Here is a 68893-nt window from a genome sequence, read left to right as displayed (position 1 = left end):
TTCCCAGCAGGATGTTACAAGCAGATTACTGTATTGATTAATAGTCTCTTTTAAAAAACATATATTTCTAAAGAAAGACCTTCAAACATTTATGCTTATTCTGTCCTCTTTAGCTCCCTGTGTCCCAGACAATGTGATAATTGTACCATCATGTGAGGAGAATGGAGCCTCAGTGATGTGGGGACACTCTTCGGTGGCTACATCCTACTTACTGACAGCTACAGGAAGGGATGGACATGTTGCGAACTGCAGCTCCTCAGTGAATAACTGCACCCTAGCTGATCTGCACTGCGGCCAGCCGTATATCGTCAGCATCACCGCCAATGGAGACAGCTGCATGAGCCCCGCCAGCAGTTTGTCCTTCAGTACAGGTAGAGATATGATAAGCCATCAGGGTGATTCACTCATTACCAACACTGCTTACCATGAGTGCATGCATGTAAAAGAAAAAATAAGACTTCTTATGCACTTCAGTGGAATTTAAAGAGGATTGAGTTAAATTTATCAGCATTTTTTATTAGTATGTATGTTGATCTATGAATGATATGGATTATAAAATCTAAAGCTGAAGGTGTGTAATCGATAAACACAACCATAGAAAATGTCTTGCCAACAATTCCACAAACTAGCTGAGATTTTACTAATGCACAGGGCTTCTTTCCTAGTTCAGTCTTATTTTAAATCATCAACAAAGCTGAGTTAATAATACCTCTACAGACAGAGAAACTTCAGGCCAGCTTCCTGCTTGAAACTCTGGCATATCTTTGCTCTCTGTCCTTGCAGTGCCCTGTGAGCCCTCTGGCCTCGCAGTGGATATTGACTGTGAGACTAAGTCTGCCACGCTGTCTTGGGAAGCCAGTGAGGGCTCTGTGGAGTATTTTGGCTGTGCCCAATCAATGGATGGAGACGCACTTTACTGCGACAGCACTGTCCCCTCCTGCACCATCGAGGGCCTGGAATGTGGTGACATTTACAATTTCTCCGTTGAAGCCTCCAATGGCATCTGCAACAGCTCGTTTAGTCCACCTCTGCAGGAAGGAGCAGGTAAATATTATAGCTCAAAACTACAACTTTTTCAGTTCACGGTTGTTAACAATGCTCCAGTTAGTTAATTGAGCTTCCTCGAGGCTCAGTTCTCAGGCCCTCCTGTTGTCCATAAACATGCTGCTACCTGGCCAAATTAATAATTACCATGGTGCGTTTTTTATTTCATTTTGTTTTTTATTTTATTTATTTTTATGCCGATGACATTCAGTTATATTTGACTTTAAAACCTATTAAACCTAGCAGCCTAGCTAAGCTTGCTACTTCCCTATTTGATATCAAATCCTGTATGTCACAAACTTTCTTCAAATTCAATGAGGACAAGTCAGAGGTCTTTCTATTCAGTCCCCCAAACTCTATCTGCTCCAATGATGTTAATCCTGGTGGGTTGTCAAATGATATTAGAGAGGCTGCTAGAAATCTTGGAATAATGTTTGATTCCAACTGCTGTTTGATGGCCTAGTGGAAACTGTCCAGTCACGTTTTTACTATCTTAAACTTATTTCTAAAATCAGGTCATTTCTATCATCATCAGTTGATCAAAAAAATTCTACATGCTTTTATTTATTCTCGACTGGATTACTGCAATGCACTTTATTCAGGTATCAGCCAGAGCTCCTCCAGCCATCTCCAGTTAGTTCAAAAGGCAGGTGCTCGACTCCTCACCGGAACAAAGCATCATGGACACATCATCCCTGTCCTGGCCTCCCGATACTGGCTTCCTCTTAAGCAACGAATTGATTTTAAAATTCTATTACAAACTTTTAAGGCCCTCAATGGCCTTGTTCCTAAGCATTTGTCTAAGCTACTCACCCAATATGCGCTCTTTCATCCACTAAGATCAGCTGATGGAGCCCTGATAGTCATTCCAAGGCCACAGTTGTTAACAAAGGGAGAAAAGGCTTTTGCTATCAGAGCCGTCACACTGTGGAACTCTCTGCCCACTGAACTGAGACTCATCAAATCTCTGGCTTCTTTTAAATCTCACCTTAAAACTTTTCTCTTTGTGAAAGCTTTCGGTAAGGCTTGATATGTTTTTATTCCTACTGTTCCTATCAATCTTATTTTATTCTTTTAAAAAGTGTTCTATAAAAAAAGTGTGTGAGTAAGTGAGTAAGTTATTTTAGTCTATGAAAATGTGTTTTCAAAGGACTAGATTTTAGAAGTGATATGCTGATACACTACACCTGAAGAACAAGAGTTAAAAACATGTAAGTGGGTTAATTCCACTGGTGAAAAATCTCTAATCTCCTCCTCAGCTCCATGTGCTCCCACTGCTCTGAGGATCCGAATGCAGAACATTAGCCAAAATCACTGGGCCATGATGTCATGGGACAGCGTCAGTTGTCCTGATGTTGAGTACCTTGTGGAGGTAATCGGTCAAGTCCACAACAACCCACAGACTCTGATGGAGCTCTCTTCCTACTGGTATTCCAGGCCATACTTTGAGTTCCCAATTCCCTGCAGCTCATCTTATGAATTCACTGTGCGCGCCAGAAACTCTGCAGGGGTCAGCGAACCATCCAGTGCCTATACTGGAGTCTCAGGTAATTTTACACTGCTTTCATCCTTGACTTTATACAGAGTGGAGTGCTTTTACTGACCTTTACATATTTATACGAAAACTCCTTTTTCTTCCTTTCTCTTTTTGGGTTCGGGTTTATGTGGAGAAAATTAAATTGACAACACTATGCTTTAAATCCTCCCCATTTAACATTCATGAACATTTAATATATGACTTAAGCACACACATAATGTAGTTGTAAGCAGACATAAGTGTAACAGCTGTAATAACCTGAAATATGTCTTCATATGAGAAGTTATAATTGTTGATACATAAATATTGTGCATTAATGAACACTTTAAATTGTCCTCATATGTAGTTACAACTACATTATAGTGTGTTATAAACCATTTAGTATGTTTGTAAACTACTTATAAATGCTGAAGGATTTAAAGTTTTACCAAAAAATTATTATTTACTCCTAAGGCATGCTTTAAATATAACATCCCTCAGTCCCTCTGTTAACAGCATTTTCCCCATTTCTTTCCCAGTCCCCTGTGCTCCACAAAATGTGATGTACAATGGCAACACTGCTGTGCTTTCCTGGGATGCATCAATGTTTGCCACGATGTACACTGTCTACAATGTGTCGGAAGCAGGCCGGGTCGAGCTTTGCAGCACCAGCGGGCTCTTCTGCACGCTGAGTGACTTCTATCCTGGTTCCACTGAAGTGATAGCCAGCAATGCAATGGGAGAGAGCTTGCCAAGTAAGTACAATGTAAAATGAGTGACACAAATCTGAGTCACAGTGGCAATCCCTTAGCAAATATTCATCAACATGGCACTCGTTTTGTCCCATGTCTCTGTTTATCACTAAATATAATAAACAAGGTCCAGTTATGGTATTAAAAGTAATTTCTTTGTGATACCAGAGAAGATAAAGATTCAAGCTTCAGCAATGTCCTGCTTGACTTGCTGTCACTAGAATTAGTTTTGCCTACATTAGTAGCTCCTGATAGGGGATCATCAATATACCAATAAATGAGTTACCTGTGAAGCCATGTACTGTAACTTGGTTTGTTTTTAAAAAGTCAGTGTGCATGTGAAACAAACCAGAGAAGGAACAAACAAACAGGAAACAATATAGAACCTATATAACTGTATAAATGTTTTCCTTGCACAAGCTCACTTACCAAAAGTGGTAATGGACATGGGAATCCTAACCCTCACAGAAAACAATACTGTGTGTTAACTATTCAACAATTCTGTCACTGCTGCCAAATCAAACCGCTGATCTGTTCATGTAATCACTTCTTCTGCGTATTGTCACTTTTAAAATCCAGTTTCTGACATTTCTTAACAAGTAATTTCACCTTCCTCATTTTCAGTCAACTCTCGCAAGAGAAGAGAATTGTGGGCAACTGAAGTTTACGCCCATTTAGACAACGGTAAGTGTAGCGTGCGATAGCGTTGTATAGCTATGAATTGTGAATATGAAAAACATCACAAGTCATAAGGATGTTCTATTAAACAACTGTTCATTTCTCACCAATCTCTCTCATCTTCTGCCTCTCAGGCCTTGAAACCCCAGTTGTGAATGTAACAGTACGTGGACTTTCATTGTATGTGAAGTGGACGGCGGTGAAGGATGCGACAGGGTATACACTCGTGATTGAGGAGAATGGCGGGAGGGCAGATCAGCTACCAAGAGTGAGAAATGTGGAAGGTGATTTTTACATAGAGACTGACCTTAAGCCCTGGACCACCTACTCCGTCAGGGTTGCAGCCAAAAACACCATCAACCAAAGCAACTACTCCACACCAGTGTACAGAGCCACTGGTGCCTCCTAATGAAATACCACAGATCAACTTAAATAGACACTGGACTCAGCAGAAATACGATCATATGGGTTACATGTTTGTCTTCTTCACTCTGTAGCATCCATAACAGAATTGTTACCGGTTCAGTCTCTAAGAACTTTAGGAGGAAAATTGTAAAAAAAATTTGAATGCTTATGAATCTTGGTTAGTATAGTATCATAGCAGCATGTGGAATTATAGCTGTCTGACAAAGTATTGCTGAAATTATATTTATCAGAAATGGCTTTATTTTTGAGCTAGGTTATTAGATTCTCTGGATGATTGTAACTAAGAAAAGTAGTTTAAACAAAATAAACTGATAATTTATCAAGCAATATTTTTAAAAACATTCAGTATATTTTCTTTACCATGTGACTTCTCATTTTGTGAACACGGACAAATCTTTTTTTAACTATCCCAGAAATTAAAGAATAAAAAAAAATCTGTGAAACATTAAAACACCCTTCTGTAAACATTAATATTGAAAACTTGCTTTTTTTATATATCAGTGTGTGTATGTGTGTGTGTTTATGCGGAGTCATCTATTTTTCATTATTTATATGTTACTAATTTCCCTTTTCTTAAAGGAAATCACAGCTCTAACCTATGGCAACCCCTGTTTAGGTAACAATAAGACTGGGAGTTGGTTGAGGTAATAAAAGACCAGAGTCAAACACAAAATAATGGTATTTAAAACATTGTAGAACACAAAAGGAAAAATGTTCTTGGCTACACACAGAAAAGCCTCAGTGCTATTTATGGACAGTTTGAGAAAAGGCCCGGTAGGAGTCATTGAGGGGAAAGAAATAATAAGCATGAATTATTAAAACAAAAGCACATTTCACATTAGTGTTCGACTACAAACTTTTTTTATTCCCACAATCTCTGTAGATGAAGGCTAACACTCATTAAACCTTCTGTCTGAGCTCCTTGACAAAACCCATTCTTTCATCACATTTTAAACATCAGTGTGCCATATTATGGTACATTGCTTATCTCTACATTATTATGGCCTCACAGGATCCTGGCTGCAGTATCTTAAAGCTGACAACAAGTTTAATCGATTTTCTAAACCACGGATAGAAAAAGGCGTAGATCACAGGATTAAAAGTGGAGTTACAATAGAAGAGCCAAACCTGAGCGGATACACCTTCAATTAAAGTATCCTGTCCTACTATAGAAGGACCAAAGTATGGAAAGAGACAAAGTAAAAACACAAGAAGGATTATACCAAGAGTTCTAGCAGCCCTCATCTCAGATTTCTTAACAGTCACAGTATTTGATTTAACAGATGAAATTTGAGACCGCATGGCACGAGCCTGTGACACAGCCACCACAAACACTCTCACATAGAGAACAATGATAACAGTAACAGGGCCGAAAAAGGTGAGAAGCAAGTCTACTGCCCCTGAAATGTAGTTTATGATAAGTACACATTGTTGATGGCAGGAATTAGAGAAATCTATTTGAGACAAGTGATCTTTCAGTATTATAAGGCTGTAGATAACAGAACAGAGCCAACACAGACACAGACAGATTCTAACTCTGCTTGGTGTTATCATGGAAGAATAGCGCAAAGGGTCACAAATAGCCACATAGCGGTCCACCGATATGAGCACCATGTTCCCAACAGAGGCAGAGGTGAGGGTGAAGCTCACCAGGTATGAAAAAGCACATGTGATTGTACCCTGAAATCCACAAGACTGCTGGACGATCATTGTGACTGGCATCACTACGAGGCCCACCAGCAGGTCAGACACAGCCAGGGAGAGGAGGATGAGATTGGTGGGGGTGTGGAGCTGCCTGGAGGGGGAGATTATGATTAGTGCCTCACATCAGTTGTTGTGAGACAACAGATAGAGCATGGAAAGTGAACTAATATTTACTTTTACAGACACAGCAACATGAAAACCACACTCTACATATCCTACATGATTAAAAGAACTCTATCAATCAGCTACACAATATCTCAACTACTTACTGCAGCAGTTTGGTGGTATGATAATGAATGAAGTGAAAATACTGAGATCTCTGGCTCAATCTTAGGTTTTTAAAACAGAAAGCACAATCAAAAACATTGTATAGAGGGTGGACTAAGAGCTTGAATCGATCTTTTTAGCATAAAGTTGAACTACTGAGATCTCTGGTCCATTTTGTAAAGCAACTTTTTTAAAACAAGCAAACATAGTTAAAGTAGGTTAAAAACATGGACATTGTTTAGCATGAAACAAACAAAACCTCCATCTATAACCTTAACATGTGCACAGTATTAGCTGTCATATTTCAAGAAATGTGTCTGTGCCTGAAATGCGAGATGGAGATGACGACCAACAAGTTGAGCAGCACAGTGAGCAGAGTGATACAGTAGAGCAGTGTGCTGATGAGCACGGCCTTGGGAGTACCAGACATTGACCTGCAGGAGGTGTTAAGGGGAAGGATACAGAGATCATCTGCTTCCAGTGTCTCCCCCATCACCAGAGATAGTGATTGTGGGTCTGAACAAGGAGCTGCTGAGGTCTGCTGCTGCAGCCCTCAGATTAATTTACTCATGAGATCAGATATTTATTCCATATCTTCTTCATTTCCATCATGTCTTCTGTCACCCTCCCTCCTGCTCCGCCTCTTGTTCCTCCCCAACCGTCCTCCCATCACCTTGTTTTTTTCCCCAGAGCTCCTAATCATCAACTCTGCCATTTCATCATTCACTCCTAAACTTCATTTCTGTCCTGCAACTGATGATCATTTTCCTTATAGATTAATTGGCCAAGTAAGATCTATCAAATGTTTGGCAGTTTTTCCTGAAAATTCACTTCATTGATCATTAAAATAGCTGCACTGTTTTCTGTCTTTCTAAAAATCTATTACAGGTCCGATATTCAGTTAATTTTCAAGTTCATACTTGTATTTGTATTCCTATGACAACAGGTTTACGTGGTTATTATTTTTCTCATAGCAGACATGGCAGCTGCAGCTGAGTTCAGCGTCTGTCTTAACGCTCCGTTTTAGAGGAACAGAACAATGTGCTGCTTCGCTCTCACCTTTGACATCTTCGTGTCACTGAGAGCTGCTGTAGTGAAGAAAAAAACAATGGCGGACAGCGAGGTGGAGTCAGGAGGTTTTCAGTGGGCGAGGACAATCAGGTCTGGAGGAGGTCATAAGGTCAACAGATCACCTTATGACATCATAAGGAGAGTCAAATCTAAACGGCATGTTTTCAGACACATTTCCTGAAAGATGGAGGTGGAGAAAAAGACAGAAGATGGTCTTTTGTCAAAGTTTGGGGGGTTCTAGGCTCACTGGGGGCACATATTTATGTTGACAAGACATTAAAAGGTGCAATTTGCAAAATATGGGACCTTTAAACAACCAATTTAACAATTGTGAGTAAAAAGGGGTCATTGTGGGTACATATACATAGGGTAAATTAAAATAAATCAAAGTAAATTCTAATTTTATGATTTGGAGAATGCAAACAAAACAAGAAGCAGACGAGCAGGAGATTCAGTAAAAGCATGTAAAATGTCAGCTTTTTAATTGCATGGGGTTGGATTTTTTTAACAGACCTCTAGAGACCAGTCAGATGTATGCTACAGATTTCCCTTTCTTAAAGGCCTTCACAGCTCTGATGTACAGCAGCCCCTGCTTGGGTAACAATAAAACTGTGTCAGAACAGGAACTGGTTTAGGTAATTAAAGGTCAGCCTACCACACGCATTACAAGCATCCTTTAATATCGTTCACAAAAGGAAAAATGTTCTTGAATATACACAAAAAAGCCCCATTACTAATCACAGACATCAAGTCAATGACAGGTTTTAGTTTCTCCGCAGTCTGGACAAACTTCATTTTACTAGTCGAGGTTATTTTATACCCCAGCTAATTAAATTACAATAAATCAAACGAAAGTCCTACAAGAATTATTAGAACAACACAAACATAAATTCTTCTTTTCTATTATTCTTAGGAGACAACCCGTCAGGTATTTGGATCCTTTTTGTACTTGGCATTAACTTCGCACGTTGTATTGTTTCAAAATGCTTTAACATTTGAAGGTACTTTGATACAGAGTCTGGGAGGTATCATAGAGGGCAAAAAACTACACATGAATTATTCAATTGAGAGCACAAATTAGTTTTATGTTTTCTCTCAATGTCACCTCCATCAACTGTAAATGTTGTTTACATTGTTGTCTGGTCTGTAGATAAGGGTTGATACTCATTAAGCCTTCCGTCTGGGTTCATTGACAATCTGAACACAACACAGCATCACAGTTTTTCTGGAAAATCCATCCTTTAATTATACATTGAAACAGGACTGTGTCATCATCTCAAAGGCCTTTTGTGTGCACATTTTTAACAAGTAAGAATACAAAGGAATCTATTGAACACATCAATAACTTATATTGTTAACATAGTTCTCAATTATTTAATCTTGGCATTCAATCAAACTATGCAAAGGGTTAGGGTTGACAAAACCAAATGAATTTACTTCACCATCAATTAGACAGATTTTACCTTTATAAAATAAGTCAGGTTATAGACAGTATAATGCTTATTTCTACATTATTATGGCCTCACAGGATCCTGGCTGCAGAATCTTAAAGCTGACAACAAGTTTAATTGATTTCCTAAACCACGGATAGAAAAAGGCATAGATCACAGGATTAAAAGTGGAGTTACAATAGAAGAGCCAAAGCTGAGGTGATACACCTTCAATTAAGGTATCCTGTCCTACTATAGAAGGACCAAAGTATGGACAGAGACAAAATAAAAACACTACAAGGGTTATACCAAGAGTTCTAGCAGCCCTCATCTCAGATTTCTTAACAGTCACAGCATTTGATTTAACAGATGAAATTTGAGACCGCATGGCACGAGCCTGTGACACAGCCACCACAAACACTCTCATATAGAGAACAATGATAACAGTAACAGGGCCGAAAAAGGTGAGAAGCAAGTCTACTGCCCCTGAAATGTAGTTTATGATAATTACACATTGTTGATGGCAGGAATTAGAGAAATCTATTTGAGAGAAGTGAATGTTCAGTATTATAAGGCTGTAGATAACAGAACAGAGCCAACACAGACACAGACAGATTCTAACTCTGCTTGGTGTTATCATGGAAGAATAGCGCAAAGGGTCACAAATAGCCACATAGCGGTCCACCGATATGAGCACCATGTTCCCAACAGAGGCAGAGGTGAGGATGACGCTCACCAGGTATGAAATAGCACATGTGATTGTACCCACAAACCCACAGGACTGCAGGATGATGAATACCGCTGGCATCACAATGAGGCCCACCAGCAGGTCAGACACAGCCAGGGAGAGGAGGATGAGATTGGTGGGGGTGTGGAGCTGCCTGGAGGGAGAGATTATGATTAGTGCCTCACATCAGGTGCAAATGAGTTTGGATCACATCAGTTGTTGTGAGACAACAAATAGAGCATGGAAAATAAACTAATATTTACTTTTACAGACACAGCAACATGAAAACCACACTCTACATATCCTACATGATTAAAAAAAGCTCTATAATATCAGCTACACAATATCTCACACAAAGCACAATCAAAAACATTGTATAGAGGGTGGACTAAGAGCTTGAATCGATCTTTTTAGCATAAAGTTGAAGTACTGAGATCTCTGGCCCATTTCGTAAAGCAACTTTTTTAAAACAAGCAAACATAGTTAAAGCAGGATAAAAACATGTACATTGTTTAGCATGAAACAAACAAAACCTCCATCTATAAACTTTACACTTGCACAGTATTAACTGTCATATTTCAAGAAATGTGTCTGTGCCTGAAATGCGAGATGGAGATGATGACCAACAAGTTGAGCAGCACAGTGAGCAGAGTGATACAGTAGAGCAGTGTGCTGATGAGCACGGCCTTGGGAGTACCAGACATTGACCTGCAGGAGGTGTTAAGGGGAAGGATACAGAGATCATCTGCTTCCAGTGTCTCCCCCATCACCAGAGATAGTGATTGTGGGTCTGAACAAGGAGCTGCTGAGGTCTGCTGCTGCAGCCCTCAGATTAATTTACTCATGAGATCAGATATTTATTCCATATCTTCTTCATTTCCATCATCTCTTCTGTCACCCTCCCTCCTTCTCCCCCTCTTGTTCCTCCCCAAACGTCCTCCCATCACCTTGTTTTTTTCCCCAGAGCTCCTAATCATCAACTCTGCCATTTCATCATTCACTCCTAAACTTCATTTCTGTCCTGCAACTGATGATCATTTTCATTATAGATTAATTGGCCAAGTAAGATCTATCAAATGTTTGGCAGTTTTTCCTGAAAATGTACTTAATTGGTCAATTCGCATACCGGCCCAACAGATCCACAGATGACGCCATAAATCACCTGCTTGACACAGCCCTGGCCCACCTGGACACCAGGAGGGGAAACTATGTGAGAATGGAACTTTTACACCTGCACCATTGAGTGTGTTCTGGGTGGGAGCATCACCACCTGGATGGGCAGCAGCACCAAGCAGGACTTCTTGGCCCTGAGGAGGGTGGTCCGCTCGGCTGAGCGCACCATCAGAACCACCCTCCCCAACCTGCAGCAGCGCTGCAGGTCAAAGGCCAGGAAGATTGCGAGGGAGCCCACCCACCCCAGCCACAGACTGTTTTCTCTGCTGCCGTCAGGTCGGCGTTACCGCTGCCTGAAGGCTAACACAGAGAGGATGAGGAGGAGCTTCTTCCCTCAGGCCGTCCGCCTGCTTAACCTGAAACAACAGACTTTATAGACAGTCTATTCACAACCTGCAATACTTTGGCATACTTGTATATACACCCATATTCTACACAGGTTTCAGACTTTGATTTATGTATTTATTTATTCTATCTTTATATGTGTGTGTGTGTATATATATATATATATATATATATATATATATATATATATATATATATATATATATATATATATTTATTTTGTGTTTTCTACTAAGTATTTGGATCCTTTTTGCACTTGGCATTAACTTAGCACGTTGTATTGTTTCAAAATGCTTTAACATTTGAAGGTACTTTGATACAGAGTCTGGGAGGTATCATAGAGGGCAAAAAACTACACATGAATTATTCAATTGAGAGCACAAATAATTTTTATGTTTTCTCTCAATGTCACCTCCATCAACTGTAAATGTTGTTTAAATAGTTGTCTGGTCTGTAGATAAGGGTTGATACTCATTAAGCCTTCCGTCTGGGTTCATTGACAGTCTGAACACAACACAGCATCACAGTTTTTCTGGAAAATCCATCCTTTAATTACACATTGAAACAGGACTGTGTCATCATCTCAAAGGCCTTTTGTGTGCACATTTTTAACAAGTAAGAATACAAAGGAATCTATTGAACACATCAATAACTTATATTGTTAACATAGTTCTCAATTCCTTTAATCTTGGCATTCAATCAAACTATGCAAAGGGTTAGGGTTGACAAAACCAAATGAATTTACTTCACCATCAATTAGACAGATTTTACCTTTATAAAATAAGTCAGGTTATAGACAGTATAATGCTTATTTCTACATTATTATGGCCTCACAGGATCCTGGCTGCAGAATCTGAAGGCTGACAACAAGTTTAATCGATTTTCTAAACCACGGGTAGAAAAAGGCATAGATCACAGGATTAAAAGTGGAGTTACAATACAAGAGCCAAAGCTGAGGTGATATACCTTCAACTACGGTATCCTGTCCTACTATAGAAGGACCGTAGTATGGAAAGAGACAAAGTAAAAACACTAGAAGGGTTATACCAAGAGTTCTAGCAGCCCTCATCTCAGATTTCTTAACAGTCACAGCATTTGATTTAACAGATGAAATTTGAGACCGCATGGCACGAGCCTGTGACACAGCCACCACAAACACTCTCATATAGAGAACAATGATAACAGTAACAGGGCCGAAAAAGGTGAGAAGCAAGTCTACTGCCCCTGAAATGTAGTTTATGATAACTACACATTGCTGATGGCAGGAATTAGAGAAATCTATTTGTGACAAGTGATCTTTCAGTATTATAAGGTTGTAGACAACAGAACAGAGCCAACACAGACACAGACAGATTCTAACTCTGCTTGGTGTTATCATGGAAGAATAGCGCAAAGGGTCACAAATAGCCACATAGCGGTCCACCGATATGAGCACCATGTTCCCAACAGAGGCAGAGGTGAGGATGAAGCTCATGAGGTATGAAAAAGCACATGTGATTGTACCCACAAACCCACAGGACTGCAGGGCAATGAATGCCACTGGCATCACAATGAGGCCCACCAGCAGGTCAGACACAGCCAGGGAGAGGAGGATGAGATTGGTGGGGGTGTGGAGCTGCCTGGAGGGGGAGATTATGATTAGTGCCTCACATCAGTTGTTGTCAGACAACAAATAGAGCATGGAAAGTGAACTAATATTTACTTTTACAGACACAGCAACATGAAAACCACACTCTACATCACCTACATGATTAAAAAAAGCTCTTTAATATCAGCTACACAATATCTCAACTAATTATTGCAGCAGTTTGGTGGTATGATAATGAATGAAGTGAAATTACTGAGATCTCTGGCTCAATCTTAGCTTTTTAAAACACAGAAAGCACAATCAAAAACATTGTATAGAGGGTGGACTAAGAGCTTGAATCGATCTTTTTAGCATAAAGTTGAAGTACTGAGATCTCTGGCCCATTTCGTAAAGCAACTTTTTTAAAACAAGCAAACATAGTTAAAGTAGGTTAAAAACATGGACATTGTTTAGCATGAAACAAACAAAACCTCCATCTATAACCTTAACATGTGCACAGTATTAGCTGTCATATTTCAAGAAATGTGTCTGTGCCTGAAATGGGAGATGGAGATGACAACCAACAAGTTGAGCAGCACAGTGAGCAGAGTGATACAGTAGAGCAGTGTGCTGATGAGCACGGCCTTGGGAGTACCAGACATTGACCTGCAGGAGGTGTTAAGGGGAAGGATACAGAGATCATCTGCTTCCAGTGTCTCCCCCATCACCAGAGATAGTGATTGTGGGTCTGAACAAGGAGCTGCTGAGGTCTGCTGCTGCAGCCCTCAGATTAATTTACTCATGAGATCACATATTTATTCCATATCTTCTTCATTTCCATCATCTCTTCTGTCACCCTCCCTCCTTCTCCCCCTCTTGTTCCTCCCCAACCGTCCTCCCATCACCTTGTTTTTTTCCCCAGAGCTCCTAATCATCAACTCTGCCATTTCATCATTCACTCCTAAACTTCATTTCTGTCCTGCAACTGATGATCATTTTCATTATAGATTAATTGGCCAAGTAAGATCTATCAAATGTTTGGCAGTTTTTCCTGAAAATTCACTTAATTGATCATCAAAATAGCTGCACTGTTTTCTGTCAAAGGGTCACAAATAGCCACATAGCGGTCCACCGATATGAGCACCATGTTCCCAACAGAGGCAGAGATGAGGATGAAGCTCACCAGGTATGAAAAAGCACATGTGATTGTACCCACAAACCCACAGGACTGCAGGGCAATGAATGCCGCTGGCATCGCAATGAGGCCCACCAGCAGGTCAGACACAGCCAGGGAGAGGAGGATGAGATTGGTGGGGGTGTGGAGCTGCCTGGAGGGGGAGATTATGATTAGTGCCTCACATCAGTTGCTGTGAGACAATGGATAGAGCATGGAAAGTAAACTAATATTTACTTTTACAGACACAGCAACATGAAAACCACACTCTACATCGCCTACATGATTGAAAGAACTCTATCAATCAGATCCACAATATCTCAACTACTTACTGCAGCAGTTTGGTGGTATGATAATGAATGAAGTGAAAATACTGAGATCTCTGGCTCAATCTTAGGTTTTTAAAACACAGAAAGCACAATCAAAACCATTGTGATTATTGGCCAAGTAAGATCTTTCAAATGTTTGGCATTTTTTCCTGAAAATTCACTTCATTGATCATCAAAATAGCTGCACTGTTTTCTGTCTTTCTAAAAATCTATTAAAGGTCCGATATTCAGTTAATTTTCAAGTTCATACTTGTATTTGTATTCCTACGACAACAGGTTTACGTGGTTATTATTTTTCTCATAGCAGACATGGCAGCTGCAGCTGAGTTCAGCGTCTGTCTTAACGCTCCGTTTTAGAGGAACAGAACAATGTGCTGCTTCGTTCTCACCTTTGACATCTTCGTGTCACTGAGAGCTGCTGTAGTGAAGAAAAAAACAATGGCGGACAGCGAGGTGGAGTCAGGAGGTTTTCAGTGGGCGAGGACAATCAGGTCTGGAGGAGGTCATAAGGTCAACAGATCACCTTATGACATCATAAGGAGAGTCAAATCTAAACGGCATGTTTTCAGACACATTTCCTGAAAGATGGAGGTGGAGAAAAAGACAGAAGATGGTCTTTTGTCAAAGTTTGGGGGGTTCTAGGCTCACTGGGGGCACATATTTATGTTGACAAGACATTAAAAGGTGCAATTTGCAAAATATGGGACCTTTAAACAACCAATTTAACAATTGTGAGTAAGAAGGGGTCATTGTGGGTACATATACATAGGGTAAAATAAAATAAATCAAAGTAAATTCTAATTTTATGATTTGGAGAATGCAAACAAAACAAGAAGCAGACGAGCAGGAGATTCAGTAAAAGCATGTAAAATGTCAGCTTTTTAATTGCATGGGGTTGGATTTTTTTAACAGACCTCTAGAGACCAGTCAGATGTATGCTACAGATTTCCCTTTCTTAAAGGCCTTCACAGCTCTGATGTACAGCAGCCCCTGCTTGGGTAACAATAAAACTGTGTCAGAACAGGAACTGGTTTAGGTAATTAAAGGTCAGCCTACCACACGCATTTCAAGCATCCTTCAATATCATTCACAAAAGGAAAAATGTTCTTGAATATACACAAAAAAGCCCCATTACTAATTACAGACATCAAGTCAATGACAGGTTTTAGTTTCTCCGCAGTCTGGACAAACTTCCTTTTACTAGTCGAGGTTATTTTATACCCCAGCTAATTAAATTACAATAAATCAAACGAAAGTCCTACAAGAATTATTAGAACAACACAAACATAAATTCTTCTTTTCTATTGTATTTTGGTGAGAACCCGTCAGGTATTTGGATCCTTTTTGTACTTGGCATTAACTTAGCACGTTGTATTGTTTCAAAATGCTTTAACATTTGAAGGTACTTTGATACAGAGTCTGGGAGGTATCATAGAGGGCAAAAAACTACACATGAATTATTCAATTGAGAGCACAAATTAGTTTTATGTTTTCTCTCAATGTCACCTCCATCAACTGTAAATGTTGTTTACATAGTTGTCTGGTCTGTAGATAAGGGTTGATACTCATTAAGCCTTCCGTCTGGGTTCATTGACAGTCTGAACACAACACAGCATCACAGTTTTTCTGGAAAATCCATCCTTTAATTATACATTGAAACAGGACTGTGTCATCATCTCAAAGGCCTTTTGTGTGCACATTTTTAACAAGTAAGAATACAAAGGAACCTGTTGAACACATCAATAACTTATATTGTTAACATAGTTCTCAATTATTTAATCTTGGCATTCAATCAAACTATGCAAAGGGTTAGGGTTGACAAAACCAAATGAATTTACTTCACCATCAATTAGACAGATTTTACCTTTATAAAATAAGTCAGGTTATAGACAGTATAATGCCTATCTCTACATTATTATGGCCTCACAGGATCCTGGCTGCAGAATCTTAAAGCTGACAACAAGTTTAATTGATTTCCTAAACCACGGATAGAAAAAGGCATAGATCACAGGATTAAAAGTGGAGTTACAATAGAAGAGCCAAAGCTGAGGTGATACACCTTCAATTAAGGTATCCTGTCCTACTATAGAAGGACCAAAGTATGGACAGAGACAAAATAAAAACACTACAAGGGTTATACCAAGAGTTCTAGCAGCCCTCATCTCAGATTTCTTAACAGTCACAGCATTTGATTTAACAGATGAAATTTGAGACCGCATGGCACGAGCCTGTGACACAGCCACCACAAACACTCTCATATAGAGAACAATGATAACAGTAACAGGGCCGAAAAAGGTGAGAAGCAAGTCTACTGCCCCTGAAATGTAGTTTATGATAATTACACATTGTTGATGGCAGGAATTAGAGAAATCTATTTGAGAGAAGTGAATGTTCAGTATTATAAGGCTGTAGATAACAGAACAGAGCCAACACAGACACAGACAGATTCTAACTCTGCTTGGTGTTATCATGGAAGAATAGCGCAAAGGGTCACAAATAGCCACATAGCGGTCCACCGATATGAGCACCATGTTCCCAACAGAGGCAGAGGTGAGGATGACGCTCACCAGGTATGAAATAGCACATGTGATTGTACCCACAAACCCACAGGACTGCAGGCCATTGAATACCGCTGGCATCACAATGAGGCCCACCAGCAGGTCAGACACAGCCAGGGAGAGGTGGATGAGATTGGTGGGGGTGTGGAGCTGCCTGGAGGGGGAGATTATGATTAGTGCCTCACATCAGGTGCAAATGAGTTTGGATCACATCAGTTGTTGTGAGACAACAAATAGAGCATGGAAAATAAACTAATATTTACTTTTACAGACACAGCAACATGAAAACCACACTCTACATATCCTACATGATTAAAAAAAGCTCTATAATATCAGCTACACAATATCTCACACAAAGCACAATCAAAAACATTGTATAGAGGGTGGACTAAGAGCTTGAATCGATCTTTTTAGCATAAAGTTGAAGTACTGAGATCTCTGGCCCATTTCGTAAAGCAACTTTTTTAAAACAAGCAAACATAGTTAAAGCAGGATAAAAACATGTACATTGTTTAGCATGAAACAAACAAAACCTCCATCTATAAACTTTACACTTGCACAGTATTAACTGTCATATTTCAAGAAATGTGTCTGTGCCTGAAATGCGAGATGGAGATGATGACCAACAAGTTGAGCAGCACAGTGAGCAGAGTGATACAGTAGAGCAGTGTGCTGATGAGCACGGCCTTGGGAGTACCAGACATTGACCTGCAGGAGGTGTTAAGGGGAAGGATACAGAGATCATCTGCTTCCAGTGTCTCCCCCATCACCAGAGATAGTGATTGTGGGTCTGAACAAGGAGCTGCTGAGGTCTGCTGCTGCAGCCCTCAGATTAATTTACTCGTGAGATCAGATATTTATTCTATATCTTCTTCATTTCCATCATCTCTTCTGTCACCCTCCCTCCTTCTCCCCCTCTTGTTCCTCCCCAAACGTCCTCCCATCACCTTGTTTTTTTCCCCAGAGCTCCTAATCATCAACTCTGCCATTTCATCATTCACTCCTAAACTTCATTTCTGTCCTGCAACTGATGATCATTTTCATTATAGATTAATTGGCCAAGTAAGATCTATCAAATGTTTGGCAGTTTTTCCTGAAAATGTACTTAATTGGTCAATTCGCATACCGGCCCAACAGATCCACAGATGACGCCATAAATCACCTGCTTGACACAGCCCTGGCCCACCTGGACACCAGGAGGGGAAACTATGTGAGAATGGAACTTTTACACCTGCACCATTGAGTGTGTTCTGGGTGGGAGCATCACCACCTGGATGGGCAGCAGCACCAAGCAGGACTTCTTGGCCCTGAGGAGGGTGGTCCGCTCGGCTGAGCGCACCATCAGAACCACCCTCCCCAACCTGCAGCAGCGCTGCAGGTCAAAGGCCAGGAAGATTGCGAGGGAGCCCACCCACCCCAGCCACAGACTGTTTTCTCTGCTGCCGTCAGGTCGGCGTTACCGCTGCCTGAAGGCTAACACAGAGAGGATGAGGAGGAGCTTCTTCCCTCAGGCCGTCCGCCTGCTTAACCTGAAACAACAGACTTTATAGACAGTCTATTCACAACCTGCAATACTTTGGCATACTTGTATATACACCCATATTCTACACAGGTTTCAGACTTTGATTTATGTATTTATTTATTCTATCTTTATATGTGTGTGTGTGTATGTATATATATATATATATATATATATATATATATATATATATATATATATATATATTTATTTTGTGTTTTCTACTAAGTATTTGGATCCTTTTTGCACTTGGCATTAACTTAGCACGTTGTATTGTTTCAAAATGCTTTAACATTTGAAGGTACTTTGATACAGAGTCTGGGAGGTATCATAGAGGGCAAAAAACTACACATGAATTATTCAATTGAGAGCACAAATAATTTTTATGTTTTCTCTCAATGTCACCTCCATCAACTGTAAATGTTGTTTAAATAGTTGTCTGGTCTGTAGATAAGGGTTGATACTCATTAAGCCTTCCGTCTGGGTTCATTGACAGTCTGAACACAACACAGCATCACAGTTTTTCTGGAAAATCCATCCTTTAATTACACATTGAAACAGGACTGTGTCATCATCTCAAAGGCCTTTTGTGTGCACATTTTTAACAAGTAAGAATACAAAGGAATCTATTGAACACATCAATAACTTATATTGTTAACATAGTTCTCAATTCCTTTAATCTTGGCATTCAATCAAACTATGCAAAGGGTTAGGGTTGACAAAACCAAATGAATTTACTTCACCATCAATTAGACAGATTTTACCTTTATAAAATAAGTCAGGTTATAGACAGTATAATGCTTATCTCTGCATTATTATGGCCTCACAGGATCCTGGCTGCAGAATCTTAAAGCTGACAACAAGTTTAATTGATTTTCTAAACCACGGATAGAAAAAGGCGTAGATCACAGGATTAAAAGTGGAGTTACAATAGAAGAGCCAAAGCTGAGGTGATACACCTTCAACTACGGTATCCTGTCCTACTATAGAAGGACCGTAGTATGGACAGAGACAAAGTAAAAACACTACAAGGGTTATACCAAGAGTTCTAGCAGCCCTCATCTCAGATTTCTTAACAGTCACAGTATTTGATTTAACAGATGAAATTTGAGACCGCATGGCACGAGCCTGTGACACAGCCACCACAAACACTCTCATATAGAGAACAATGATAACAGTAACAGGGCCGAAAAAGGTGAGAAGCAAGTCTACTGCCCCTGAAATGTAGTTTATGATAACTACACATTGCTGATGGCAGGAATTAGACAAATCTATTTTTAATAAGTGAACGTTCAATGTTATAAGGCTGTAGATAACAGAACAGAGCCAACACAGACACAGACAGATTCTAACTCTGCTTGGTGTTATCATGGAAGAATAGCGCAAAGGGTCACAAATAGCCACATAGCGGTCCACCGATATGAGCACCATGTTCCCAACAGAGGCAGACATGACGATGAAGCTCACCAGGTATGAAAAGGCACATGTGATTGTATCCTGAAATCCACAAGACTGCAGGATGATGATTGTGACTGGCATCACTACGAGGCCCACCAGCAGGTCAGACACAGCCAGGGAGAGGAGGATGAGATTGGTGGGGGTGTGGAGCTGCCTGGAGGGGGAGATTATGATTAGTGCCTCACATCAGTTGTTGTCAGACAACAAATAGAGCATGGAAAGTGAACTAATATTTACTTTTACAGACACAGCAACATGAAAACCACACTCTACATATCCTACATGATTAAAAAAAGCTCTATAATATCAGCTACACAATATCTCACACAAAGCACAATCAAAAACATTGTGTAGAGGGTGGACTAAGAGCTTAAATCGATCTTTTTAGCATAAAGTTGAATTACTGAGATCTCTGGTCCATTTCGTAAAGCAACTTTTTTTGAAACAAGCAAACATAGTTAAAGTAGGTTAAAAACATGGACATTGTTTAGCATGAAACAAACAAAACCTCCATCTATAACCTTAACATGTGCACAGTATTAACTGTCATATTTCAAGAAATGTGTCTGTGCCTGAAATGCGAGATGGAGATGACAACCAACAAGTTGAGCAGCACAGTGAGCAGAGTGATACAGTAGAGCAGTGTGCTGATGAGCACGGCCTTGGGAGTACCAGACATTGACCTGCAGGAGGTGTTAAGGGGAAGGATACAGAGATCATCTGCTTCCAGTGTCTCCCCCATCACCAGAGATAGTGATTGTGGGTCTGAACAAGGAGCTGCTGAGGTCTGCTGCTGCAGCCCTCAGATTAATTTACTCATGAGATCAGATATTTATTCCATATCTTCTTCATTTCCATCATCTCTTCTGTCACCCTCCCTCCTGCTCCGCCTCTTGTTCCTCCCCAAACATCCTCCCATCACCTTGTTTTTTTCCCCAGAGCTCCTAATCATCAACTCTGCCATTTCATCATTCACTCCTAAACTTCATTTCTGTCCTGCAACTGATGATCATTTTCATTATAGATTAATTGGCCAAGTAAGATCTATCAAATGTTTGGCAGTTTTTCCTGAAAATTCACTTCATTGATCATTAAAATAGCTGCACTGTTTTCTGTCTTTCTAAAAATCTATTAAAGGTCCGATATTCAGTTAATTTTCAAGTTCATACTTGTATTTGTATTCCTACGACAACAGGTTTACGTGGTTATTATTTTTCTCATAGCAGACATGGCAGCTGCAGCTGAGTTCAGCGTCTGTCTTAACGCTCTGTTTTAGAGGAACAGAACAATGTGCTGCTTCGCTCTCACCTTTGACATCTTCGTGTCACTGAGAGCTGCTGTAGTGAAGAAAGAAACAATGGCGGACAGCGAGGTGGAGTCAGGAGGTTTTCAGTGGGCGAGGACAATCAGGTCTGGAGGAGGTCATAAGGTCAACAGATCACCTTATGACATCATAAGGAGAGTCAAATCTAAACGGCATGTTTTCAGACACATTTCCTGAAAGATGGAGGTGGAGAAAAAGACAGAAGATGGTCTTTTGTCAAAGTTTGGGGGGTTCTAGGCTCACTGGGGGCACATATTTATGTTGACAAGACATTAAAAGGTGCAATTTGCAAAATATGGGACCTTTAAACAACCAATTTAACAATTGTGAGTAAAAAGGGGTCATTGTGGGTACATATACATAGGGTAAATTAAAATAAATCAAAGTAAATTCTAATTTTATGATTTGGAGAATGCAAACAAAACAAGAAGCAGACGAGCAGGAGATTCAGTAAAAGCATGTAAAATGTCAGCTTTTTAATTGCATGGGGTTGGATTTTTTTAACAGACCTCTAGAGACCAGTCAGATGTATGCTACAGATTTCCCTTTCTTTCCCTTCACAGCTCTGATGTACAGCAGCCCCTGCTTGGGTAACAATAAAACTGTGTCAGAACAGGAACTGGTTTAGGTAATTAAAGGTCAGCCTACCACACGCATTTCAAGCATCCTTCAATATCGTTCACAAAAGGAAAAATGTTCTTGAATATACACAAAAAAGCCCCATTACTAATCACAGACATCAAGTCAATGACAGGTTTTAGTTTCTCCGCAGTCTGGACAAACTTCATTTTACTAGTCAAGGCTATTTTATACCCCAGCTAATTAAATTACAATAAATCAAACGAAAGTCCTACAAGAATTATTAGAACAACACAAACATAAATTCTTCTTTTCTATTATATTTTGTTGAGAACCCGTCAGGTATTTGGATCCTTTTTGTACTTGGCATTAACTTAGCACGTTGTATTGTTTCAAAATGCTTTAACATTTGAAGGTACTTTGATATAGAGTCTGGGAGATATCATAGAGGGCAAAAAACTACACATGAATTATTCAATTGAGAGCACAAATAATTTTTATGTTTTCTCTCAATGTCACCTCCATCAACTGTAAATGTTGTTTACATAGTTGTCTGGTCTGTAGATAAGGGTTGATACTCATTAAGCCTTCCGTCTGGGTTCATTGACAATCTGAACACAACACAGCATCACAGTTTTTCTGGAAAATCCATCCTTTAATTACACATTGAAACAGGACTGTGTCATCATCTCAAAGGCCTTTTGTGTGCACATTTTTAACAAGTAAGAATACAAAGGAATCTATTGAACACATCAATAACTTATATTGTTAACATAGTTCTCAATTCCTTTAATCTTGGCATTCAATCAAATTATGCAAAGGGTTAGGGTTGACAAAACCAAATGAATTTACTTCACCATCAATTAGACAGATTTTACCTTTATAAAATAAGTCAGGTTATAGACAGTATAATGCTTATCTCTACGTTATTATGGCCTCACAGGATCCTGGCTGCAGTATCTGAAGGCTGACAACAAGTTTAATTGATTTTCTAAACCACGGATAGAAAAAGGCGTAGATCACAGGATTAAAAGTGGAGTTACAATACAAGAGCCAAAGCTGAGGTGATACACCTTCAACTACGGTATCCTGTCCTACTATAGAAGGACCGTAGTATGGACAGAGACAAAGTAAAAACACTAGAAGGGTTATACCAAGAGTTCTAGCAGCCCTCATCTCAGATTTCTTAACAGTCACAGTATTTGATTTAACAGATGAAATTTGAGACCGCATGGCACGAGCCTGTGACACAGCCACCACAAACACTCTCATATAGAGAACAATGATAACAGTAACAGGGCCGAAAAAGGTGAGAAGCAAGTCTACTGCCCCTGAAATGTAGTTTATGATAACTACACATTGCTGATGGCAGGAATTAGAGAAATCTATTTGTGACAAGAGATCTTTCAGTATTATAAGGTTGTAGACAACAGAACAGAGCCAACACAGACACAGACAGATTCTAACTCTGCTTGGTGTTATCATGGAAGAATAGCGCAAAGGGTCACAAATAGCCACATAGCGGTCCACCGATATGAGCACCATGTTCCCAACAGAGGCAGAGGTGAGGATGAAGCTCATGAGGTATGAAAAAGCACATGTGATTGTACCCACAAACCCACAGGACTGCAGGGCAATGAATGCCACTGGCATCACAATGAGGCCCACCAGCAGGTCAGACACAGCCAGGGAGAGGAGGATGAGATTGGTGGGGGTGTGGAGCTGCCTGGAGGGGGAGATTATGATTAGTGCCTCACATCAGTTGTTGTCAGACAACAAATAGAGCATGGAAAGTGAACTAATATTTACTTTTACAGACACAGCAACATGAAAACCACACTCTACATCACCTACATGATTAAAAAAAGCTCTTTAATATCAGCTACACAATATCTCAACTAATTATTGCAGCAGTTTGGTGGTATGATAATGAATGAAGTGAAATTACTGAGATCTCTGGCTCAATCTTAGGTTTTTAAAACACAGAAAGCACAATCAAAAACATTGTATAGAGGGTGGACTAAGAGCTTGAATCGATCTTTTTAGCATAAAGTTGAAGTACTGAGATCTCTGGCCCATTTCGTAAAGCAACTTTTTTAAAACAAGCAAACATAGTTAAAGCAGGATAAAAACATGGACATTGTTTAGCATGAAACAAACAAAATCTCCATCTATAACCTTAACATGTGCACAGTATTAGCTGTCATATTTCAAGAAATGTGTCTGTGCCTGAAATGGGAGATGGAGATGACAACCAACAAGTTGAGCAGCACAGTGAGCAGAGTGATACAGTAGAGCAGTGTGCTGATGAGCACGGCCTTGGGAGTACCAGACATTGACCTGCAGGAGGTGTTAAGGGGAAGGATACAGAGATCATCTGCTTCCAGTGTCTCCCCCATCACCAGAGATAGTGATTGTGGGTCTGAACAAGGAGCTGCTGAGGTCTGCTGCTGCAGCCCTCAGATTAATTTACTCATGAGATCAGATATTTATTCCATATCTTCTTCATTTCCATCATGTCTTCTGTCACCCTCCCTCCTTCTCCCCCTCTTGTTCCTCCCCAACCGTCCTCCCATCACCTTGTTTTTTTCCCCAGAGCTCCTAATCATCAACTCTGCCATTTCATCATTCACTCCTAAACTTCTTGCAACTGATGATCATTTTCATTATAGATTAATTGGCCAAGTAAGATCTATCAAATGTTTAGCAGTTTTTCCTGAAAATTCACTTCATTGATCATTAAAATAGCTGCACTGTTTTCTGTCAAAGGGTCACAAATAGCCACATAGCGGTCCACAGATATGAGCACCATGTTCCCAACAGAGGCAGAGATGAGGATGAAGCTCACCAAGTATGAAAAAGCACATGTGATTTTACCCACAAACCCACAGGACTGCAGGCCAATGAATGCCGCTGGCATCACAATGAGGCCCACCAGCAGGTCAGACACAGCCAGGGAGAGGAGGATGAGATTGGTGGGGGTGTGGAGCTGCCTGGAGGGGGAGATTATGATTAGTGCCTCACATCAGTTGTTGTGAGACAACAGATAGAGCATGGAAAGTGAACTAATATTTACTTTTACAGACACAGCATGACATGAAAACCACACTCTACATATCCAACATGATTGAAAGAACTCTATCAATCAGCTCCACAATATCTCAACTACTTACTGCAGCAGTTTGGTGGTATGATAATGAATGAAGTGAAAATGCTGAGATCTCTGGCTCAATCTTAGGTTTTTAAAACACAGAAAGCACAATCAAAAACATTGTGATTATTGGCCAAGTAAGATCTATCAAATGTTTGGCAGTTTTTCCTGAAAATGGACTTAATTGATCATCAAAATAGCTGCACTGTTTTCTGTCTTTCTAAAAATCTATTTAAGGTCCGATATTCTGTTAATTTTCAAGTTCATACTTGAATTTGTATTCCTACGACAACAGGTTTACGTGGTTATTATTTTTCTCATAGCAGACATGGCAGCTGCAGCTGAGTTCAGCGTCTGTCTTAACGCTCCGTTTTAGAGGAACAGAACAATGTGCTGCTTCGCTCTCACCTTTGACATCTTCGTGTCACTGAGAGCTGCTGTAGTGAAGAAAGAAACAATGGCGGACAGCGAGGTGGAGTCAGGAGGTTTTCAGTGGGCGAGGACAATCAGGTCTGGAGGAGGTCATAAGGTCAACAGATCACCTTATGACATCATAAGGAGAGTCAAATCTAAACGGCATGTTTTCAGACACATTTCCTGAAAGATGGAGGTGGAGAAAAAGACAGAAGATGGTCTTTTGTCAAAGTTTGGGGGGTTCTAGGCTCACTGGGGGCACATATTTATGTTGACAAGACATTAAAAAGTGCAATTTGCAAAATATGGGACCTTTAAACAACCAATTTAACAATTGTGAGTAAAAAGGGGTCATTGTGGGTAATAATGGGGCTTTTTTGTGTATATTCAAGAACATTTTTCCTTTTGTGAATGATATTAAAGGATGCTTGAAATGCGCGTGGTAGGCTGACCTTTAATTACCTAAACCAGTTCCTGTTCTGACACAGTTTTATTGTTACCCAAGCAGGGGCTGCTGTACATCAGAGCTGTGAAGGCCTTTAAGAAAGGGAAATCTGTAGCATACATCTGACTGGTCTCTAGAGGTCTGTCAAAAAAATCCAACCCCATGCAATTAAAAAGCTGACATTTTACATGCTTTTACTGAATCTCCTGCTCGTCTGCTTCTTGTTTTGTTTGCATTCTCCAAATCATAAAATTAGAATTTACTTTGATTTATTTTAATTTACCCTATGTATACAGTGGGGCAAAAAAGTATTTAGTCAGCCACCAATTGTGCAAGTTCTCCCACTTAAAAAGATGAGAGAGGCCTGTAATTTTCATCATAGGTACACTTCAACTATGAGAGACAGAATGGGGGGAAAGAATCCAGGAAATCACATTGTAGGATTTTTAATGAATTAATTGGTAAATTCCTCGGTAAAATAAGTATTTGGTCACCTACAAACAAGCAAGATTTCTGGCTCTCACAGACCTGTAACTTCTTCTTTAAGAGGCTCCTCTGTCCTCCACTCGTTACCTGTATTAATGGCACTTGTTTGAACTCGTTATCAGTATAAAAGACACCTGTCCACAACCTCAAACAGTCACACTCCAAACTCCACTATGGCCAAGACCAAAGAGCTGTCAAAAGACACCAGAAACAAAATTGTAGACCTGCACCAGGCTGGGAAGACTGAATCTGCAATAGGTAAGCAGCTTGGTGTGAAGAAATCAACTGTGGGAGCAATTATTAGAAAATGGAAGGTATACAAGATCACTGATAATCTCCCTTGATCTGGGGCTCCACGCATGATCTCACCCCGTGGGGTCAAAATGATCATAAGAACGGTGAGCAAAAATCCCAGAACCACACGGGGGGACCTAGTGAATGACCTGCAGAGAGCTGGGACCAAAGTAACAAAGGCTACCATCAGTAACACACTACGCCGCCAGGGACTCAAATCCTGCAGTGCCAGACGTGTCCCCCTGCTTAAGCCAGTACATGTCCAGGCCCGTCTGAAGTTTGCTAGAGAGCATTTGGATGATCCAGAAGAGGATTGGGAGAATGTCATATGGTCAGATGAAACCAAAATAGAACTTTTAGGTAGAAACTCAACTTGTCGTGATTGGAGGAGAAAGAATGCTGAGTTGCATCCAAAGAACACCATACCTACTGTGAAGCATGGGGGTGGAAACATCATGCTTTGGGGCTGTTTTTCTGCAAAGGGACCAGGACGACTGATCCGTGTAAAGGAAAGAATGAATGGGGCCATGTATCGTGAGATTTTGAGTGAAAACCTCCTTCCATCAGCAAGGGCATTGAAGATGAAACGTGGCTGGGTCTTTCAGCATGACAATGATCCCAAACACACCGCCCGGGCAACGAAGGAGTGGCTTCGTAAGAAGCATTTCAAGGTCCTGGAGTGGCCTAGCCAGTCTCCAGATCTCAACCCCATAGAAAATCTTTGGAGGGAGTTGAAAGTCCGTGTTGCCCAGCGACCGCCCCAAAACATCACTGCTCTAGAGGAGATCTGCATGGAGGAATGGTCCAAAATACCAGCAACAGTGTGTGAAAACCTTGTGAAGACTTACAGAAAACGTTTAACCTCTGTCATTTCCAACAAAGGGTATATAACAAAGTATTGAGATTAACTTTTGTTATTGACCAAATACTTATTTTCCACCATAATTTGCAAATAATTTCTTTAAAAATCAGACAATGTGATTTTCTGGATTTTTTTTTTTCTCATTTTGTCTCTCATAGTTGAGGTATACCTATGATGAAAATTACAGGCCTCTCTCATCTGTTTAAGTGGGAGAACTTGCACAATTGGTGGCTGACTAAATACTTTTTTGCCCCACTGTATACATAGGATAAATTAAAATAAATCAAAGTAAATTCTAATTTTATGATTTGGAGAATGCAAACAAAACAAGAAGCAGACGAGCAGAAGATTCAGTAAAAGCATGTAAAATGTCAGCTTTTTAATTGCATGGGGTTGGATTTTTTTAACAGACCTCTAGAGACCAGTCAGATGTATGCTACAGATTTCCCTTTCTTAAAGGCCTTCACAGCTCTGATGTACAGCAGCCCCTGCTTGGGTAACAATAAAACTGTGTCAGAACAGGAACTGGTTTAGGTAATTAAAGGTCAGCCTACCACACGCATTTCAAGCATCCTTTAATATCATTCACAAAAGGAAAAATGTTCTTGAATATACACAAAAAAGCCCCATTACTAATTACAGACATCAAGTCAATGACAGGTTTTAGTTTCTCCGCAGTCTGGACAAACTTCATTTTACTAGTCAAGGCTATTTTATACCCCAGCTAATTAAATTACAATAAATCAAACGAAAGTCCTACAAGAATTATTAGAACAACACAAACATAAATTCTTCTTTTCTATTATATTTTGTTGAGAACCCGTCAGGTATTTGGATCCTTTTTGTACTTGGCATTAACTTAGCACGTTGTATTGTTTCAAAATGCTTTAACATTTGAAGGTACTTTGATATAGAGTCTGGGAGATATCATAGAGGGCAAAAAACTACACATGAATTATTCAATTGAGAGCACAAATTATTTTTATTTTTTCTCTCAATGTCACCTCCATCAACTGTAAATGTTTACATAGTTGTCTGGTCTGTAGATAAGGGTTGATACTCATTAAGCCTTCCGTCTGGGTTCATTGACAGTCTGAACACAACACAGCATCACAGTTTTTCTGGAAGATCCATCCTTTAATTACACATTGAAACAGGACTGTGTCATCATCTCAAAGGCCTTTTGTGTGCACATTTTTAACAAGTAAGAATACAAAGGAATCTATTGAACACATCAATAACTTATATTGTTAACATAGTTCTCAGTTCCTTTAATCTTGGCATTCAATCAAATTATGCAAAGGGTTAGGGTTGACAAAACCAAATGAATTTACTTCACCATCAATTAGACAGATTTTACCTTTATAAAATAAGTCAGGTTATAGACAGTATAATGCTTATCTCTGCATTATTATGGCCTCACAGGATCCTGGCTGCAGTATCTGAAGGCTGACAACAAGTTTAATTGATTTTCTAAACCACGGATAGAAAAAGGCGTAGATCACAGGATTAAAAGTGGAGTTACAATAGAAGAGCCAAACCTGAGCTGATACACCTTCAATTAAGGTATCCTGTCCTACTATAGAAGGACCAAAGTATGGACAGAGACAAATTAAAAACACTACAAGGGTTATACCAAGAGTTCTAGCAGCCCTCATCTCAGATTTCTTAACAGTCACAGTATTTGATTTAACAGATGAAATTTGAGACCGCATGGCACGAGCCTGTGACACAGCCACCACAAACACTCTCATATAGAGAACAATGATAACAGTAACAGGGCCGAAAAAGGTGAGAAGCAAGTCTACTGCACCTGAAATGTAGTTTATGGTAATGAAACATTGTTGATGGCAGGAATTAGACAAATCTATTTTTAATAAGTGAACGTTCAATGTTATAAGGTTGTAGATAACAGAACAGAGCCAACACAGACACAGACAGATTCTAACTCTGCTTGGTGTTATCATGGAAGAATAGCGCAAAGGGTCACAAATAGCCACATAGCGGTCCACCGATATGAGCACCATGTTCCCAACAGAGGCAGAGGTGAGGATGACGCTCACCAGGTATGAAATAGCACATGTGATTGTATTCAGAAACCCACAAGACTGCAGGACGATGATTGTGACTGGCATCGCTACGAGGCCCACCAGCAGGTCAGACACAGCCAGGGAGAGGAGGATGAGATTGGTGGGGGTGTGGAGCTGCCTGGAGGGGGAGATTATGATTAGTGCCTCACATCAGTTGTTGTCAGACAACAAATAGAGCATGGAAAGTGAACTAATATTTACTTTTACAGACACAGCAACATGAAAACCACACTCTACATCGCCTACATGATTAAAAAAAGCTTTATAATATCAATCAGCTACATAATATCTCAACTAATTATTGCTCAATCTTAGGTTTTTAAAACACAGAAAGCACAATCAAAAACATTGTGTAGAGGGTGGACTAAGAGCTTAAATCAATCTTTTTAGCATAAAGTTGAATTACTGAGATCTCTGGTCCATTTCGTAAAGCAAGTTTTTTAAAACAAGCAAACATAGTTAAAGCAGGTTAAAAACATGGACATTGTTTAGCATGAAACAAACAAAACCTCCATCTATAACCTTAACATGTGCACAGTATTAGCTGTCATATTTCAAGAAATGTGTCTGTGCCTGAAATGCGAGATGGAGATGATGACCAACAAGTTGAGCAGCACAGTGAGCAGAGTGATACAGTAGAGCAGTGTGCTGATGAGCACGGCCTTAGGAGTACCAGACATTGACCTGCAGGAGGTGTTAAGGGGAAGGATACAGAGATCATCTGCTTCCAGTGTCTCCCCCATCACCAGAGATAGTGATTGTGGGTCTGAACAAGGAGCTGCTGAGGTCTGCTGCTGCAGCCCTCAGATTAATTTACTCATGAGATCAGATATTTATTCCATATCTTCTTCATTTCCATCATCTCTTCTGTCACCCTCCCTCCTTCTCCGCCTCTTGTTCCTCCCCAAACATCCTCCCATCACCTTGTTTTTTCCCCAGAGCTCCTAATCATCAACTCTGCCATTTCATCATTCACTCCTAAACTTCATTTCTGTCCTGCAACTGATGATCATTTTCATTATAGATTAATTGGCCAAGTAAGATCTATCAAATGTTTGGCATTTTTTCCTGAAAATGTACTTAATTGGTCAATTCGCATACCGGCCCAACAGATCCACAGATGACGCCATAAATCACCTGCTTGACACAGCCCTGGCCCACCTGGACACCAGGAGGGGAAACTATGTGAGAATGGAACTTTTACACCTGCACCATTGAGTGTGTTCTGGGTGGGAGCATCACCACCTGGATGGGCAGCAGCACCAAGCAGGACTTCTTGGCCCTGTGGAGGGTGGTCCGCTCGGCTGAGCGCACCATCAGAACCACCCTCCCCAACCTGCAGCAGCGCTGCAGGTCAAAGGCCAGGAAGATTGCGAGGGAGCCCACCAACCCCAGCCACAGACTGTTTTCTCTGCTGCCGTCAGGTCGGCGTTACCGCTACCTGAAGGCTAACACAGAGAGGATGAGGAGGAGCTTCTTTCCTCAGGCCGTCCGCCTGCTTAACCTGAAACAACAGACTTTATAGACAGTCTATTCACAACCTGCAATACTTCGGCATACTTGTATATACACCCATATTCTACAAAGGTTTCAGACTTTCATTTATGTATTTATTTATTCTATCTTTATATGTGTGTGTGTGTGTATATATATATATATATATATATATATATATATATATATATGTGTGTGTGTGTGTGTGTGTGTGTGTATATATATATATATATATATGTATGTATTTATTTTGTGTTTTCTACTAAGTATTTGGATCCTTTTTGTACTTGGCATTAACTTCGCACGTTGTATTGGTTCAAAATGCTTTAACATTTGAAGGTACTTTGATACAGAGTCTGGGAGGTATCATAGAGGGCAAAAAACTACACATGAATTATTCAATTGAGAGCACAAATAATTTTTATTTTTTCTCTCAATGTCACCTCCATTAACTGTAAATGTTGTTTACATAGTTGTTTAGTCTGTAGATAAGGGTTGATACTCATTAAGCCTTCCGTCTGGGTTCATTGACAGTCTGAACACAACACAGCATCACAGTTTTTCTGGAAAATCCATCCTTTAATTACACATTGAAACAGGACTGTGTCATCATCTCAAAGGCCTTTTGTGTGCCCATTTTTAACAAGTAAGAATACAAAGGAACCTGTTGAACACATCAATAACTTATATTGTTAACATAGTTCTCAATTCCTTTAATCTTGGCATTCAATCAAATTATGCAAAGGGTTAGGGTTGACAAAACCAAATGAATTTACTTCACCATCAATTAGACAGATTTTACCTTTATAAAATAAGTCAGGTTATAGACAGTATAATGCTTATCTCTGCATTATTATGGCCTCACAGGATCCTGGCTGCAGAATCTTAAAGCTGACAACAAGTTTAATTGATTTTCTAAACCACGGGTAGAAAAAGGCGTAGATCACAGGATTAAAAGTGGAGTTACAATAGAAGAGCAAAACCTGAGCTGATACACCTTCAACTACGGTATCCTGTCCTACTATAGAAGGACCGTAGTATGGACAGAGACAAAATAAAAACACTACAAGGGTTATACCAAGAGTTCTAGCAGCCCTCATCTCAGATTTCTTAACAGTCACAGTATTTGATTTAACAGATGAAATTTGAGACCGCATGGCACGAGCCTGTGACACAGCCACCACAAACACTCTCATATAGAGAACAATGATAACAGTAACAGGGCCGAAAAAGGTGAAAAGCACGTCTACTGCCCCTGAAATGTAGTTTATGATAACTACACATTGCTGATGGCAGGAATTAGACAAATCTATTTGTGACAAGTGATCTTTCAGTATTATAAGGTTGTAGACAACAGAACAGAGCCAACACAGACACAGACAGATTCTAACTCTGCTTGGTGTTATCATGGAAGAATAGCGCAAAGGGTCACAAATAGCCACATAGCGGTCCACCGATATGAGCACCATGTTCCCAACAGAGGCAGAGGTGAGGATGAAGCTCACCAGGTATGAAAAAGCACATGTGATTGTACCCACAAACCCACAGGACTGCAGGCCATTGAATACCGCTGGCATCACAATGAGGCCCACCAGCAGGTCAGACACAGCCAGGGAGAGGAGGATGAGATTGGTGGGGGTGTGGAGCTGCCTGGAGGGGGAGATTATGATTAGTGCCTCACATCAGGTGCAAATGAGTTTGGATCACATCAGTTGTTGTGAGACAACAAATAGAGCATGGAAAATAAACTAATATTTACTTTTACAGACACAGCAACATGAAAACCACACTCTACATATCCTACATGATTAAAAAAAGCTCTTTAATATCAGCTACACAATATCTCACACAAAGCACAATCAAAATCATTGTGTAGAGGGTGGACTAAGAGCTTGAATCGATCTTTTTAGCATAAAGTTGAAGTACCGAGATCTCTGGCCCATTTCGTAAAGCAACTTTTTTAAAACAAGCAAACATAGTTAAAGTAGGTTAAAAACATGTACATTGTTTAGCATGAAACAAACAAAACCTCCATCTATAACCTTAACATGTGCACAGTATTAGCTGTCATATTTCAAGAAATGTGTCTGTGCCTGAAATGCGAGATGGAGATGATGACCAACAAGTTGAGCAGCACAGTGAGCAGAGTGATACAGTAGAGCAGTGTGCTGATGAGCACGGCCTTGGGAGTACCAGACATTGACCTGCAGGAGGTGTTAAGGGGAAGGATACAGAGATCATCTGCTTCCAGTGTCTCCCCCATCACCAGAGATAGTGATTGTGGGTCTGAACAAGGAGCTGCTGAGGTCTGCTGCTGCAGCCCTCAGATTAATTTACTCATGAGATCAGATATTTATTCCATATCTTCTTCATTTCCATCATCTCTTCTGTCACCCTCCCTCCTTCTCCGCCTCTTGTTCCTCCCCAAACGTCCTCCCATCACCTTGTTTTTTTCCCCAGAGCTCCTAATCATCAACTCTGCCATTTCATCATTCACTCCTAAACTTCATTTCTGTCCTGCAACTGATGATCATTTTCATTATAGATTAATTGGCCAAGTAAGATCTATCAAATGTTTGGCATTTTTTCCTGAAAATGTACTTAATTGGTCAATTCGCATACCGGCCCAACAGATCCACAGATGACGCCATAAATCACCTGCTTGACACAGCCCTGGCCCACCTGGACACCAGGAGGGGAAACTATGTGAGAATGGAACTTTTACACCTGCACCATTGAGTGTGTTCTGGGTGGGAGCATCACCACCTGGATGGATATGTATATATTTATATACATATATAAATCTATATATACGTTATGTCTCGTTGTGTTTGTTAATTTGTCTAAGTTCACTCGTGTCTAGACTTCCTGTTTCATTTTGAAAACTAAAACTCTCCTCTCGTTTCAGGCTCTTGACTTGTGTGACCTTGTGTGTTTCCCGTCTTTGTGATCATCTGACCCACCCTGATTGTTTCCACCTGTTCCCCATTACCCTGTGTGTAAATAGTCTGCATCTCCCTTTGTCCTGTGCCAGATTGTCTTGTTTTGTCGAACATCACGGTCTTTCTAGTAATCAAGCCTAGCCATTGTATCCCACGCTAAAAGTTTTGTAAGTATCTTGTCTTTTGTGTGTATTAAAGAGTTATGATCTGTTTAAGAGTGCCTTGCGTCATGTATTTGGGTCCCTCCTGTTTCTGAGCCCCAGTGCTTAATAGTACAATCTGGCCAGACATGGACCAAGCCGATGTGAGCTCTTTTAAGACAGCTCTGTCAACTGAGGGCTCCAAGCTTTTCCAGCATGAGGAGCAGTTTAGAACCATCCACCGCGGGGTGAAGGATCTGGCCGACCGCCAGGGGGACTTCCAAGTGTCGGTGACGGCGCAGGTGCAACACCTGACGGATCAACTCCACCACGTTCTCACACAGCTGGAGGCTGCACCTCTTTCCCCAGCGGCACCATCAACCACGGTTCCACCAGCCGACGCCCCACCGACCCCGTCACCTTTCCTGTCAGCTCCACGCCTCGCCTTACCTGAAAGGTTTTCAGGGAACTCAGGTGACTGCAGAACATTCATTGTGCAGTGCGATCTGCATTTTAAACTGAACTCTACCTTGTATACCACCGACCAGGCCAAGGTGGCGTTTATGATCTCACACCTGGCTGGCATGGGCCACAGCGGAGTGGGCCTAGCAGGCTCCTATCTGCCAGGACATAAAACTGTTTCAGGGCACACTGAGTCGTATTTTCAACCACACCTCTCCAGTGAGGGAGGCTTCAAGAGCCCTTCTTCAGCGCAAGCAGGGGATGGGTTCTGTGGTGGACTATTCCATTGGTTTCCGCACACTAGCTGCCGACTGCGGCTGGAATGCACCGGCGCTGGTTGACGCCTTCTTTAATGGACTCACGGAGCCAATTAAGGACCAGCTGCCTCCGTTCGAGCTTCCCACAGAACTGGAGGTCCTCATAGACATGGCTACCCGGGTGGACAACCGTTTAAGGGCCCGGGCGGGAGAGCGACGCCGGGCTTCCAGCCAACCTGTTGGCTACCCGGGGCTCTCTTTTAAGCCATTGGAGTCCCAGAGAGCGGCACTGACATCACCCCAGCCATCTGGAAGGAAGGCACCACCGGCAGGCAGAGAGGAGCCTATGCAACTGGGACAGACCAAGCTCAGCCCGGAAGAGAGACGGCGACGACGCTCAGAGGGGGCCTGCTTTTACTGCGGGCAGCAGGGCCACCTTTTGACGTCGTGCCTGTTAAAAGACAGGGCTCACCAGGCGTGAGGAGGGAACTGGTGAGCCATTTTTCGAACAATGACTGTCCTCCTCGCACGCTGTCCAAGGTAAGTCTTGAAGTCAGTAAAGGGTCCAGAGACCAGGAGACGCTCATTGACTCAGTGGCTGATGAGAGTCTTATGGACTGGTCTCTGGCCAGGGAACTCCAGATAAAGACTATTCCCCTTGCCCAGCCCGTCAGTGCGAGTGCTCTGGATGGGCGGGTGGGCACCATACCGAACTAATGCACTTCCACTTATTTGACTCAGCACAGCACCCCTTAGTTCTGGGATACCCATGGCTCCAGAAACACAACCCCCACGTAGACTGGAAATCAGGATGGATTCAAGGCTGAGGGGAGGAATGCAGGTGGTGCCAATCTGATTTTATCTCCATGGTTAGGAACTCCAAATCAGATTCAGTAATGGACCCCGCTGAATACCCCGACCTTGCCAAAGTTCCCAAGTGCTATAGGGATCTTAGGGAGGTATTTAGCAAGAAGTGGGCCACATCTCTGCCTCCCCACAGACCTTATGATTGTGCCATTGAACTGCTTTCCGGCGCACCCATCCCCAAGGGGCGGCTGTACTCCATCTCTGGACCTGAAAGAATGGCCATGGATGAGTACATTGCTTCATCCTTGCAGGCTGGGATTATCCGACCATCCTCATCACCCGCTGGAGGAGGATTCTTTTTTGTGGGGAAAAAGGAAGGTACCCTAAGACCATGTATAGACTATAGTCCCCTCAATGCCATAACTGCGAAGAACTGCTACCCACTTCCATTATTGTCCTCCGCCTTTGAGTTGTTGCAACAGGCCATCGTATTCACCAAGTTAGACCTTCGCAACGCTTATCATTTGATCAGGATAAGAGAGGGGGATGAATGGAAAACGGGTTTTAATACTCCAACGTGTCATTGCGAGTACTTGGTGATGCCTTTTGGCCTCACGAACGCCCCAGCGGTGTTCCAGGCGTTCATCAATGAGGTGTTGAGGGAATTTCTGAATGTCTATGTGTTTGTTTATTTGGATGATATTCTCATCTTTTCCCCTGATTTAGACTCACACCAAGCTCATGTCAGGCTCATTGTCTCGTCTGTTACAGCACCAGTTGTTTGTAAAGGCAGAAAAATGTGAGTTCCATGCTTCCACTATCTCCTTCTTGGGGTATATCGTCACGGCTAACCAAATGCGCATGGACCCTGACAAGGTTGGTGCCGTCGCCAATTGGCCCACACCAGGTAATCGAAAGAAGGTACAACAGTTTATGGGTTTTGCCAATTTTTATCGGAGGTTCATTAAGAATTTCAGTTCTGTCGCTGCTCCTTTGCATGCTCTCACCTCACCTCTCAAACAGCCATTCGAGTGGAACCCACTGGCCGAGGAGGCTGGCTTTTAAACGCCTGAAGCAGGCCTTCACCACGGCTCCGATCCTCACTGTTCCTGATCCGCAACGGCAGTTTGTGGTGGAGGTCGACGCCTCCAACGAGGGGGTGGGAGCCATCCTGTCACAGAGGTCTGCAGCGGATGGACCTCTCCCGGAAACTAATTCCGGCCGAGAGGAACTATGACATGGGCAACCAGGAACTGCTGGCCGTGAAAACTGCCCTGGAGGAGTGGCGACACTGGCTGGAGGGAGTGGAACAGCCATTTCTAGCCTGGACGGACCATAAGAACTTAGAATACGTCAGGAAAGCCAAGAGGCTGAACTCTCGTCAAGCCAGGTGGGCTCTGTTTTTTAGTCACTTCAATTTCACACTGTCCTATAGACCTGGCTCCCAGAACACTAAGCCTGACTCATTGTCTCGTTTGTATGAATCCATACGAACCCATCCTGCCACTCAACCGTGTGTTAGGAGTGGTGTCCTGGCAGATAGAAAAGGATGTGCAGCAAGGATGTGCAATGTCCTGATAATAGGCTATTCGTTCCTGTGCGGGAGGGTGGTCCGCTCGGCTGAGCACACCATCAGAACCACCCTCCCCAACCTGCAGCAGCGCTGCAGGTCAAAGGCCAGGAAGATTGCGAGGGAGCCCACCCACCCCAGCCACAGACTGTTTTCTCTGCTGCCATCAGGTCGGCGTTACCGCTGCCTGAGGGCTAACACAGAGAAGATGAGGAGGAGCTTCTTCCCTCAGGCCGTCCGCCTGCTTAACCTGAAACAACAGACTTTATAGACAGTCTATTCACAACCTGCAATACTTTGGCATACTTGTATATACACCCATATTCTACACAGGTTTCAGACTTTGATTTATGTATTTATTTATTCTATCTGTGTGTATATGTATATGTGTGTGTATATATGTATATATGTATGTGTATATATGTGTATGTGTATATGTGTATGTATATATATGTGTGTATGTGTATGTATATATGTGTGTGTGTGTGTGTGTGTGTGTATATATATATATATATATGTATATGTGTATATATATATAGGTCTTGAATCTTGAGGTTATTTTATACCCCAGCTAATTAAATTACAATACATCAAACGAAAGTCCTATAAGAATTATTACAACACAAAAATAAATTCTTCTTTTCTATTACATTTTGGAGAGACCCTGTCAGGTATTTGGATCCTTTTTGTACTTGGCATTAACTTAGCACATTGTATTGGTTCAAAATGCTTTAACATTTGAAGGTACTTTGATACAGAGTCTGGGAGGTATCGTAGAGGGCATTTAACTACACATGAATTATTCAATTGAGAGCACAAATTAGTTTTATTTTCCTCTCAATGTCACCTCCATCAACTGTAAATGTTGTTTACATAGTTGTTTAGTCTGTAGATAAGGGTTGATACTCATTAAGCCTTCCGTCTGGGTTCATTGACAGTCTGAACACAACACAAAATCACAGTTTTTCTGGAAGATCCATCCTTTAATTACACATTGAAACAGGACTGTGTCATCATCTCAAAGGCCTTTTGTGTGCACATTTTTAACAAGTAAGAATACAAAAGAACCTGTTGAACACATCAATAAGTTATATTGTTAACATAGGTCTCAATTACTTAATCTTCGCATTCAATCAAATTATTCAAATTATTTTCTTTATTTCTTCACAATATTAAGGCTACACATGCGCCTCATTCAGTGTGGGTGGTTGTTCAGTATTGAAGTACACTAACACTAAACACCCTGAAAGGATACCTTTGGAAAACGGTTTATTCAATAGCTTTCTTCTCAATAAAAGCTGTTAAAACTCCATTATCCTCACTGGCAAAGGTTGTTTCAAAAGTATAGTGGCTTACAGTGGGGCAAAAAAGTATTTAGTCAGCCACCAATTGTGCAAGTTCTCCCACTTAAACAGATGAGAGAGGCCTGTAATTTTCATCATAGGTACACTTCAACTATGAGAGACAAAATGAGAAAAAAAAAAATCCAGAAAATCACATTGTCTGATTTTTAAAGAAATTATTTGCAAATTATGGTGGAAAATAAGTATTTGGTCAATAACAAAAGTTAATCTCAATACTTTGTTATATACCTTTTGTTGGCAATGACAGAGGTTAAACGTTTTCTGTAAGTCTTCACAAGGTTTTCACACACTGTTGCTGGTATTTTGGCCCATTCCTCCACGCAGATCTCCTCTAGAGCAGTGATGTTTTGGGGCTGTCGCTGGGCAACACGGACTTTCAACTCCCTCCAAAGATTTTCTATGGGGTTGAGATCTGGAGACTGGCTAGGCCACTCCAGGACCTTGAAATGCTTCTTACGAAGCCACTCCTTCGCTGGCTGGGCGGTGTGTTTGGGATCATTGTCATGCTGAAAGACCCAGCCACGTTTCATCTTCAATGCCCTTGCTGATGGAAGGAGGTTTTCACTCAAAATCTCACGATACATGGCCCCATTCATTCTTTCCTTTACACGGATCAGTCGTCCTGGTCCCTTTGCAGAAAAACAGCCCCAAAGCATGATGTTTCCACCCCCATGCTTCACAGTAGGTATGGTGTTCTTTGGATGCAACTCAGCATTCTTTCTCCTCCAATCACGACAAGTTGAGTTTCTACCTAAAAGTTCTATTTTGGTTTCATCTGACCATATGACATTCTCCCAATCCTCTTCTGGATCATCCAAATGCTCTCTAGCAAACTTCAGATGGGCCTGGACATGTACTGGCTTAAGCAGGGGGACACCTCTGGCACTGCAGGATTTGAGTCCCTGGCGGCGTAGTGTGTTACTGATGGTAGCCTTTGTTACTTTGGTCCCAGCTCTCTGCAGGTCATTCACTAGGTCCCCCCGTGTGGTTCTGGGATTTTTGCTCACCGTTCTTATGATCATTTTGACCCCACGGGGTGAGATCATGCGTGGAGCCCCAGATCAAGGGAGATTATCAGTGATCTTGTATACCTTCCATTTTCTAATAATTGCTCCCACAGTTGATTTCTTCACACCAAGCTGCTTACCTATTGCAGATTCAGTCTTCCCAGCCTGGTGCAGGTCTACAATTTTGTTTCTGGTGTCTTTTGACAGCTCTTTGGTCTTGGCCATAGTGGAGTTTGGAGTGTGACTGTTTGAGGTTGTGGACAGGTGTCTTTTATACTGATAACGAGTTCAAACAAGTGCCATTAATACAGGTAACGAGTGGAGGACAGAGGAGCCTCTTAAAGAAGAAGTTACAGGTCTGTGAGAGCCAGAAATCTTGCTTGTTTGTAGGTGACCAAATACTTATTTTACCGAGGAATTTACCAATTAATTCATTAAAAATCCTACAATGTGATTTCCTGGATTCTTTCCCCCCATTCTGTCTCTCATAGTTGAAGTGTACCTATGATGAAAATTACAGGCCTCTCTCATCTTTTTAAGTGGGAGAACTTGCACAATTGGTGGCTGACTAAATACTTTTTTGCCCCACTGTACATCCTGGATGTTTCTTTTTGCTGTTCTACCAAAGCCCATATAACATGTGATTATATTGTGCTTTCACTGTCTTCATTAAAATCTATTGTGTACTGACGGAGCGCACGGTTGACAAAACCAATTGAATTTACTTCACCATCAATTAGACAGATTTTACCTTTATAAAATAAGTCAGGTTATAGACAGTATAATGCCTATCTCTACATTATTATGGCCTCACAGGATCCTGGCTGCAGTATCTTCAAGCTGACAACAAGTTTAATCGATTTTCTAAACCACGGATAGAAAAAGGCGTAGATCACAGGATTAAAAGTGGAGTTACAATAGAAGAGCCAAAGCTGAGGTGATACACCTTCAATTAAGGTATCCTGTCCTACTATAGAAGGACCAAAGTATGGAAAGAGACAAAGTAAAAACACTACAAGGGTTATACCAAGAATTCTAGCAGCCCTCATCTCAGATTTCTTAACAGTCACAGTATTTGATTTAACAGATGAAATTTGAGACCGCATGGCACGAGCCTGTGACACAGCCACCACAAACACTCTCATATAGAGAACAATGATAACAGTAACAGGGCCGAAAAAGGTGAGAAGCAAGTCTACTGCCCCTGAAATGTAGTTTATGATAACTACACATTGTTGATGGCAGGAATTAGACAAATCTATTTTTAATAAGTGATCTTTCAGTATTATAAGGTTGTAGATAACAGAACAGAGCCAACACAGACACAGACAGATTCTAACTCTGCTTGGTGTTATCATGGAAGAATAGCGCAAAGGGTCCCAAATAGCCACATAGCGGTCCACCGATATGAGCACCATGTTCCCAACAGAGGCAGAGGTGAGGATGAAGCTCACCAGGTATGAAAAAGCACATGTGATTGTACCCTGAAATCCACAGGACTGCAGGATGATGATTGTGACTGGCATCACTACGAGGCCCACCAGCAGGTCAGACACAGCCAGGGAGAGGAGGATGAGATTGGTGGGGGTGTGGAGCTGCCTGGAGGGGGAGATTATGATTAGTGCCTCACATCAGTTGTTGTGAGACAACAGATAGAGCATGGAAAGTGAACTAATATTTACTTTTACAGACACAGCATGACATGAAAACCACACTCTACATATCCTACATGATTGAAAGAACTCTATCAATCAGATCCACAATATCTCAACTACTTACTGCAGCAGTTTGGTGGTATGATAATGAATGAAGTGAAAATACTGAGATCTCTGGCTCAATCTTAGGTTTTTAAAACACAGGAAGCACAATCAAAAACATTGTGTAGAGGGTGGACTAAGAGCTTAAATCGATCTTTTTAGCATAAAGTTGAAGTACTGAGATCTCTGGTCCATTTCGTAAAGCAACTTTTTTAAAACAAGCAAACATAGTTAAAGCAGGATAAAAACATTGACATTGTTTAGCATGAAACAAGCAAAATCTCCATCTATAACCTTAACATGTGCACAGTATTAGCTGTCATATTTCAAGAAATGTGTCTGTGCCTGAAATGCGAGATGGAGATGACAACCAACAAGTTGAGCAGCACAGTGAGCAGAGTGATACAGTAGAGCAGTGTGCTGATGAGCACGGCCTTGGGAGTACCAGACATTGACCTGCAGGAGGTGTTAAGGGGAAGGATACAGAGATCATCTGCTTCCAGTGTCTCCCCCATCACCAGAGATAGTGATTGTGGGTCTGAACAAGGAGCTGCTGAGGTCTGCTGCTGCAGCCCTCAGATTAATTTACTCATGAGATCAGATATTTATTCTATATCTTCTTCATTTCCATCATCTCTTCTGTCATCCTCCATCCTTCTCCGCCTCTTGTTCCTCCCCAAACATCCTCCCATCACCATGTTTTTTTCCCCAGAGCTCCTAATCATCAACTCTGCCATTTCATCATTCACTCCTAAATTTCCTTTCTGTCCTGCAACTGATGATCATTTTCATTATAGATTAATTGGCCAAGTAAGATCTATCAAATGTTTGGCAGTTTTTCCTGAAAATTCACTTAATTGATCATCAAAATAGCTGCACTGTTTTCTGTCAAAGGGTCACAAATAGCCACATAGCGGTCCACCGATATGAGCACCATGTTCCCAACAGAGGCAGAGGTGAGGATGAAGCTCACCAGGTATGAAAAAGCACATGTGATTGTACCCACAAACCCACAGGACTGCAGGGCAATGAATGTGACTGGCATCACAATGAGGCCCACCAGCAGGTCAGACATAGCCAGGGAGAGGAGGATGAGATTGGTGGGGGTGTGGAGCTGCCTGGAGGGGGAGATTATGATTAGTGCCTCACATCAGTTGTTGTGAGACAACAGATAGAGCATGGAAAATAAACTAATATTTACTTTTGCAGACACAGCATGACATGAAAACCACACTCTACATCGCCAACATGATTGAAAGAACTCTATCAATCAGATCCACAATATCTCAACTACTTACTGCAGCAGTTTGGTGGTATGATAATGAATGAAGTGAAAATACTGAGATCTCTGGCTCAATCTTAGGTTTTTAAAACACAGAAAGCACAATCAAAACCATTGTGATTATTGGCCAAGTAAGATCTATCAAATGTTTGGCAGTTTTTCCTGAAAATTCACTTAATTGATCATCAAAATAGCTGCACTGTTTTCTGTCTTTCTAAAAATCTATTAAAGGTCCGATATTCAGTTAATTTTCAAGTTCATACTTGTATTTGTATTCCTACGACAACAGGTTTACGTGGTTATTATTTTTCTCATAGCAGACATGGCAGCTGCAGCTGAGTTCAGCGTCTGTCTTAACACTCCGTTTTAGAGGAACAGAACAATGTGCTGCTTCGCTCTCACCTTTGACATCTTCGTGTCACTGAGAGCTGCTGTAGTGAAGAAAGAAACAATGGCGGACAGCGAGGTGGAGTCAGGAGGTTTTCAGTGGGCGAGGACAATCAGGTCTGGAGGAGGTCATAAGGTCAACAGATCACCTTATGACATCATAAGGAGAGTCAAATCTAAACGGCATGTTTTCAGACACATTTCCTGAAAGATGGAGGTGGAGAAAAAGACAGAAGATGGTCTTTTGTCAAAGTTTGGGGGGTTCTAGTTCTCACTGGGGGCACATATTTATGTTGACAAGACATTAAAAGGTGCAATTTGCAAAATATGGGACCTTTAAACAACTAATTTAACAATTGTGAGTAAAAAGGGGTCATTGTGGGTACATATACATAGGGTAAATTAAAATAAATCAAAGTAAATTCTAATTTTATGATTTGGAGAATGCAAACAAAACAAGAAGCAGACGAGCAGGAGATTCAGTAAAAGCATGTAAAATGTCAGCTTTTTAATTGCATGGGGTTGGATTTTTTTAACAGACCTCTAGAGACCAGTCAGATGTATGCTACAGATTTCCCTTTCTTAAAGGCCTTCACAGCTCTGATGTACAGCAGCCCCTGCTTGGGTAACAATAAAACTGTGTCAGAACAGGAACTGGTTTAGGTAATTAAAGGTCAGCCTACCACACGCATTTCAAGCATCCTTCAATATCATTCACAAAAGGAAAAATGTTCTTGAATATACACAAAAAAGCCCCATTACTAATTACAGACATCAAGTCAATGACAGGTTTTAGTTTCTCCGCAGTCTGGACAAACTTCATTTTACTAGTCGAGGTTATTTTATACCCCAGCTAATTAAATTACAATAAATCAAACGAAAGTCCTACAAGAATTATTAGAACAACACAAACATAAATTCTTCTTTTCTATTATTCTTAGGAGACAACCCGTCAGGTATTTGGATCCTTTTTGTACTTGGCATTAACTTAGCACGTTGTATTGTTTCAAAATGCTTTAACATTTGAAGGTACTTTGATACAGAGTCTGGGAGGTATTGTAGAGGGCAAAAAACTACACATGAATTATTCAATTGAGAGCACAAATTAGTTTTATGTTTTCTCTCAATGTCACCTCCATCAACTGTAAATGTTTACATAGTTGTCTGGTCTGTAGATAAGGGTTGATACTCATTAAGTCTTCCGTCTGGGTTCATTGACAGTCTGAACACAACACAGCATCACAGTTTTTCTGGAAGATCCATCCTTTAATTACACATTGAAACAGGACTGTGTCATCATCTCAAAGGCCTTTTGTGTGCACATTTTTAACAAGTAAGAATACAAAGGAATCTATTGAACACATCAATAACTTATATTGTTAACATAGTTCTCAATTATTTAATCTTGGCATTCAATCAAACTATGCAAAGGGTTAGGGTTGACAAAACCAAATGAATTTACTTCACCATCATTTAGACAGATTTTACCTTTATAAAATAAGTCAGGTTATAGACAGTATAATGCTTATCTCTGCATTATTATGGCCTCACAGGAACCTCGCTGCAGAATCTTAAAGCTGACAACAAGTTTAATTGATTTCCTAAACCACGGATAGAAAAAGGCATAGATCACGGGATTAAAAGTGGAGTTACAATAGAAGAGCCAAACCTGAGGTGATACACCTTCAATTAAGGTATCCTGTCCTACTATAGAAGGACCGTAGAATGGAAAGAGACAAAGTAAAAACACTACAAGGGTTATACCAAGAGTTCTAGCAGCCCTCATCTCAGATTTCTTAACAGTCACAGCATTTGATTTAACAGATGAAATTTGAGACCGCATGGCACGAGCCTGTGACACAGCCACCACAAACACTCTCATATAGAGAACAATGATAACAGTAACAGGGCCGAAAAAGGTGAGAAGCACGTCTACTGCACCTGAAATGTAGCTTACGATAATTACACATTGTTGATGGCAGGAATTAGAGAAATCTATTTGTGACAAGTGATCTTTCAATATTATAAGGCTGTAGATAACAGAACAGAGCCAACACAGACACAGACAGATTCTAACTCTGCTTGGTGTTATCATGGAAGAATAGCGCAAAGGGTCACAAATAGCCACATAGCGGTCCACCGATATGAGCACCATGTTCCCAACAGAGGCAGAGGTGAGGATGAAGCTCACCAGGTATGAAATAGCACATGTGATTGTATTCAGAAACCCACAAGACTGCAGGACGATGATTGTGACTGGCATCGCTACGAGGCCCACCAGCAGGTCAGACACAGCCAGGGAGAGGAGGATGAGATTGGTGGGGGTGTGGAGCTGCCTGGAGGGGGAGATTATGATTAGTGCCTCACATCAGTTGTTGTCAGACAACAAATAGAGCATGGAAAGTGAACTAATATTTACTTTTACAGACACAGCAACATGAAAACCACACTCTACATCGCCTACATGATTAAAAAAAGCTCTATAATATCAATCAGCTACACAATATCTCAACTAATTATTGCTCAATCTTAGGTTTTTAAAACACAGAAAGCACAATCAAAAACATTGTGTAGAGGGTGGACTAAGAGCTTAAATCAATCTTTTTAGCATAAAGTTGAATTACTGAGATCTCTGGTCCATTTCGTAAAGCAAGTTTTTTAAAACAAGCAAACATAGTTAAAGCAGGATAAAAACATGGACATTGTTTAGCATGAAACAAACAAAACCTCCATCTATAACCTTAACATGTGCACAGTATTAGCTGTCATATTTCAAGAAATGTGTCTGTGCCTGAAATGCGAGATGGAGATGATGACCAACAAGTTGAGCAGCACAGTGAGCAGAGTGATACAGTAGAGCAGTGTGCTGATGAGCACGGCCTTGGGAGTACCAGACATTGACCTGCAGGAGGTGTTAAGGGGAAGGATACAGAGATCATCTGCTTCCAGTGTCTCCCCCATCACCAGAGATAGTGATTGTGGGTCTGAACAAGGAGCTGCTGAGGTCTGCTGCTGCAGCCCTCAGATTAATTTACTCATGAGATCAGATATTTATTCTATATCTTCTTCATTTCCATCATCTCTTCTGTCACCCTCCCTCCTTCTCCGCCTCTTGTTCCTCCCCAAACATCCTCCCATCACCTTGTTTTTTCCCCAGAGCTCCTAATCATCAACTCTGCCATTTCATCATTCACTCCTAAACTTCATTTCTGTCCTGCAACTGATGATCATTTTCATTATAGATTAATTGGCCAAGTAAGATCTATCAAATGTTTGGCAGTTTTTCCTGAAAATGTACTTAATTGGTCAATTCGCATACCGGCCCAACAGATCCACAGATGACGCCATAAATCACCTGCTTGACACAGCCCTGGCCCACCTGGACACCAGGAGGGGAAACTATGTGAGAATGGAACTTTTACACCTGCACCATTGAGTGTGTTCTGGGTGGGAGCATCACCACCTGGATGGGCAGCAGCACCAAGCAGGACTTCTTGGCCCTGAGGAGGGTGGTCCGCTCGGCTGAGCGCACCATCGGAACCACCCTCCCCAACCTGCAGCAGCGCTGCAGGTCAAAGGCCAGGAAGATTGCGAGGGAGCCCACCAACCCCAGCCACAGACTGTTTTCTCTGCTGCCGTCAGGTCGGCGTTACCGCTGCCTGAAGGCTAACACAGAGAAGATGAGGAGGAGCTTCTTCCCTCAGGCCGTCCACCTGCTTAACCTGAAACAACAGACTTTATAGACAGTCTATTCACAACCTGCAATACTTCGGCATACTTGTATATACACCCATATTCTACACAGGTTTCAGACTTTGATTTATGTATTTATTTATTCTATCTTTATGTGTGTGTGTATATATATATTTATATACATATATATATAAATCTATATATACGTTATGTCTCGTTGTGTTTGTTAATTTGTCTAAGTTCACTCGTGTCTAGACTTCCTGTTTCATTTTGAAAACTAAAACTCTCCTCTCGTTTCAGGCTCTTGACTTGTGTGACCTTGTGTGTTTCCTGTCTTTGTGATCATCTGACCCGCCCTGATTGTTTCCACCTGTTCCCCATTACCCTGTGTGTAAATAGTCTGCATCTCCCTTTGTCCTGTGCCAGATTGTCTTGTTTTGTCGAACGTCACGGTCTTTCTAGTAATCAAGCCTAGCCATTGTATCCCACGCTAAAAGTTTTGTAAGTATCTTGTCTTTTGTGTGTATTAAAGAGTTATGATCTGTTTAAGAGTGCCTTGCGTCATGTATTTGGGTCCCTCCTGTTTCTGAGCCCCAGTGCTTAATAGTACAATCTGGCCAGACATGGACCAAGCCGATGTGAGCTCTTTTAAGACAGCTCTGTCAACTGAGGGCTCCAAGCTTTTCCAGCATGAGGAGCAGTTTGGAACCATCCACCGCGGGGTGAAGGATCTGGCCGACCGCCAGGGGGACTTCCAAGTGTCGGTGACGGCGCAGGTGCAACACCTGACGGATCAACTCCACCACGTTCTCACACAGCTGGAGGCTGCACCTCTTTCCCCAGCGGCGCCATCAACCACGGTTCCACCAGCCGACGCCCCACCGACCCCGTCACCTTTCCTGTCAGCTCCACGCCTCGCCTCACCTGAAAGGTTTTCAGGGAACTCAGGTGACTGCAGAACATTCATTGTGCAGTGCGATTTGCATTTTAAACTGAACTCTACCTTGTATACCACCGACCAGGCCAAGGTGGCGTTTATGATCTCACACCTGGCTGGCATGGGCCACAGCGGAGTGGGCCCAGCAGGCTCCTATCTGCCAGGACATAAAACTGTTTCAGGGCACATTGAGTCGTATTTTCAACCACACCTCTCCAGCGAGGGAGGCTTCAAGAGCCCTTCTTCAGCGCAAGCAGGGGATGGGTTCTGTGGTGGACTATTCCATTGGTTTCCGCACACTAGCTGCCGACTGCGGCTGGAATGCACCGGCGCTGGTTGACGCCTTCTTTAATGGACTCACGGAGCCAATTAAGGACCAGCTGCCTCCGTTCGAGCTTCCCACAGAACTGGAGGTCCTCATAGACATGGCTACCCGGGTGGACAACCGTTTAAGGGCCCGGGTGGGAGAGCGACGCCGGGCTTCCAGCCAACCTGTTGGCTACCCGGGGCTCTCTTTTAAGCCATTGGAGTCCCAGAGAGCGGCACTGATATCACCCCAGCCATCTGGAAGGAAGGCACCACCGGCAGGCGGAGAGGAGCCTATGCAACTGGGACGGACCAAGCTCAGCCCGGAAGAGAGACGGCGACGACGCTCAGAGGGGGCCTGCTTTTACTGCGGGCAGCAGGGCCACCTTTTGACGCCGTGCCCGTTAAAAGACAGGGCTCACCAGGCGTGAGGAGGGAACTGGTGAGCCATTTTTCGAACAATGACTATCCTCCTCGCACGCTGTCCAAGGTAAGTCTTGAAGTCAGTAAAGGGTCCAGAGACCAGGAGACGCTCATTGACTCAGTGGCTGATGAGAGTCTTATGGACTGGTCTCTGGTCAGGGAACTCCAGATAAAGACTATTCCCCTTGCCCAGCCCGTCAGTGCGAGTGCTCTGGATGGGCGGGTGGGCACCATACCGAACTAATGCACTTCCACTTATTTGACTCAGCACAGCACCCCTTAGTTCTGGGATACCCATGGCTCCAGAAACACAACCCCCACGTAGACTGGAAATCAGGATGGATTCAAGGCTGAGGGGAGGAATGCAGGCGGTGCCAATCTGATTTTATCTCCATGGTTAGGAACTCCAAATCAGATTCAGTAATGGACCCCGCTGAATACCCCGACCTTGCCAAAGTTCCCAAGTGCTATAGGGATCTTAGGGAGGTATTTAGCAAGAAGTGGGCCACATCTCTGCCTCCCCACAGACCTTATGATTGTGCCATTGAACTGCTTCCCGGCGCACCCATCCCCAAGGGGCGGCTGTACTCCATCTCTGGACCTGAAAGAATGGCCATGGATGAGTACATTGCTTCGTCCTTGCAGGCTGGGATTATCCGACCATCCTCATCACCCGCTGGAGGAGGATTCTTTTTTGTGGGGAAAAAGGAAGGTACCCTAAGACCATGTATAGACTATAGTCCCCTCAATGCCATAACTGTGAAGAACTGCTACCCACTTCCATTATTGTCCTCCGCCTTTGAGTTGTTGCAACAGGCCATCGTATTCACCAAGTTAGACCTTCGCAACGCTTATAAAACGGGTTTTAATACTCCAACGTGTCATTACGAGTACTTGGTGATGCCTTTTGGCCTCATGAACGCCCCAGCGGTGTTCCAGGCGTTCATCAATGAGGTGTTGAGGGAATTTCTGAATGTCTATGTGTTTGTTTATTTGGATGATATTCTCATCTTTTCCCCTGATTTAGACTCACACCAAGCTCATGTCAGGCTAGTCTTGTCTCGTCTGTTACAGCACCAGTTGTTTGTAAAGGCAGAAAAATGTGAGTTCCACGTCACGGCTAACCAAATGCGCATGGACCCTGACAAGGTTAGTGCCGTCGCCAATTGGCCCACACCAGGTAATCGAAAGAAGGTACAACAGTTTATGGGTTTTGCCAATTTTTATCGGAGGTTCATTAAGAATTTCAGTTCTGTCGCTGCTCCTTTGCATGCTCTCACCTCACCTCTCAAACAGCCATTCGAGTGGAACCCACTGGCCGAGGAGGCTGGCTTTTAAACGCCTGAAGCAGGCCTTCACCACGGCTCCGATCCTCACTGTTCCTGATCCGCAACGGCAGTTTGTGGTGGAGGTCGACGCCTCCAACGAGGGGGTGGGAGCCATCCTGTCACAGAGGTCTGCAGCGGATGGACCTCTCCCGGAAACTAATTCCGGCCGAGAGGAACTATGACGTGGGCAACCAGGAACTGCTGGCCGTGAAAACTGCCCTGGAGGAGTGGCGACACTGGCTGGAGGGAGTGGAACAGCCATTTCTAGTCTGGACGGACCATAAGAACTTAGAATACGTCAGGAAAGCCAAGAGGCTGACCCACCCACCCCAGCCACAGACTGTTTTCTCTGCTGCCGTCAGGTCGGCGTTACCGCTGCCTGAGGGCTAACACAGAGAAGATGAGGAGGAGCTTATATATATATATGTGTATGTGTGTATGTGTATGTATATATGTGTGTGTATGTGTATGTGTATATGTGTGTGTGTACATATATATATATATATATATCTTGTGTTTTCTACTCTTATTGTTTCACTTTGTGTGTTATTTTATATTTATTTGATCTATTATTGTTTCAGTCTGGAACAGGCACTCAAAACATTTCACTGAACATTATACTGTGTATAACTGTGTATGTGACAAATAAAGGTCTTGAATCTTGAGGTTATTTTATACCCCAGCTAATTAAATTACAATAAATCAAACGAAAGTCCTACAAGAATTATTAGAACAACACAAACATAAATTCTTCTTTTCTATTATATTTTGGTGAGAACCCGTCAGGTATTTGGATCCTTTTTGTACTTGGCATTAACTTAGCACGTTGTATTGTTTCAAAATGCTTTAACATTTGAAGGTACTTTGATACAGAGTCTGGGAGGTATCGTAGAGGGCATTTAACTACACATGAATTATTCAATTGAGAGCACAAATTAGTTTTATGTTTTCTCTCAATGTCACCTCCATCAACTGTAAATGTTGTTTACATAGTTGTCTGGTCTGTAGATAAGGGTTGATACTCATTAAGCCTTCCGTCTGGGTTCATTGACAGTCTGAACACAACACAGCATCACAGTTTTTCTGGAAAATCCATCCTTTAATTACACATTGAAACAGGACTGTGTCATCATCTCAAAGGCCTTTTGTGTGCACATTTTTAACAAGTAAGAATACAAAGGAATCTATTGAACACATCAATAACTTATATTGTTAACATAGTTCTCAATTATTCAATCAAACTATGCAAAGGGTTAGGGTTGACAAAACCAAATGAATTTACTTCACCATCAATTAGACAGATTTTACCTTTATAAAATCAAGTCAGGTTATAGACAGTATAATGCTTATCTCTACGCTATTATGGCCTCACAGGATCCTGGCTGCAGTATCTGAAGGCTGACAACAAGTTTAATCGATTTTCTAAACCACGGATAGAAAAAGGCGTAGATCACAGGATTAAAAGTGGAGTTACAATAGAAGAGCCAAACCTGAGCTGATACACCTTCAAGTGAGGTATCCTGTCCTACTATAGAAGGACCAAAGTATGGAAAGAGACAAAGTAAAAACACTACAAGGGTTATACCAAGAGTTCTAGCAGCCCTCATCTCAGATTTCTTAACAGTCACAGTATTTGATTTAACAGATGAAATTTGAGACCGTATGGCACGAGCCTGTGACACAGCCACCACAAACACTCTCACATAGAGAACAATGATAACAGTAACAGGGCCGAAAAAGGTGAGAAGCACGTCTACTGCCCCTGAAATGTAGTTTATGATAACTACACATTGCTGATGGCAGGAATTAGAGAAATCTATTTGTGACAAGTGATCTTTCAATATTATAAGGTTGTAGATAACAGAACAGAGCCAACACAGACACAGACAGATTCTAACTCTGCTTGGTGTTATCATGGAAGAATAGCGCAAAGGGTCACAAATAGCCACATAGCGGTCCACCGATATGAGCACCATGTTCCCAACAGAGGCAGAGGTGAGGATGAAGCTCACCAGGTATGAAAAAGCACATGTGATTGTACCCACAAACCCACAGGACTGCAGGATGATGAATACCGCTGGCATCACAATGAGGCCCACCAGCAGGTCAGACACAGCCAGGGAGAGGAGGATGAGATTGGTGGGGGTGTGGAGCTGCCTGGAGGGAGAGATTATGATTAGTGCCTCACATCAGGTGCAAATGAGTTTGGATCACATCAGTTGTTGTGAGACAACAAATAGAGCATGGAAAATAAACTAATATTTACTTTTACAGACACAGCAACATGAAAACCACACTCTACATATCCTACATGATTAAAAAAAGCTCTTTAATATCAGCTACACAATATCTCACACAAAGCACAATCAAAAACATTGTATAGAGGGTGGACTAAGAGCTTGAATCGATCTTTTTAGCATAAAGTTGAAGTACTGAGATCTCTGGCCCATTTCGTAAAGCAACTTTTTTAAAACAAGCAAACATAGTTAAAGCAGGATAAAAACATGTACATTGTTTAGCATGAAACAAACAAAACCTCCATCTATAACCTTAACATGTGCACAGTATTAGCTGTCATATTTCAAGAAATGTGTCTGTGCCTGAAATGCGAGATGGAGATGATGACCAACAAGTTGAGCAGCACAGTGAGCAGAGTGATACAGTAGAGCAGTGTGCTGATGAGCACGGCCTTAGGAGTACCAGACATTGACCTGCAGGAGGTGTTAAGGGGAAGGATACAGAGATCATCTGCTTCCAGTGTCTCCCCCATCACCAGAGATAGTGATTGTGGGTCTGAACAAGGAGCTGCTGAGGTCTGCTGCTGCAGCCCTCAGATTAATTTACTCGTGAGATCAGATATTTATTCCATATCTTCTTCATTTCCATCATCTCTTCTGTCACCCTCCCTCCTTCTCCGCCTCTTGTTCCTCCCCAAACATCCTCCCATCACCTTGTTTTTTCCCCAGAGCTCCTAATCATCAACTCTGCCATTTCATCATTCACTCCTAAACTTCATTTCTGTCCTGCAACTGATGATCATTTTCATTATAGATTAATTGGCCAAGTAAGATCTATCAAATGTTTGGCAGTTTTTCCTGAAAATGTACTTAATTGGTCAATTCGCATACCGGCCCAACAGATCCACAGATGACGCCATAAATCACCTGCTTGACACAGCCCTGGCCCACCTGGACACCAGGAGGGGAAACTATGTGAGAATGGAACTTTTACACCTGCACCATTGAGTGTGTTCTGGGTGGGAGCATCACCACCTGGATGGGCAGCAGCACCAAGCAGGACTTCTTGGCCCTGAGGAGGGTGGTCCGCTCGGCTGAGCGCACCATCAGAACCACCCTCCCCAACCTGCAGCAGCGCTGCAGGTCAAAGGCCAGGAAGATTGCGAGGGAGCCCACCAACCCCAGCCACAGACTGTTTTCTCTGCTGCCGTCAGGTCGGCGTTACCGCTACCTGAAGGCTAACACAGAGAAGATGAGGAGGAGCTTCTTTCCTCAGGCCGTCCGCCTGCTTAACCTGAAACAACAGACTTTATAGACAGTCTATTCACAACCTGCAATACTTTGGCATACTTGTATATACACCCATATTCTACACAGGTTTCAGACTTTCATTTATGTATTTATTTATTCTATCTTTATATGTGTGTGTGTGTGTGTATATATATATATATATATATATATATATATATATATTTATTTTGTGTTTTCTACTAAGTATTTGGATCCTTTTTGTACTTGGCATTAACTTAGCACGTTGTATTGTTTCAAAATGCTTTAACATTTGAAGGTACTTTGATACAGAGTCTGGGAGGTATCATAGAGGGCAAAAAACTACACATGAATTATTCAATTGAGAGCACAAATAATTTTTATGTTTTCTCTCAATGTCACCTCCATCAACTGTAAATGTTGTTTAAATAGTTGTCTGGTCTGTAGATAAGGGTTGATACTCATTAAGCCTTCCGTCTGGGTTCATTGACAGTCTGAATACAACACAGCATCTCAGTTTTTCTGGAAAATCCATCCTTTAATTACACATTGAAACAGGACTGTGTCATCATCTCAAAGGCCTTTTGTGTGCACATTTTTAACAAGTAAGAATACAAAGGAACCTGTTGAACACATCAATAACTTATATTGTTAACATAGTTCTCAATTCCTTTAATCTTGGCATTCAATCAAACTATGCAAAGGGTTAGGGTTGACAAAACCAAATGAATTTACTTCACCATCAATTAGACAGATTTTACCTTTATAAAATAAGTCAGGTTATAGACAGTATAATGCTTATCTCTGCATTATTATGGCCTCACAGGATCCTGGCTGCAGAATCTTAAAGCTGACAACAAGTTTAATTGATTTTCTAAACCACGGATAGAAAAAGGCGTAGATCACAGGATTAAAAGTGGAGTTACAATAGAAGAGCCAAACCTGAGGTGATACACCTTCAATTAAGGTATCCTGTCCTACTATAGAAGGACCGTAGTATGGACAGAGACAAAATAAAAACACTAGAAGGGTTATACCAAGAGTTCTAGCAGCCCTCATCTCAGATTTCTTAACAGTCACAGCATTTGATTTAACAGATGAAATTTGAGACCGCATGGCACGAGCCTGTGACACAGCCACCACAAACACTCTCACATAGAGAACAATGATAACAGTAACAGGGCCGAAAAAGGTGAGAAGCAAGTCTACTGCCCCTGAAATGTAGTTTATGATAACTACACATTGCTGATGGCAGGAATTAGACAAATCTATTTTTAATAAGTGAACGTTCAATGTTATAAGGCTGTAGATAACAGAACAGAGCCAACACAGACACAGACAGATTCTAACTCTGCTTGGTGTTATCATGGAAGAATAGCGCAAAGGGTCACAAATAGCCACATAGCGGTCCACCGATATGAGCACCATGTTCCCAACAGAGGCAGACATGACGATGAAGCTCACCAGGTATGAAAAGGCACATGTGATTGTACCCTGAAATCCACAAGACTGCAGGATGATGATTGTGACTGGCATCACTACGAGGCCCACCAGCAGGTCAGACACAGCCAGGGAGAGGAGGATGAGATTGGTGGGGGTGTGGAGCTGCCTGGAGGGGGAGATTATGATTAGTGCCTCACATCAGTTGTTGTCAGACAACAAATAGAGCATGGAAAGTGAACTAATATTTACTTTTACAGACACAGCAACATGAAAACCACACTCTACATCGCCTACATGATTAAAAAAAGCTTTATAATATCAATCAGCTACGTAATATCTCAACTAATTATTGCTCAATCTTAGGTTTTTAAAACACAGAAAGCACAATCAAAAACATTGTGTAGAGGGTGGACTAAGAGCTTGAATCGATCTTTTTAGCATAAAGTTGAATTACTGAGATCTCTGGCACATTTCGTAAAGCAACTTTTTTTGAAACAAGCAAACATAGTTAAAGTAGGTTAAAAACATGGACATTGTTTAGCATGAAACAAACAAAACCTCCATCTATAACCTTAACATGTGCACAGTATTAGCTGTCATATTTCAAGAAATGTGTCTGTGCCTGAAATGGGAGATGGAGATGACAACCAACAAGTTGAGCAGCACAGTGAGCAGAGTGATACAGTAGAGCAGTGTGCTGATGAGCACGGCCTTGGGAGTACCAGACATTGACCTGCAGGAGATGTTAAGGGGAAGGATACAGAGATCATCTGCTTCCAGTGTCTCCCCCATCACCAGAGATAGTGATTGTGGGTCTGAACAAGGAGCTGCTGAGGTCTGCTGCTGCAGCCCTCAGATTAATTTACTCGTGAGATCAGATATTTATTCCATATCTTCTTCATTTCCATCATCTCTTCTGTCACCCTCCCTCCTTCTCCCCCTCTTGTTCCTCCCCAAACATCCTCCCATCACCTTGTTTTTTTCCCCAGAGCTCCTAATCATCAACTCTGCCATTTCATCATTCACTCCTAAACTTCATTTCTGTCCTGCAACTGATGATCATTTTCATTATAGATTAATTGGCCAAGTAAGATCTATCAAATGTTTGGCAGTTTTTCCTGAAAATTCACTTAATTGATCATCAAAATAGCTGCACTGTTTTCTGTCAAAGGGTCACAAATAGCCACATAGCGGTCCACCGATATGAGCACCATGTTCCCAACAGAGGCAGAGATGAGGATGAAGCTCACCAAGTATGAAAAAGCACATGTGATTGTACCCACAAACCCACAGGACTGCAGGCCAATGAATGCCGCTGGCATCACAATGAGGCCCACCAGCAGGTCAGACACAGCCAGGGAGAGGAGGATGAGATTGGTGGGGGTGTGGAGCTGCCTGGAGGGAGAGATTATGATTAGTGCCTCACATCAGTTGTTGTGAGACAACAGATAGAGCATGGAAAGTGAACTAATATTTACTTTTACAGACACAGCATGACATGAAAACCACAATCTACATAGCCCACATGATTGAAAAAAGCTCTTTAATATCAGCTACACAATATCTCAACTACTTACTGCAGCAGTTTGGTGGTATGATAATGAATGAAGTGAAAATGCTGAGATCTCTGGCTCAATCTTAGGTTTTTAAAACACAGAAAGCACAATCAAAACCATTGTGATTATTGGCCAAGTAAGATCTATCAAATGTTTGGCATTTTTTCCTGAAAATGGACTTAATTGATCATCAAAATAGCTGCACTGTTTTCTGTCTTTCTAAAAATCTATTAAAGGTCCGATATTCTGTTAATTTTCAAGTTCATACTTGTATTTGTATTCCTACGACAACAGGTTTACGTGGTTATTATTTTTCTCATAGCAGACATGGCAGCTGCAGCTGAGTTCAGCGTCTGTCTTAACGCTCCGTTTTAGAGGAACAGAACAATGTGCTGCTTCGTTCTCACCTTTGACATCTTCGTGTCACTGAGAGCTGCTGTAGTGAAGAAAAAAACAATGGCGGACAGCGAGGTGGAGTCAGGAGGTTTTCAGTGGGCAAGGACAATCAGGTCTGGAGGAGGTCATAAGGTCAACAGATCACCTTATGACATCATAAGGAGAGTCAAATCTAAACGGCATGTTTTCAGACACATTTCCTGAAAGATGGAGGTGGAGAAAAAGACAGAAGATGGTCTTTTGTCAAAGTTTGGGGGGCTCTAGGCTCACTGGGGGCACATATTTATGTTGACAAGACATTAAAAAGTGCAATTTGCAAAATATGGGACCTTTAAACAACCAATTTAACAATTGTGAGTAAAAAGGGGTCATTGTGGGTAATAATGGGGCTTTTTTGTGTATATTCAAGAACATTTTTCCTTTTGTGAATGATATTAAAGGATGCTTGAAATGCGTGTGGTAGGCTGACCTTTAATTACCTAAACCAGTTCCTGTTCTGACACAGTTTTATTGTTACCCAAGCAGGGGCTGCTGTACATCAGAGCTGTGAAGGCCTTTAAGAAAGGGAAATCTGTAGCATACATCTGACTGGTCTCTAGAGGTCTGTTAAAAAAATCCAACCCCATGCAATTAAAAAGCTGACATTTTACATGCTTTTACTGAATCTCCTGCTCGTCTGCTTCTTGTTTTGTTTGCATTCTCCAAATCATAAAATTAGAATTTACTTTGATTTATTTTAATTTACCTTATGTATACAGTGGGGCAAAAAAGTATTTAGTCAGCCACCAATTGTGCAAGTTCTCCCACTTAAAAAGATGAGAGAGGCCTGTAATTTTCATCATAGGTACACTTCAACTATGAGAGACAGAATGGGGGGAAAGAATCCAGGAAATCACATTGTAGGATTTTTAATGAATTAATTGGTAAATTCCTCGGTAAAATAAGTATTTGGTCACCTACAAACAAGCAAGATTTCTGGCTCTCACAGACCTGTAACTTCTTCTTTAAGAGGCTCCTCTGTCCTCCACTCGTTACCTGTATTAACGGCACTTGTTTGAACTCGTTATCAGTATAAAAGACACCTGTCCACAACCTCAAACAGTCACACTCCAAACTCCACTATGGTCAAGACCAAAGAGCTGTCAAAAGACACCAGAAACAAAATTGTAGACCTGCACCAGGCTGGGAAGACTGAATCTGCAATAGGTAAGCAGCTTGGTGTGAAGAAATCAACTGTGGGAGCAATTATTAGAAAATGGAAGATATACAAGATCACTGATAATCTCCCTCGATCTGGGGCTCCACGCATGATCTCACCCCGTGGGGTCAAAATGATCACAAGAACGGTGAGCAAAAATCCCAGAACCACACAGGGGGAGCTAGTGAATGACCTGCAGAGAGCTGGGACCAAAGTAACAAAGGCTACCATCAGTAACACACTACGCCGCCAGGGACTCAAATCCTGCAGTGCCAGAGGTGTCCCCCTGCTTAAGCCAGTACATGTCCAGGCCCATCTGAAGTTTGCTAGAGAGCATTTGGATGATCCAGAAGAGGATTGGGAGAATATCATATGGTCAGATGAAACCAAAATAGAACTTTTAGGTAAAAACTCAACTTGTCGTGTTTGGAGGAGAAAGAATGCTGAGTTGCATCCAAAGAACACCATACCTACTGTGAAGCATGGGGGTGGAAACATCATGTTTTGGGGCTGTTTTTCTGCAAAGGGACCAGGACGACTGATCCGTGTAAAGGAAAGAATGAATGGGGCCATGTATCGTGAGATTTTGAGTGAAAACCTCCTTCCATCAGCAAGGGCATTGAAGATGAAACGTGGCTGGGTCTTTCAGCATGACAATGATCCCAAACACACCGCCCAGCCAACGAAGGAGTGGCTTCGTAAGAAGCATTTCAAGGTCCTGGAGTGGCCTAGCCAGTCTCCAGATCTCAACCCCATAGAAAATCTTTGGAGGGAGTTGAAAGTCCGTGTTGCCCAGCGACAGCCCCAAAACATCACTGCTCTAGAGGAGATCTGCATGGAGGAATGGGCCAAAATACCAGCAACAGTGTGTGAAAACCTTGTGAAGACTTACAGAAAACGTTTAACCTCTGTCATTGCCAACAAAGGGTATATAACAAAGTATTGAGATGAACTTTTGTTATTGACCAAATACTTATTTTCCACCATAATTTGCAAATAATTTCTTTAAAATCAGACAATGTGATTTTCTGGATTTTTTTTTTTCTCATTTTGTCTCTCATAGTTGAGGTATACCTATGATGAAAATTGCAGGCCTCTCTCATCTGTTTAAGTGGGAGAACTTGCACAATTGGTGGCTGACTAAATACTTTTTTGCCCCACTGTATACATAGGATAAATTAAAATAAATCAAAGTAAATTCTAATTTTATGATTTGGAGAATGCAAACAAAACAAGAAGCAGGCGAGTAGGAAATTCAGTAAAAGCATGTAAAATGTCAGCTTTTTAATTGCATGGGGTTGGATTTTTTTAACAGACCTCTAGAGACCAGTCAGATGTATGCTACAGATTTCCCTTTCTTAAAGGCCTTCACAGCTCTGATGTACAGCAGCCCCTGCTTGGGTAACAATAAAACTGTGTCAGAACAGGAACTGGTTTAGGTAATTAAAGATCAGCCTACCACACGCATTTCAAGCATCCTTTAATATCATTCACAAAAGGAAAAATGTTCTTGAATATACACAAAAAAGCCCCATTACTAATTACAGACATCAAGTCAATGACAGGTTTTAGTTTCTCCGCAGTCTGGACAAACTTCATTTTACTAGTCGAGGCTATTTTATACCCCAGCTAATTAAATTACAATAAATCAAACAAAAGTCCTACAAGAATTATTAGAACAACACAAACATAAATTCTTCTTTTCTATTGTATTTTGGTGAGAACCCGTCAGGTATTTGGATCCTTTTTGTACTTGGCATTAACTTCGCACGTTGTATTGTTTCAAAATGCTTTAACATTTGAAGGTACTTTGATACAGAGTCTGGGAGGTATCATAGAGGGCAAAAAACTACACATGAATTATTCAATTGAGAGCACAAATTAGTTTTATGTTTTCTCTCAATGTCACCTCCATCAACTGTAAATGTTGTTTACATTGTTGTCTGGTCTGTAGATAAGGGTTGATACTCATTAAGCCTTCCGTCTGGGTTCATTGACAGTCTGAACACAACACAGCATCACAGTTTTTCTGGAAAATCCATCCTTTAATTATACATTGAAACAGGACTGTGTCATCATCTCAAAGGCCTTTTGTGTGCACATTTTTAACAAGTAAGAATACAAAGGAATCTACTGAACACATCAATAACTTATATTGTTAACATAGTTCTCAATTATTTAATCTTGGCATTCAATCAAACTATGCAAAGGGTTAGGGTTGACAAAACCAAATGAATTTACTTCACCATCAATTAGACAGATTTTACCTTTATAAAATAAGTCAGGTTATAGACAGTATAATGCTTATCTCTGCATTATTATGGACTCACAGGAACCTCGCTGCAGAATCTTAAAGCTGACAACAAGTTTAATTGATTTCCTAAACCACGGATAGAAAAAGGCATAGATCACAGGATTAAAAGTGGAGTTACAATAGAAGAGCCAAAGCTGAGGTGATACACCTTCAATTAAGGTATCCTGTCCTACTATAGAAGGACCGTAGTATGGAAAGAGACAAAGTAAAAACACTAGAAGGGTTATACCAAGAGTTCTAGCAGCCCTCATCTCAGATTTCTTAACAGTCACAGCATTTGATTTAACAGATGAAATTTGAGACCGCATGGCACGAGCCTGTGACACAGCCACCACAAACACTCTCATATAGAGAACAATGATAACAGTAACAGGGCCGAAAAAGGAGAGAAGCAAGTCTACTGCCCCTGAAATGTAGCTTACGATAATTACACATTGTTGATGGCAGGAATTAGAGAAATCTATTTGAGAGAAGTGAATGTTCAGTATTATAAGGCTGTAGATAACAGAACAGAGCCAACACAGACACAGACAGATTCTAACTCTGCTTGGTGTTATCATGGAAGAATAGCGCAAAGGGTCACAAATAGCCACATAGCGGTCCACCGATATGAGCACCATGTTCCCAACAGAGGCAGAGGTGAGGATGACGCTCACCAGGTATGAAATAGCACATGTGATTGTATTCAGAAACCCACAAGACTGCAGGACGATGATTGTGACTGGCATCGCTACGAGGCCCACCAGCAGGTCAGACACAGCCAGGGAGAGGAGGATGAGATTGGTGGGGGTGTGGAGCTGCCTGGAGGGGGAGATTATGATTAGTGCCTCACATCAGTTGTTGTCAGACAACAAATAGAGCATGGAAAGTGAACTAATATTTACTTTTACAGACACAGCAACATGAAAACCACACTCTACATCGCCTACATGATTAAAAAAAGCTTTATAATATCAATCAGCTACACAATATCTCAACTAATTATTGCTCAATCTTAGGTTTTTAAAACACAGAAAGCACAATCAAAAACATTGTATAGAGGGTGGACTAAGAGCTTAAATCGATCTTTTTAGCATAAAGTTGAATTACTGAGATCTCTGGTCCATTTCGTAAAGCAAGTTTTTTAAAACAAGCAAACATAGTTAAAGCAGGTTAAAAACATGGACATTGTTTAGCATGAAACAAACAAAACCTCCATCTATAACCTTAACATGTGCACAGTATTAGCTGTCATATTTCAAGAAATGTGTCTGTGCCTGAAATGCGAGATGGAGATGATGACCAACAAGTTGAGCAGCACAGTGAGCAGAGTGATACAGTAGAGCAGTGTGCTGATGAGCACGGCCTTGGGAGTACCAGACATTGACCTGCAGGAGGTGTTAAGGGGAAGGATACAGAGATCATCTGCTTCCAGTGTCTCCCCCATCACCAGAGATAGTGATTGTGGGTCTGAACAAGGAGCTGCTGAGGTCTGCTGCTGCAGCCCTCAGATTAATTTACTCATGAGATCAGATATTTATTCCATATCTTCTTCATTTCCATCATCTCTTCTGTCACCCTCCCTCCTTCTCCCCCTCTTGTTCCTCCCCAAACATCCTCCCATCACCTTGTTTTTTTCCCCCAGAGCTCCTAATCATCAACTCTGCCATTTCATCATTCACTCCTAAACTTCATTTCTGTCCTGCAACTGATGATCATTTTCATGATAGATTAATTGGCCAAGTAAGATCTATCAAATGTTTGGCAGTTTTTCCTGAAAATGTACTTAATTGGTCAATTCGCATACCGGCCCAACAGATCCACAGATGACGCCATAAATCACCTGCTTGACACAGCCCTGGCCCACCTGGACACCAGGAGGGGAAACTATGTGAGAATGGAACTTTTACACCTGCACCATTGAGTGTGTTCTGGGTGGGAGCATCACCACCTGGATGGGCAGCAGCACCAAGCAGGACTTCTTGGCCCTGTGGAGGGTGGTCCGCTCGGCTGAGCGCACCATCAGAACCACCCTCCCCAACCTGGAGGACATTTACCAGCAGTGCTGCAGGTCAAAGGCCAGGAAGATTGCGAGGGAGCCCACCCACCCCAGCCACAGACTGTTACCGCTGCCTGAAGGCTAACACAGAGAGGATGAGGAGGAGCTTCTTCCCTCAGGCCGTCCGCCTGCTTAACCTGAAACAACAGACTTTATAGACAGTCTATTCACAACCTGCAATACTTCGGCATACTTGTATATACACCCATATTCTAGGTTTCAGACTTTGATTTATGTATTTATTTATTCTATCTTTATATGTGTGTGTGTATATATATATTTATATACATATATATATATAAATCTATATATACGTTATGTCTCGTTGTGTTTGTTAATTTGTCTAAGTTCACTCGTGTCTAGACTTCCTGTTTCATTTTGAAAACTAAAACTCTCCTCTCGTTTCAGGCTCTTGACTTGTGTGACCTTGTGTGTTTCCTGTCTTTGTGATCATCTGACCCACCCTGATTGTTTCCACCTGTTCCCCATTACCCTGTGTGTAAATAGTCTGCATCTCCCTTTGTCCTGTGCCAGATTGTCTTGTTTTGTCGAACGTCACGGTCTTTCTAGTAATCAAGCCTAGCCATTGTATCCCACGCTAAAAGTTTTGTAAGTATCTTGTCTTTTGTGTGTATTAAAGAGTTATGATCTGTTTAAGAGTGCCTTGCGTCATGTATTTGGGTCCCTCCTGTTTCTGAGCCCCAGTGCTTAATAGTACAATCTGGCCAGACATGGACCAAGCCGATGTGAGCTCTTTTAAGACAGCTCTGTCAACTGAGGGCTCCAAGCTTTTCCAGCATGAGGAGCAGTTTGGAACCATCCACCGCGGGGTGAAGGATCTGGCCGACCGCCAGGGGGACTTCCAAGTGTCGGTGACGGCGCAGGTGCAACACCTGACGGATCAACTCCACCACGTTCTCACACAGCTGGAGGCTGCACCTCTTTCCCCAGCGGCGCCATCAACCACGGTTCCACCAGCCGACGCCCCACCGACCCCGTCACATTTCCTGTCAGCTCCACGCCTCGCCTCACCTGAAAGGTTTTCAGGGAACTCAGGTGACTGCAGAACATTCATTGTGCAGTGCGATTTGCATTTTAAACTGAACTCCACCTTGTATACCACCGACCAGGCCAAGGTGGCGTTTATGATCTCACACCTGGCTGGCATGGGCTACAGCGGAGTGGGCCCACGCTAAAAGTTTTGTAAGTATCTTGTCTTGTGTGTATTAAAGAGTTATGATCTGTCTAACAGTGCCTTGCGTCGTGTATTTGGGTCCCTCCTGTTTCTGAGCCCCAGTGCTTAATAATATATAAATACACTGAACAAAAATATAAATGCAACACTTGTTTTTGCTCCCATTTTTCATGAGCTGAACTCAAAGATCTAAAACATTTTCTATATACAAAAAACAACGATTTCTGTCAAATATTGTTCATAAATCTGTGTTAGTGAGCACTTCTCCTTTGCCGAGATAATCCATCCCACCTCACAGGTGTGGCATATCAAGATGCTGATTAGACAGCATGATTATTGCACAGGTGTGCCTTAGGCTGGCCACAATAAAAGGCCACTCTAAAATGTTCAGTTTTATCACACAGCACAATGCCACAGATGATTTTGAGGGAGCGTGCAATTGGCATGCTGACTACAGGAATGTCCACCAGAGCTGTTGCCCGTGAATGGAATGTTCATTTCTCTACCATAAGCCTTCTCCAAAGGCATTTCAGACAAATTGGCAGTACATCCAACCGGCCTCACAACCGCAGACCACGTGTAACCACACCAGCCCAGGACCTCCACATCCAGCATGTTCACCTCCAAGATCGTCTGAGACCAGCCACCCGGACAGCTGCTGCAACAATCGATTTGCATAACCAAAGAATTTCTGCACAAACTGTCAGAAACCGTCTCAGGGAAGCTCATCTGCATGCTTGTCGTCCTCATCAGGGTCTCGACCTGACTGCAGTTCATCGTCGTAACCGACTTGAGTGGGCAAATGCTCACATTTGATGGCGTCTGGCACGTTGGAGAGGTGTTCTCTTCATGGATGAATCCCGGTTTTCACTGTTCAGGGCAGATGGGAGACAGCGTGTGTGGCGTGGTGTGGGTGAGCGGTTTGCTGATGTCAACGTTGTGGATCGAGTGGCCCATGGTGGCGGTGGGGTTATGTTATGGACAACGAACACAGGTGCATTTTATTGATGGCATTTTGAATGCACAGAGATACCGTGACCAGATCCTGAGGCCCATTATTGTGCCATTCATCCACGACCATCACCTCATGTTGCAGCATGATGATGCACGGCCCCATGTTGCAAGGATCTGTACACAATTCCTGGAAGCTGAAAACATCCCAGTTCTTGCATGGCCAGCATGCTCACCGGACATGTCACCCATTGAGCATGTTTGGGATGCTCTGGATCGGCGTATACGACAGCGTGTTCCAGTTCCTGCCAATATCCAGCAACTTGGCACAGCCATTGAAGAGGAGTGGACCAACATTCCACAGGCCACAATCAACAACCTAATCAACTCTATGCGAAGGAGATGTGTTGCACTGTGTGAGGAAAATGGTGGTCATCCCAGATACTGACTGGTTTTCTGCCCCCCCCCAATAAAGCAAGACTGCACATTTTAGGGTGGCCTTTTATTATGGCCAGCCTAAGGCACACCTGTGCAATAATCATGCTGTCTAATCAGCATCTTGATATGCCACATCTGTGAGGTGGGATGGATTATCTCGGCAAAGGAGAAGTGCTCACTAACACAGATTTAGACAGATTTGTGAACAATATTTGACAGAAATGGTATTTTTTTGTATATAGAAAATGTTTTAGATCTTTGAGTTCAGCTCATAAAATATGGGAGCAAAAACAAAAGTGTTGCGTTTATATTTTTGTTCAGTGTATATATATCTATATATATCGTGTTTTCTACTCTTATTGTTTCACTTTGTTATTTTATCTATTATTGTTTCAGTCTGGAACAGGCACTCAAAACATTTCACTAAACATTATACTGTGTATAATGTGTATGTGACAAATAAAGGTCTTGAATCTTGAGGTTATTTTATACCCCAGCTAATTAAATTACAATAAATCAAACGAAAGTCCTACAAGAATTATTAGAACAACACAAACATAAATTCTTCTTTTCTATTATATTTTGGAGAGACCCTGTCAGGTATTTGGATCCTTTTTGTACTTGGCATTAACTTAGCACGTTGTATTGGTTCAAAATGCTTTAACATTTGAAGGTACTTTGATACAGAGTCTGGGAGGTATCGTAGAGGGCATTTAACTACACATGAATTATTCAATTGAGAGCACAAATTATTTTTATTTTTTCTCTCAATGTCACCTCCATCAACTGTAAATGTTGTTTACATAGTTGTTTAGTCTGTAGATAAGGGTTGATACTCATTAAGCCTTCCGTCTGGGTTCATTGACAGTCTGAACACAACACAGCATCACAGTTTTTCTGGAAGATCCATCCTTTAATTACACATTGAAACAGGACTGTGTCATCATCTCAAAGGCCTTTTGTGTGCACATTTTTAACAAGTAAGAATACAAAGGAATCTACTGAACACATCAATAACTTATATTGTTAACATAGTTCTCAATTATTTAATCTTGGCATTCAATCAAACTATGCAAAGGGTTAGGGTTGACAAAACCAAATGAATTTACTTCACCATCAATTAGACAGATTTTAGCTTTATAAAATAAGTCAGGTTATAGACAGTATAATGCTTATCTCTGCATTATTATGGCCTCACAGGATCCTGGCTGCAGAATCTTAAAGCTGACAACAAGTTTAATTGATTTTCTAAACCACGGGTAGAAAAAGGCGTAGATCACAGGATTAAAAGTGGAGTTACAATACAAGAGCCAAAGCTGAGCTGATACACCTTCACCTACGGTATCCTGTCCTACTATAGAAGGACCGTAGTATGGAAAGAGACAAATTAAAAACACTACAAGGGTTATACCAAGAGTTCTAGCAGCCCTCATCTCAGATTTCTTAAAAGTCACAGTATTTGATTTAACAGATGAAATTTGAGACCGCATGGCACGAGCCTGTGACACAGCCACCACAAACACTCTCATATAGAGAACAATGATAACAGTAACAGGGCCGAAAAAGGTGAGAATCAAGTCTACTGCCCCTGAAATGTAGTTTATGATAACTACACATTGTTGATGGCAGGAATTAGACAAATCTATTTTTAATAAGTGATCTTTCAGTATTATAAGGCTGTAGATAACAGAACAGAGCCAACACAGACACAGACAGATTCTAACTCTGCTTGGTGTTATCATGGAAGAATAGCGCAAAGGGTCACAAATAGCCACATAGCGGTCCACCGATATGAGCACCATGTTCCCAACAGAGGCAGAGATGAGGATGAAGCTCACCAGGTATGAAAAAGCACATGTGATTGTACCCATAAACCCACAAGACTGCAGGACAATGAATGCCGCTGGCATCACAATGAGGCCCACCAGCAGGTCAGACACAGCCAGGGAGAGGAGGATGAGATTGGTGGGGGTGTGGAGCTGCCTGGAGGGGGAGATTATGATTAGTGCCTCACATCAGGTGCAAATGAGTTTGGATCACATCAGTTGTTGTGAGACAACAAATAGAGCATGGAAAATAAACTAATATTTACTTTTACAGACACAGCAACATGAAAACCACACTCTACATATCCTACATGATTAAAAAAAGCTCTTTAATATCAGCTCCACAATATCTCAACTACTTACTGCAGCAGTTTGGTGGTATGATAATGAATGAAGTGAAAATACTGAGATCTCTGGCTCAATCTTAGGTTTTTAAAACACAGAAAGCACAATCAAAAACATTGTATAGAGGGTGGACTAAGAGCTTAAATCGATCTTTTTAGCATAAAGTTGAAGTACTGAGATCTCTGGCCCATTAAGTAAAGCAAGTTTTTTAAAACAAGCAAACATAGTTAAAGCAGGATAAAAACATGGACATTGTTTAGCATGAAACAAGCAAAACCTCCATCTATAACCTTAACATGTGCACAGTATTAGCTGTCATATTTCAAGAAATGTGTCTGTGCCTGAAATGCGAGATGGAGATGACAACCAACAAGTTGAGCAGCACAGTGAGCAGAGTGATACAGTAGAGCAGTGTGCTGATGAGCACGGCCTTGGGAGTACCAGACATTGACCTGCAGGAGGTGTTAAGGGGAAGGATACAGAGATCATCTGCTTCCAGTGTCTCCCCCATCACCAGAGATAGTGATTGTGGGTCTGAACAAGGAGCTGCTGAGGTCTGCTGCTGCAGCCCTCAGATTAATTTACTCATGAGATCAGATATTTATTCCATATCTTCTTCATTTCCATCATGTCTTCTGTCACCCTCCCTCCTTCTCCGCCTCTTGTTCCTCCCCAAACATCCTCCCATCACCTTGTTTTTTTCCCCAGAGCTCCTAATCATCAACTCTGCCATTTCATCATTCACTCCTAAACTTCATTTCTGTCTTGCAACTGATGATCATTTTCATTATAGATTAATTGGCCAAGTAAGATCTATCAAATGTTTGGCAGTTTTTCCTGAAAATTCACTTAATTGATCATCAAAATAGCTGCACTGTTTTCTGTCAAAGGGTCACAAATAGCCACATAGCGGTCCACCGATATGAGCACCATGTTCCCAACAGAGGCAGAGATGAGGATGAAGCTCACCAAGTATGAAGAAGCACATGTGATTGTACCCACAAACCCACAGGACTGCAGGGCAATGAATGCCGGTGGCATCACAATGAGGCCCACCAGCAGGTCAGACACAGCCAGGGAGAGGAGGATGAGATTGGTGGGGGTGTGGAGCTGCCTGGAGGGGGAGATTATGATTAGTGCCTCACATCAGTTGTTGTGAGACAACAGATAGAGCATGGAAAGTGAACTAATATTTACTTTTACAGACACAGCATGACATGAAAACCACAATCTACATAGCCCACATGATTGAAAAAAGCTCTTTAATATCAGCTACACAATATCTCAACTACTTATTGCAGCAGTTTGGTGGTATGATAATGAATGAAGTGAAAATGCTGAGATCTCTGGCTCAATCTTAGGTTTTTAAAACACAGAAAGCACAATCAAAACCATTGTGATTATTGGCCAAGTAAGATCTATCAAATGTTTGGCAGTTTTTCCTGAAAATTCACTTAATTGATCATCAAAATAGCTGCACTGTTTTCTGTCTTTCTAAAAATCTATTAAAGGTCCGATATTCAGTTAATTTTCAAGTTCATACTTGTATTTGTATTCCTACGACAACAGGTTTACGTGGTTATTATTTTTCTCATAGCAGACATGGCAGCTGCAGCTGAGTTCAGCGTCTGTCTTAACGCTCTGTTTTAGAGGAACAGAACAATGTGCTGCTTCGCTCTCACCTTTGACATCTTTGTGTCACTGAGAGCTGCTGTAGTGAAGAAAAAAACAATGGCGGACAGCGAGGTGGAGTCAGGAGGTTTTCAGTGGGCGAGGACAATCAGGTCTGGAGGAGGTCATAAGGTCAACAGATCACCTTATGACATCATAAGGAGAGTCAAATCTAAACGGCATGTTTTCAGACACATTTCCTGAAAGATGGAGGTGGAGAAAAGGACAGAAGATGGTCTTTTGTCAAAGTTTGGGGGGTTCTAGGCTCACTGGGGGCACATATTTATGTTGACAAGACATTAAAAGGTGCAATTTGCAAAATATGGGACCTTTAAACAACCAATTTAACAATTGTGAGTAAAAAGGGGTCATTGTGGGTACATACAGTGGGGCAAAAAAGTATTTAGTCAGCCACCAATTGTGCAAGTTCTCCCACTTAAACAGTTGAGAGAGGCCTGTAATTTTCATCATAGGTAT

The 68893-nt window shown here is 41.6% G+C and overlaps 12 protein-coding genes and 2 pseudogenes across 12 annotated transcripts; all 14 read right to left on the bottom strand.

The window, feature by feature from the left end:
* Positions 1-5406: 5406 nt before the first annotated feature.
* On the bottom strand, positions 5407-6880 carry LOC139202722 (trace amine-associated receptor 13c-like). The gene is made up of 2 exons (XM_070832281.1): positions 6711-6880; positions 5407-6211 (listed from the first exon to the last, which is right to left on the bottom strand). The coding sequence occupies exons 1-2, from the start codon at positions 6878-6880 to the stop codon at positions 5407-5409; spliced, it is 975 nt and encodes a 324-aa protein (XP_070688382.1).
* A 2084-nt stretch (positions 6881-8964) lies between these two features.
* LOC139202721 (trace amine-associated receptor 1-like) lies at positions 8965-10382 on the bottom strand. Its single transcript, XM_070832280.1, has 2 exons — positions 10213-10382; positions 8965-9769 (listed from the first exon to the last, which is right to left on the bottom strand). Exons 1-2 carry the CDS (start codon positions 10380-10382, stop codon positions 8965-8967), a joined length of 975 nt encoding a protein of 324 aa, XP_070688381.1.
* Positions 10383-11947: 1565 nt separating this feature from the next.
* Positions 11948-13425, bottom strand: LOC139202720 (trace amine-associated receptor 13c-like). The gene is made up of 2 exons (XM_070832279.1): positions 13256-13425; positions 11948-12752 (listed from the first exon to the last, which is right to left on the bottom strand). The coding sequence occupies exons 1-2, from the start codon at positions 13423-13425 to the stop codon at positions 11948-11950; spliced, it is 975 nt and encodes a 324-aa protein (XP_070688380.1).
* Positions 13426-16110: 2685 nt separating this feature from the next.
* Positions 16111-17528, bottom strand: LOC139202718 (trace amine-associated receptor 1-like). The gene is made up of 2 exons (XM_070832276.1): positions 17359-17528; positions 16111-16915 (listed from the first exon to the last, which is right to left on the bottom strand). The coding sequence occupies exons 1-2, from the start codon at positions 17526-17528 to the stop codon at positions 16111-16113; spliced, it is 975 nt and encodes a 324-aa protein (XP_070688377.1).
* A 1553-nt stretch (positions 17529-19081) lies between these two features.
* LOC139202715 (trace amine-associated receptor 8a-like) lies at positions 19082-20480 on the bottom strand. Its single transcript, XM_070832273.1, has 2 exons — positions 20311-20480; positions 19082-19892 (listed from the first exon to the last, which is right to left on the bottom strand). The coding sequence occupies exons 1-2, from the start codon at positions 20478-20480 to the stop codon at positions 19082-19084; spliced, it is 981 nt and encodes a 326-aa protein (XP_070688374.1).
* Positions 20481-22562: 2082 nt separating this feature from the next.
* LOC139202712 (trace amine-associated receptor 13c-like) lies at positions 22563-24040 on the bottom strand. Its single transcript, XM_070832270.1, has 2 exons — positions 23871-24040; positions 22563-23367 (listed from the first exon to the last, which is right to left on the bottom strand). Exons 1-2 carry the CDS (start codon positions 24038-24040, stop codon positions 22563-22565), a joined length of 975 nt encoding a protein of 324 aa, XP_070688371.1.
* A 4650-nt stretch (positions 24041-28690) lies between these two features.
* On the bottom strand, positions 28691-30126 carry LOC139202710 (trace amine-associated receptor 13c-like). Its single transcript, XM_070832268.1, has 2 exons — positions 29957-30126; positions 28691-29501 (listed from the first exon to the last, which is right to left on the bottom strand). Exons 1-2 carry the CDS (start codon positions 30124-30126, stop codon positions 28691-28693), a joined length of 981 nt encoding a protein of 326 aa, XP_070688369.1.
* Positions 30127-31716: 1590 nt separating this feature from the next.
* On the bottom strand, positions 31717-34708 carry LOC139202708 (trace amine-associated receptor 13c-like; annotated as a pseudogene).
* Positions 34709-40220: 5512 nt separating this feature from the next.
* On the bottom strand, positions 40221-41698 carry LOC139202707 (trace amine-associated receptor 13c-like). Its single transcript, XM_070832265.1, has 2 exons — positions 41529-41698; positions 40221-41025 (listed from the first exon to the last, which is right to left on the bottom strand). The coding sequence occupies exons 1-2, from the start codon at positions 41696-41698 to the stop codon at positions 40221-40223; spliced, it is 975 nt and encodes a 324-aa protein (XP_070688366.1).
* Positions 41699-44377: 2679 nt separating this feature from the next.
* On the bottom strand, positions 44378-47768 carry LOC139202994 (trace amine-associated receptor 13c-like; annotated as a pseudogene).
* Positions 47769-50891: 3123 nt separating this feature from the next.
* On the bottom strand, positions 50892-52309 carry LOC139202703 (trace amine-associated receptor 13c-like). The gene is made up of 2 exons (XM_070832260.1): positions 52140-52309; positions 50892-51696 (listed from the first exon to the last, which is right to left on the bottom strand). Exons 1-2 carry the CDS (start codon positions 52307-52309, stop codon positions 50892-50894), a joined length of 975 nt encoding a protein of 324 aa, XP_070688361.1.
* A 1534-nt stretch (positions 52310-53843) lies between these two features.
* On the bottom strand, positions 53844-55280 carry LOC139202702 (trace amine-associated receptor 1-like). The gene is made up of 2 exons (XM_070832259.1): positions 55111-55280; positions 53844-54654 (listed from the first exon to the last, which is right to left on the bottom strand). Exons 1-2 carry the CDS (start codon positions 55278-55280, stop codon positions 53844-53846), a joined length of 981 nt encoding a protein of 326 aa, XP_070688360.1.
* A 4662-nt stretch (positions 55281-59942) lies between these two features.
* LOC139202701 (trace amine-associated receptor 1-like) lies at positions 59943-61378 on the bottom strand. Its single transcript, XM_070832258.1, has 2 exons — positions 61209-61378; positions 59943-60753 (listed from the first exon to the last, which is right to left on the bottom strand). The coding sequence occupies exons 1-2, from the start codon at positions 61376-61378 to the stop codon at positions 59943-59945; spliced, it is 981 nt and encodes a 326-aa protein (XP_070688359.1).
* A 4368-nt stretch (positions 61379-65746) lies between these two features.
* Positions 65747-67256, bottom strand: LOC139202700 (trace amine-associated receptor 9-like). Its single transcript, XM_070832257.1, has 2 exons — positions 67087-67256; positions 65747-66557 (listed from the first exon to the last, which is right to left on the bottom strand). The coding sequence occupies exons 1-2, from the start codon at positions 67254-67256 to the stop codon at positions 65747-65749; spliced, it is 981 nt and encodes a 326-aa protein (XP_070688358.1).
* Positions 67257-68893: the final 1637 nt, after the last annotated feature.

This window comes from Pempheris klunzingeri, chromosome 6 (genome assembly GCF_042242105.1).
Source record: "Pempheris klunzingeri isolate RE-2024b chromosome 6, fPemKlu1.hap1, whole genome shotgun sequence".
Lineage (NCBI taxonomy): Eukaryota > Metazoa > Chordata > Actinopteri > Acropomatiformes > Pempheridae > Pempheris > Pempheris klunzingeri.
Note: the sequence above shows the minus strand (reverse complement) of the source record. Positions and strands in the feature narration are given on the sequence as shown.

What these genes read in the sequence shown, in the direction of transcription:
- LOC139202722 (XM_070832281.1), bottom strand. Translation starts at nt 6,880, where the DNA reads ATGGGGGAGACACTGGAAGCAGATGATCTCTGTATCCTTCCCCTTAAC. An exon ending in ATCTCCATCTCGCATTTCAG is followed by an intron (nt 6,212 to 6,710) that starts GCACAGACACAT and finishes CTCCCCCTCCAG; the next exon opens with GCAGCTCCACACCCCCACCA.
- LOC139202721 (XM_070832280.1), bottom strand. Translation starts at nt 10,382, where the DNA reads ATGGGGGAGACACTGGAAGCAGATGATCTCTGTATCCTTCCCCTTAAC. An exon ending in ATCTCCATCTCGCATTTCAG is followed by an intron (nt 9,770 to 10,212) that starts GCACAGACACAT and finishes CTCTCCCTCCAG; the next exon opens with GCAGCTCCACACCCCCACCA.
- LOC139202720 (XM_070832279.1), bottom strand. Translation starts at nt 13,425, where the DNA reads ATGGGGGAGACACTGGAAGCAGATGATCTCTGTATCCTTCCCCTTAAC. An exon ending in ATCTCCATCTCCCATTTCAG is followed by an intron (nt 12,753 to 13,255) that starts GCACAGACACAT and finishes CTCCCCCTCCAG; the next exon opens with GCAGCTCCACACCCCCACCA.
- LOC139202718 (XM_070832276.1), bottom strand. Translation starts at nt 17,528, where the DNA reads ATGGGGGAGACACTGGAAGCAGATGATCTCTGTATCCTTCCCCTTAAC. An exon ending in ATCTCCATCTCGCATTTCAG is followed by an intron (nt 16,916 to 17,358) that starts GCACAGACACAT and finishes CTCCCCCTCCAG; the next exon opens with GCAGCTCCACACCCCCACCA.
- LOC139202715 (XM_070832273.1), bottom strand. Translation starts at nt 20,480, where the DNA reads ATGGGGGAGACACTGGAAGCAGATGATCTCTGTATCCTTCCCCTTAAC. An exon ending in ATCTCCATCTCGCATTTCAG is followed by an intron (nt 19,893 to 20,310) that starts GCACAGACACAT and finishes CTCCCCCTCCAG; the next exon opens with GCAGCTCCACACCCCCACCA.
- LOC139202712 (XM_070832270.1), bottom strand. Translation starts at nt 24,040, where the DNA reads ATGGGGGAGACACTGGAAGCAGATGATCTCTGTATCCTTCCCCTTAAC. An exon ending in ATCTCCATCTCCCATTTCAG is followed by an intron (nt 23,368 to 23,870) that starts GCACAGACACAT and finishes CTCCCCCTCCAG; the next exon opens with GCAGCTCCACACCCCCACCA.
- LOC139202710 (XM_070832268.1), bottom strand. Translation starts at nt 30,126, where the DNA reads ATGGGGGAGACACTGGAAGCAGATGATCTCTGTATCCTTCCCCTTAAC. An exon ending in ATCTCCATCTCGCATTTCAG is followed by an intron (nt 29,502 to 29,956) that starts GCACAGACACAT and finishes CTCCCCCTCCAG; the next exon opens with GCAGCTCCACACCCCCACCA.
- LOC139202707 (XM_070832265.1), bottom strand. Translation starts at nt 41,698, where the DNA reads ATGGGGGAGACACTGGAAGCAGATGATCTCTGTATCCTTCCCCTTAAC. An exon ending in ATCTCCATCTCGCATTTCAG is followed by an intron (nt 41,026 to 41,528) that starts GCACAGACACAT and finishes CTCCCCCTCCAG; the next exon opens with GCAGCTCCACACCCCCACCA.
- LOC139202703 (XM_070832260.1), bottom strand. Translation starts at nt 52,309, where the DNA reads ATGGGGGAGACACTGGAAGCAGATGATCTCTGTATCCTTCCCCTTAAC. An exon ending in ATCTCCATCTCGCATTTCAG is followed by an intron (nt 51,697 to 52,139) that starts GCACAGACACAT and finishes CTCTCCCTCCAG; the next exon opens with GCAGCTCCACACCCCCACCA.
- LOC139202702 (XM_070832259.1), bottom strand. Translation starts at nt 55,280, where the DNA reads ATGGGGGAGACACTGGAAGCAGATGATCTCTGTATCCTTCCCCTTAAC. An exon ending in ATCTCCATCTCCCATTTCAG is followed by an intron (nt 54,655 to 55,110) that starts GCACAGACACAT and finishes CTCCCCCTCCAG; the next exon opens with GCAGCTCCACACCCCCACCA.
- LOC139202701 (XM_070832258.1), bottom strand. Translation starts at nt 61,378, where the DNA reads ATGGGGGAGACACTGGAAGCAGATGATCTCTGTATCCTTCCCCTTAAC. An exon ending in ATCTCCATCTCGCATTTCAG is followed by an intron (nt 60,754 to 61,208) that starts GCACAGACACAT and finishes CTCCCCCTCCAG; the next exon opens with GCAGCTCCACACCCCCACCA.
- LOC139202700 (XM_070832257.1), bottom strand. Translation starts at nt 67,256, where the DNA reads ATGGGGGAGACACTGGAAGCAGATGATCTCTGTATCCTTCCCCTTAAC. An exon ending in ATCTCCATCTCGCATTTCAG is followed by an intron (nt 66,558 to 67,086) that starts GCACAGACACAT and finishes CTCCCCCTCCAG; the next exon opens with GCAGCTCCACACCCCCACCA.